Raw genomic sequence first — 71,919 nt, 5'->3', positions numbered from 1 at the left:
TTCACTGCTGCTTCTCCCCAAAGGCACCCAGCTTGTTACCACAAGAAGCAAACCAGGTCGGTTGATCACTGGCTTCCTTCAACTTTCAGTCCTAGAAGTGTTGGGTTTCTGGGATGGTTGACCTCGGGTCTTGCTTCTCAACGCTGAAAGAATTCACGCTGCAGAAGCACTGTTGTACTCCAAGGAATGTTTATGAGGGAAAGGGAAGTTTTGGGTAACACAGTCTCAGACTGTACTCACTACCTCTGGACGGCGTGCAAGGATGCATGGCGGGAGGGCCGTGAGAAAGTTTGCAACCGAAAATGGCTGCTTCAAGGGAACTCGAAAAACCACACGGAAAAATGGCTGTTACGAGAAGTCATGATGAAACATACAACTTTCCTCTAGTTCCTAAATGCTTCCCCCCTTCCCCCACCTATCATGATCCCAATTCCACCTTACAAATCCGGCTATACCAGAGGATGTACACGGGTACAGATAGGAACTGGAAACACAGGGAATTCAGGGTGGATGATCCCTTCAGGACCAGTACTGAGATTGATTATACCCGGAGGGTGGAGGGAGAGTAGGGTGGAAAGGGGAAACTGATTACAAGGATCTACATATAACCTCCTCCCTAGGGAACGGACAACAGAAAAGTGGGTGAAGGGAGACATCAGACCGTGTAAGATATGACAAAATAATTTATAAATTACCAAGGGTTCCTGAGTGAGTGGGGAGCAGGGAGGAAGGGGGAAAATGAGGAGCTTAAGTGGAGAGCAAATGTTTTGAAAATGATGAGGGCAATGAATGTACAAATGTGCTTTACACAACTGATGTATGTATGGATTGTGATAAGAGTTGTATGAGCCCCTAATAAAAAAATTTTTTTTTAAAGAGGAGTCCTGGAACCAAAAAAATGGAGAGGAAAGAGAGAGAGGGAGGGATCCAGCATGCGATCCCACCCTCCTACCTGAAAAGAGAGCAACCTGAGAGAGAGGGCCCTGCCTGTGCCCCTTATCTCCTCCTATCCCCACTTGTGGGCAGGAGTGGGGGCATGCTTCAGGAAATTGGCAGATCTGAGTGGCTGAGTTCAAGTGCATGTGTGATGTAATGTCACTGGTGCCTTGCATTGTGCCCCAGTTGATCTTCACCTGTGTCTAGGTGACCTTGGTCTGTGCATGCCCAGCTTTGGGCTGTCCCCATAGGTGTCTAATGTGCGCCTTTCTTTCACGCCCATTTGTCGTGGCTGGGCCAGCAAGTGTCATTCAGCGTGGGCATTTGGTGGCGACAACCCGCGCAATCCCTAACCCTTCTACCTTTCAGGAGGGTGTTTTCTCTGGTGAGCACAGATTTTTTTTTTTTACGTAAATGATAAGCTGCTCAAAATTTTAAAAGATAGTTACCCTCCTCCCCCTCTTGTCCCTTCAAATGCAAATCTCCTGTTCTCTAAGCAGTTATGGATGGAACTCAAGTTCCCACCTAAGCCTCTGATTCTACAGAGGCTTTAAAGCCTGCCCCTTCTGGGCAATCCCCAGCTCTGCTGTTTGCACATCTAATCAACTCTAGGCTTCAGGTGGGCTTACAAACTCTGTAATCATGATAACCACACTGAGCTCCACTAACATGTAGAGCTATTTTAAAATAGCAGTTGGGAGAAGCATTCACTGTCCACAGAACAATCAGATCAACACACAACCCTTAACGCTTTAAAAAAATATCACATGTTAATCTTCTCTTCTCCCACCTGGGCTATATCTCCATTATGTACACATGGCCTCAGGCCAGTGGCAGGGTGGCTTTAGATGTCCTATTCATCTTGCTGAACCAGCCAGACTTTTGCCCCAGGCCACTCCAGAAGCAGCTTTTCTTCCTTCAGCTGCAGCACACTTTTTACATTCCTTTCAGTTATTACAAGTAACAATAACTAACTTTAGAAGCACCCAACATTTTACCTACCCTGCCGCTCCTTTTTCTCTTACAATGTCCTATGCGTCCATGAATCTGGAGCCAATACATTGAATCCCACTTCAATGTGCAAGGATCTCAAGTACCAAATGGCACACTCCACTTCCCTCTGGATACTGAGCTCCCCTTTCCTGCTTCTGCCTCGGCACTTCAAACCTGGCACTCACAGCTGGAGCTCACCCAGATTTATCCAGAAATGGTTGTTTGGTGGGAGTAACAAATACTATGACTAGAGGAGCCATATTAAACAATTTGCTACACTGGAATATCTGTACATGATATACAGATAAAGTCAAACACAACTATACATTTACAAACAATGTAAAACTAATTGGATACCTGGGACATCCTAAAAGTTAAATACTCATGCTCATCAAAATGCTCTATCACAAGAGTTGAAAGATAACTCATAGACCAGGGAAATCATCCTTAAGAATGACCTATCCAATTGGGGTTTACGATTTTAAATATAAAGAAAACGTCAACAACTCAAAACCAAAAGTGACAAGCAATCCCATTTTTAAATGGGCAAAGCGCATTCAAGCAGCCAGGAGACACAATGAAAGATGCTTGTGATCTTTAGTCATTAGCGAGACATGAACCCAAACTACCAGGAGATCCTGTCTCTGCCCTGTAAAAAAGGAGACTAGTTAAATATACAACAGCAAGTATTGATGACGCCATAGAGAGACTGAAGCACTTATCTACTACTGATGGGATTGTAAATGGTACAACTATATGGTCCTTCCTTTAAAAGCTAGGAATAAAAATATCATAGGATCCAGCAAGCCCACTCCTATGTGTGTGCCCTATAGACTAATAAAGGAGACCCAACAGACGTATGCACGTCTGTATGCACTGAGACAAAGTAGAAATTTGAGAATATCCCACCTGGATTTAGAGATTATCTCAAGAGCAGATTTGACTGGAAACCCGACAAGTTGTGGAATGACATCAAGTACATTACACAAAGAAAAAAAACAACAACAGAAGGTCATTAAAAAAATACAAGACCACCGTTCCTGTGACACAGGGAGGGCGGGGAGTGGGCTGATGGCGGGCCTACCGGCCACCGTCACAGATGGACTGCACTGCCCTGCCTCAACCACACCATCTGCACGTCCTTGTGCCCCCTTCTGACATCCCGCCCTTTCTAGATCTTCCCACACCGTCACGCTCTCCGTGGTCCGGGGTGCTGGGCAGCTGCAGAGTGAATGGAAAACAGGAGAAGCTTAGCCCCTTATTTGTTTTGCAGGCCACTGTGGGAAGGCCAGCTGGTAAGAGGCAAGCCTGTGGGGACAGAGGCTCCACGGGAGGTGTCAGCATGTCAAGGCCATTCTGTGCTTCTTCCAGGTGGGTGTTGTTGCTTAAGCCCCCAGATGCTATCTCTTTTAATAGTCGGGCACCATCAGCTTTCTTTGCCACATTTACTTATGCACCCATTTGCTTCAGCGATCGAATCAGGGAGGTGAGCACACAATGATAAGGTTTTTTGTTCTTCGATGCCTGATAACTGATCCCTTCAGCACCTCGTGATCACACAGGCTGGTGTGCTTCTTCCATAGCTTCTCTGATTTTAAACCATGCACCATTCATTTGTTCGGATTGCACAACTGCCTCTTGATCTTAAGTACAAAAATGCAAATCACACCAATTACTTTCAAAATGCTTGTAAGCAGTCTCTCTCAACTTGGTTATAGCTTCCATCAGTGTACAGAATTAGTATTTTGGAAAAATATCCTTTAAACAACAATATAAAAGACAACTTATGGAAGTGATCCAAATGATGTTAACAATCAAGCTGGTCTTAGCGCTCCACTGGTGCAGACAGTGGGCAATACTGTCCCCTGGAGGTGCGGGAATGATCCTGAACTAAGCACCGAACTCCGTGCAATGGCGTGGATGCCAACTCATAGCAACCCGGACAGGAGAGGGTAGAACAGCCCCTGTGAGTTTCTGAGACTGTAACTCTTTACCAGAGTAGAAAGCCCTGTCTTTCTCCCTTGGAGCCAGTAGTGGTTTTGAACTTCTGACCTTGGGATTAGCAGCCCAACACATAACTACTAGTCCCCAGGGCTAGTCCCCAGGGCTCCTTGGAGTGACCTAGCGGAGGCCACAGCTACACTTTACCCTGGATTGTGGGCTAAAGTACAAATGTGTCTCCTTGCCAAGGGGGTGCTGAGGTGGATTTTGCTTTGTTTTGTATTCCTGTAAAGGGGGCAGGGGGAACCTGTGGAGACGTCACAGCCAGAGGCAACACACGATGCAACAGTCCTGCAAGGGAGCTACCATGAGCCCCTGTTGACAGGTATGGAGGTGAGGCCTGGAGCGCTGGGGACCTGCCCAAGTCACATGGTGCTGGTTATGTCTATTATTCTGCGTAATTGAGAGATTCAACTTTAATACCAAAAAGGGCCGGTGTTAAGAATCTGCTTCCATATTTCTGATAAAAACTCACTGCTGCTGAGTCAACTCCAACTCATGATGGGCGCTCTCAGCCAGAACAGAACTGCCCGTCGGGTTTCCTCAGCCACAAGTTTTTGTGGAGCAGAGCGCCTCATCATTAGCTCAGAAAGCAGCTGGTGGGTTCGAACCGCTGTCCTTGGCACTTAGCAGCCAATGCTCAGTCTCCTTCACCGTATGAGTAACCCAAACTAACCTCACAGCTATCGAGTCATTTCCGATTCAGAGTCAAGTAGAACTGCCTCTGGGAGTTTCTGAGACTACCTTAAAATACCTATTTGTTTCAGGAAAACGCAAAAGAAACTCAATTCTGACTTACAGTGACCCCTGTGAGTTTCCAAGACTGTAATTCTTGTCGGGAGTAGAAAGTTCCATCTTTCTCCTTCAGAGTGACTGGTGGTTTTGAACTGCTGTCCTGGGGTCGGCAGCCCAATGCATAACCCCTAAGCCACCAGACTTAGAAAAGGGGTGGAGAAGAGCAGGCTGGCTATCAAGATAACACTGCCATCTAGTGGACTCATGTCAAACTAAGGAAAGTTGTCCTCACTCGAGGCTTGAATTTCTTCTGGTTGAAATTCTCAGTCGGCAGTCAAGTGCAGCTTCAAACGTTTTCTGTCTGAGCTGTTTCACAGAAACATAATAACATGACCGTGTCATCCTGTGCACTCATCAACAAATTTTCTCGTTTTGTGTAAATTGTATGTGTCCGTGTGTTCGTCCATTCCGGACGTATTTACTAAGTTCCAGGGATATCTGGTGAATGAAATGAAGACCACAAATGGTAGTTGAGCACGCAGGCTTTTAGAACAGACGGTGTTATTCCTGTAGTGACTGAGAACAGGTGCGTCTCGACCTGACAGCCTGAGCTCAAATCCCGAGTCTGCCTCTAACTAGCTGGATAATTTAGGCAAATCTTCAGACCCTTCCATGTGTCCCAGTCACCATGGTTAGAGTAGCAATAACAATAGCACCTGCCGCACACCGTTACAGGACTCCTGGTGGCGTAATGGTTATGAGTTGGGCTTCTAACTGCAAGGTCCCCAGTGAGAAACCGCCAGCCACTGCTCTGGAGAAAGATGGAACTTTCAACTCCCATAGTGACTGTCTCAGAACCTCACAGGGGCCGTTCCACCCTATCCTAGAGGGTCACTCTGAGTCGGCATGGACTCGAGGTCAGGAGTTTGCTTTGGGCTTGCACCATTACGAAATGTAATCTGGGACAATAACAATTGTAGGATTCAAGGAACATGTCGAGAAGGTGGGGCCTGGGCTGGAGGGGCAGTGTCTGATATGCTCTCTCACAGCTCTGCAAGCCAGGCTTGGAAAGCAGGGTGGACAAATGTGCTCGGCTGGATGGATGGATGGATGGATGGATGGATTGTGACAAGAGTTGTACGAGCCCCCCAATAAAATGATTTTTTTAAAAAACACAGATGTTATTTCCCACAAGAATTCAAGTTTCTCAGTGTAAGATACGACAAAATAATAATTTATAAACTATCAAGGGTTCATGAGGGAGGGGGAGGGGGGAGTGGGGAGGGAGGGGGAAAAATGATGCCAGGGGCTTACATGAAGAACAAATGTGTTGAGAATGATGAGGGTAACGAATGTACAGATGTACAATTGATGTATGTATGGATTATAATAAGAGTTGGATGAGCCCCAGTAAAATTATTTAAAAAGAAAGAAAGAAGGCCTTACCAAACAAAGACTGTGGCGTGTGAAGACAAAGACCTGGTCCTTAGGATTAGAATAACCCACAAAGCTGTAGACTATTAAACCAACAGTGGTTTGTAACCGTTTCCTTGCCATTAAATCCATTCCAATGCATAGCAACCTTTTAGGACAGGGCTGAGCTGCCCTGTGGGTCCCTAAGACTTTAGATCTTTACGGGAGCAGATAGCCCTGTCTTCCTTCTGCAGTCCAGGCGGTGAGTTCTAACCACTGACCTTGCAGTTAGCAGCCCAACGTGTCATTCTTGATGCCACTGTATCCTACTCCGTCTCACTGCCGTCGGGATGATTCCAACCCACAGTGACCCTGTAGGACAAGGTAGAACTGCCCGTGAGTCTCCAAGAGAGTGACTTTCGATGAGAGTTGAAAGCCCCATCTTCCTCCCGCAGAGCAACTGGTGGCTTGGAACTGCTGACGTGGTGAATCCTAAGCGGCCACCAGGGCTCTTTATTCTGTTGCACACAGCTCAAATGCACACAAACCATAAAACCTTGCTTGCTGCAAAATTGCTTTTGTTGGTGGAGTGGAAATTGCCTAAATACCTATCAATAGGGAACTGGTTAAATTGAGTATAGGGCATCTATCAAAATCCCAAATCCACTGCCATCAAGTTGATTCTTATTCAGCAATCTTTTTTTAACCTTTTTTAACTTTCTTTTTTATTATTATTAATCATTTTATTGGGGACTCTTACAGATCTTATAATAATCCATAAATCAATTGTATCAAGCACACTTATACATATGTTGCCATCATCCTTTGCAAAACATTTGCTTTCTACTTGAGCCCTTGATGTCAGCTCTTTTTCCCCCTCCCACCCTCATGAATTCTTGATCAATTATATATTATTGTTATTTTCATATCTTATACTGTCAACTGTCTCCCTTCACGTTTCTGTTATTCATCCACCTGGGGTGTGTGTGTGTGTGTGTATCCATCACTGTGATTGGTGCCTCCTTTCTCCCCCTCCCCTCACCGCCCACACTTCCCTACCCCCGTGGTGTCCCTACTCCCTTTACTGTTCCTGAGGGGTTATTTGTCCTGGATTTCATGTGTTGAGAGCTCTTATCTGTACTGATGTGCGTACTCCAGTCTAGCAGGATGTGTAAGGTAGAACTGGGGTCAGGGTAGTGAAAGAGAGGGAACATTCAAGAACTAGAGGAATGCTGTGTGGTTCTTCAGTGTGAGGCTGCGAATTTTTACAGGAGCAGGACAGCATCATCTTTCTCCCATTGAACACCTGTCGGTTTCGAACTTGCTCTTAGCTACGTGTGGCAGAAACAAAGGGAAGAAATGAGGTGGAAGAGCTGAACAGAAGACATCACAGGGCAGCTCCAGAGGACAAGGTACAGTATTCTAAGGAACTGTTCAAAGACTTGGAGTTAGACAAGAAAAGAACAACACACTCAGCATCTCTCAAACTAAAAGAATTGAAGGGAAAAAATCTCATCTCAGATCGCAATACATCAAAGGCCTCTTCGGGCCCAAACCAACAAAGTTGTGGTGCCATCGTGGCTTACACATTGAGCTGCCATCACAAAGGCAGTGGCCCACCAGCGGCTCCCCCTTAGAAAGATGAGGCTGTCCTTCCCTGTAAGATTTAAAGTCCTGGAAACCGAAGGGGCGCTGCTATTCTGCCCTGTATTTCCCCGGTGATTCAGAACGAACTCAATGGCAGTGAAGACTGTTTGTTGACTTATAGGCAAAATATTGATGAATACACGAAGCAGCCAAAGAAACAGAGAGAGCACACTGAGTAAATACACTACCAACAAGAACGGGCTGAGATTCAACTGCCTCAGGAGGCAGTATGTGGTCAAGACCCAGGAGCGGACAGCGTTTCGGTTGTAATGTTTCAACAAAGGAATGCAACCCAGGTAGACCTCGTTCAGCTGCGCCAAGAAATTTGGAAGGCAGCTACGAAAAATGGAAATTCCAAAACACCTAATTATGGTCATGCAGAACCTGTACATAGACCAAACAGCACAGAGGGAGAGTGTGTGGTCTAAAATCAGGAGAGGTGTCTGTCAGGGTTGTTTTCTGTCACAAAGCAGGCCTTTTTTGTCACACATCTTTTCAGAACCTCTAAATAGAAAGCTTGATTAACAATCTGACCTGGTGGAATGACCTCCAAATGCACAATCCTTGTCACATAAACAAAACAAATGAGCATCTTTTTGATCTTTTATTTCACTTGACAAGCTTTTGGGGGGGTGAGGTGACAATGGTCTCCTCCACTGGCTTGATTGATGTTTGCTTTCAGGGTCCTAAGAATAGCACCATGTCTCTCCACCAGTAATGACCTTGGGATGATGTCTGGTCACTTCTTTAGAAGCACGGCATGTTTCCACTTACTGCTCTTTCCCTGGTCAGTCAGAACCTGAGGCACAAATTTTTGCCACGACCCTTCTCATTCCCAAATCTTCCATTAAAAACCAAGACAGTCCAGATAACTTCCCCATCTCTTCAATGGTCCATCGTAGGTCTTCGAACACAAGTGCACGAGTTTTGTTGACATTTTTGTCTGTTCAGGAAGTTGACGGACATCCAGAAGGTGATTTGTCATCAATCGACTTTTCACCTTTTTTGAAACAAGAAAACCACTTGAGTTTTCCCCAAAGCGCTGTCCTTGTGAGCGGTGTTCAACATCACAACCGTTTCTTTGGCGTTTTTCCTGAGCAGGAAACACAATTTCACAGCCACATGCTGTTCTCTTAAATCAGCCATCACAAAAACAAGGCGCGAGTGAAACTGCTTTCACGAAAACATTCACTGTGACCAGAGAGAAACTTCCCAGGCAACACCACTGGGTGCACTAACTCAGAGCGAGTTGCTCGATGCTCGCCTGGCAGAAAAAAATGCGTGCTACGAGAGCTCCGCCCAGTGGCGCTTTTCCCCATTTGGGGGTGGGAGGTACCACGCCGTGTTAAGTATACCATGAGCTACAGGAAGAATAAAAGTGTCTTGGGAAAAGTACAGCCAGGAAGGCTGATAAGACTTTGCCTCACATCCTTGGAGGGGGCAGTCTGTGGAGGAGGGAAGACCCGACAAGTCGGACTGCCACAGCCACGACAATTACGGGCTCGCACAGGGACAACCGTGAGGAGGGCGCAGGCCCGGGCAGGCGGTGTTCTGTTCTGCTGTTCCCGTCAGTCTGTTGGCCTAGAATGATTTAGACCAACCCCACTGTGACTGTTACCTGGGAGACAATGCTCGGTAAAGCTGTGGAGAAAGTGGGGTGAGATGTGGGAAGTTTGAAGATGTCCTTTCCGCTGGATTCCCGTTTGTCTTGTTGGAGAAACTGAAACGATCTGAAGGGCAGTGGACATCACATGTTGCAACTGTGTTAGAGAATATATGCGTATATTTCTGTCTTAATTGGTGTTCTCTAGTTTACTTTTCTTGTTTCTAATATCCGTTGCAATGGCTACATAGAACCACAGACAAAATTCCTGATTAAAGGATTTATTAAGGAAAATCACAGGTTATAATGCTAGTAAGCAATGCTGAGGATTGAGTTGTTTATCAGAACATGTTACCAAGTTCTTTCCGGGCTGCTAATCAATGCCCAAAGGGGCACACCACTCCACTGGATGCCTCAGCTCAAGCTCCATGGGTCAGCAAACCCAGCTCCCTGAATTAAGGGCCCACAGGCACCTCACCACAGTAAGCCACAGCCCAAAGGACCAACTCCACCATGGTTCAGCAAGTCTAGCTCCCCCAAATAAATGTAATGAGCTCCTTCCTCCTGCTTCTCGGGGACACACAAGCATCTCTCAGACCCAGGTAGGAAAAGGTGGTTTGGTGGGAGAGGAGGAGTTTGCTGGAAGAGCCACCTTAAAGAATAGCTGCTCCTCCAGCTATATAAAGATATAGATATCGAGATATTGAGGCAGGAGCCCTGGTGGTGTAGCGGTTACACGTTAGGTTGCTAACTGCAAGGTCAGCAGTTTGAGAGAACCAGCCAGTGGACAGGAGACAGACTGGGCTTTCTACTCCCATAACAGTCTTAGAAACTCACGGGGTGCCTATGGGTCAGCATCACCTCCGTGGCAGTGAGATTGTATAGATATAAAATGTGTAAACGCCTCCAGAGAGGTCCTGGGCAGATATTATCAAAACTAGTTTATTAAAATCCGGATCTAGTTGATTTTAGATTCCTCTAGAAAAGAAGCAACTACCTTGAAGAGAGCACCGACATCGTGTTAGGGATCACTTACCCGTGAGACGAACTCACAACTTCGGGTGAGGCTTACGCAAGGCAGTCCGCAGCTATAAAGAGCTCGGTGTGCTGGGATTTGCTGCCTCCACTTTGGGACGTTGCTGTCCACAGTCCCACCAGCTCAGTCCCTGCTCAATCTCCCCAAAGTACCATATTCTCTGAAGGAAAGCCTGAGCCTTTTTATTCCATTTCCCCTTCCTTCCTTCCTTCCTTCCTTCCTTCCTTCCTTCCTTCCTTCCTTCCTTCCTTCCTTCGCCCAGGCCAAGAAAACTGTTAGAAGCAGCTGTGTCGATGGTGCCCAGCTGCCACTAGCCCCAGCTCAGATCAGGACCGTAAGCGGACATCCTGGATAGGGTGAGGGACAGAGACCCTGAAACTGTCCATGGCCCATACTCAACCTTCAAAATTAGAACTCCCAGAGACCCCCTAACAACCAAGCAATAAGCAAGTCTATCGAGTGGTCAATGATACCCGTAAGAAATATGCTCACCAGTGTAGCAATGATGAAACATACAACTTTCTTCTAGTTCTTACATGCTTCTCCCCACCATCCCACCCCCCTACACACAATCATGATTCTAATTCTACCTTACAAATCTGGCTAGACCAGAGGATGTATACTGGTTCAGATAGGAACTGGAAACACAGGGAATCCAGGGCAGATGATCCCTCTAAGACCAGTGGTGAGAGTGGCGATACCTGGAGGGTGGAGGAAAGGTGGGCTAATAAGGGGGAACCCCCCCCCTCCCTGGGGGATGGACAACAGAAAAGTGGGTGGAGGGAGACATCGGACAGAGTAACACATGACAAAATAATAATAATTTCTAAATTATCAAGGGTTCATGAGGGAGTGGGGAACAGGAAGGAAGGGGGCAAAATGAGGAGCTGGTGCCAGGGGCTTACGTGGAGAGAAAATGTTTTGAGAATGATGAGGGTAACGAATGTACAAATGTGATTTATAAAATTTATGGATGTATGGATTATGATAAGAGTTGCATGAGCCCCCAGTAAAATGATTGGGAAAACAAATTATTAAGGGCTCATGAGAGGGGAAAGTAGGGAGGGAGGGGGAAAATGAGGAGCTGATACCAAGGGCTCAAGTAGAAAACAAATGTTTTGAGAATGATGATGGCAACAAATGCACAAATGTGCTTGGCACAATGGATGTTTATACGGATTATGATAAGAGTTGTATGAGCCCCCAATAAAATGATTTAATAAAAAGTAATAATAACTCAAAAAAGAGAGAAATGTGCTCAACTAAAGGGAATATGCTGAAAGTCAGAAGGGGCAGTAAACTAGGTGGGTAGACACAGGAAGCCAGGCAGGTGGTGGGAAGAGGGCTGACACACTGCGGGGGCTGCCAGTGTCACGAAGTGGTTTGAGTAAACTGTGGAATGGAAAACAAATTTGCTGTGGAATTTTTCACAAACCATAACAATGATTTTTTTTAACAAGCACAACAAACAGGTTTTCAGAGCTGGTCTTTTCTTCACGCATTCCCTTCCACTCAGGCAATGTTGGCCCAGAGGGACCCAAAGTGACAACGCAGAGCTGCTGCTTTGGTGTCTGAAGCTGTGAGTCTTTATGGGCGCAGAAAGCCTTATCTTTCTCCACAGATCAACCGGTGGGTTTGAACTGCTGATCTTGTGGTTAGTAGCCCAGTATGTAATCTGCTGTCTCTTCTTAGGCCCCTGTTGTTGTTCTTGTTGGGTGCCAGTGAGTCGGTTCCAACCCACAGAGACCCTCTGCACAACTGAACGAAACTTTGCCCAGTGGCCTGCACTAGCCTCACAATTGTCCCTATGCCGGAGCCAGTGTCCATCCATCTCCTTGAGGGCCTTCCTTTTATCCGCTGCCTCTCTGCCTTACCAAGCACGGTGTCCTTCTCCAGGGACTGGTGTCCCTGACAACATGTCCAAAGTATGTCAGATGAAGCCTGGCCATCCTCGCCTCTAAGGAGCACTCTGACATTACTTCTTCCAACACAAATTGGTTTGTCCTTTGAGCAGTCCATGGTCTTTTCAGTCTTCTTCCCCAGCACCACAATTCAAATGCATTGATTCTTCTTTGGTCTTCCTCATTCAGTGTCCGATGTTCACGTGCACATGAGGCCATTGAAAATACCAAGGCTTGGGTCGGGCGCACCTTAGTCTTCAAGGTACGTTCTCGCATTTCAGTTCTCTGAAAAGGATTTGTGCAGCAGCAGATTTACCTAATGCAACCCATCTGGTGGATCTCTTGACTGCTGCTTCCATGAGCACTGATTGTGGAATCAAGCAAGACAGAATCCTTGAAAGTGTCAACCTTTTCCTCACTTATCATGATGTGATCTATAGGTCCAATTGTGAGAATTTTGGTCTTCTCTACATTGAATCACCTACCTTACATTAGCCACCTACATTTCCCTAAATCAAGTTATTTGATTATAAATCCCAATCATAAATCCCTTGAATTCCTTGGAAGATGACTTGAATCAGGTGTCCCAGCTCTGGGGCAGTCAATAATGGCCTGGGGAATTGGCGTGTAGAACAACTCAAAGTGAGAAGAAGCAGATGCAAACATCAATTAATAATTGGAACATGGAATGTACCAAGTATAAATCTAGAGAAAAATGAAGCGGAATGTATAACAATCAATATTCTAGACATCAGTGAGCTGAGATGGACTGGTATTGGCCATATCGAATCATCAGATCATATGGTTATTATGCTGGCAATGACAGTCAAGAGGCATGGTGTTGCATTCACCATCAAAGGGCATTTCTAGACCTGTCTTCAAGTATAATGCTGTCTCTCTGCATATAAGGAAATCCAATCAATTAAAATATTATTTAAAGTTATGCAGCAATCACTAAAGCTAGTGATGAAGAAATTAAAAGAATTCTAGCAATATCTTCAGTCTGAAATTGATCAAGCATGAAATCAAGATGCATTCATTGTCATTTGGAATGCAAAAGCTGGAAACAAAGAGGAAAGAACCAAAATTGGAAAATAAGATCTTGGTGATAAAAATTAATCTGAAAATCAAATTACTGAATTCTGCCAGAGCAACGGCTTATTCATAGCATACACCTTTTCAACAATGTACATGATGATAATACAAATGGACTTCTCCAGATGAAATAAATGGAAATCAAATTGACTACATCTGTGGGGAAAGATGTTGGAGAAGCTCACGATCAGCAGTAAAATCAGGACATAAGCTGTGGGAAACTGAGGAACGGGAAGAGAGTATATGCAGATGAATTCTTTATCCTCATACTTTAAGAAGCCTAGCAGGCGAGGATTCTGGGGTGGAGGGAGGCCTTCACACATGTGCGTTAGATGAGTCCCAAACACGTTCTCATAATTAATATTTTTCCCACATTATCCTCCCATCATAGTGCTACCTTATGGGAGTTACCTCTTACACGCACATGATTGACTGCTCTCTAGCCTGCAGCTTTATCTGTAGGAGCAGGCATGTTGCAATTGTTCGTGCTCAGGGAACAGTCACTGCCCTTACCTGCCCCAGCAGTGGTGTTAGGTTACTCCTCCAATGAACCCAGAGAGAGCTAGGGTTAGGGTGCAGCCCACCTTTTTATGTTTAAGGATGTGGTTACCTGTAATCAGGGGGGTTGCGCACCCCGAGAGTATATTAGAGGATGATGAGAATGCAATCTCTTTCTGTGCAGACCTGGATCCTGAAGTCATGGCGGCAGAGGTGAGGCCTTGCATGTTTTGTCTTGTCTCGTGTCTCTTTAATTTACGTCTTCAATTACACAACCTCATAGACCCATTAGCACTGTGGGAAAGACAATCAATGGTTCATATGTTAGTTCAGTTTGAAGTTGAAGTAAATGAAAACAAGTCCATGAAAGCCCAAATATTACCTTGCAGATGAGATGTTCCACCCAAATTTGGAGAACATCTCAAGAGCAGATTTGCAGCACTACACTCTGATGAAAGAAGACCTGATGAGCTGGGGGAGGACATCAAGAACATCCTAAATGAAGAAAGCAAAAGTTTATTAAAAAGGCAGGAAAGAAAGATCTAAGTGGATGTCAGATGAGATTCTGAAGCTTGCTCTTAATCCTTTGCTAAGACAAATGGAAGAAATGATGAAGTCAATGAGCTGAACAGAACATTTCAAAGGGCAGTTTGAGAGGATCAAGTAAAACGTTAGAATGAAATGTGCAAAGACCTGGAGTTAGGAAACCACAAAGGAAGAACCTGCTCAGATCCCTTAAACTGAAAGAGCTCAAGAAACCATTCAAGGCTTGAGCTGCATTCTTGAAATCTCCTACAGGCAAAATACTGCAGCTGCAGGAAGCACCGAAAGAAGATGGAAAGAGCACACGGTACTGTACAGTACCAAAAAGGAAGTAGTCGACACTGCGGAAGACAGCTGCAACCACATAGCAAGAACCAATGGTGCTAACGGAGGAAGTTCTCTGGCTTCGTAAATATTGTTGGTGGACTTTGCTTTCTTATTCTTTATTTTTGTCTTTTTATTGTTATTTTCTTCATTTTGTTTCATTTTTTTTGTTGCTGTTTATTGTTTGTTGGGTTTCCCAGTTTAGGAAGCACAGAGGAGTGGGTGCAGAGAAAATAACTGATTCAATGGTTTCTCAGGAAGGTGGGCAGGGCAGGAGGCATGGGGGAGCTATCAATGAACGCAGGAGTGGGGAGGGAGCATTAGAACTGATTGTGATGACATATATACAGCTTTTCCCCCATTCACATACAATTGTTATTCTATCCCAGTGGTTCTCAACCTCCCTAATGCAGTGACCTTTCACGACCCCCCCGCCAACCATACAATTATTTTCTTTGCTACTTCATAACTGTAGCTTGCCTACTGTTGTGAATTAGGTGACCCCTGTAAAAGGGTCGCTTGACCCCCAAAGGGATCTAGACCCACAGGTTGAGAATCAACCACTGTTCTGACCCTTCAAGTGGGGTTATACAGTCATCAATGCTCTCAGCTCCCTATTCTCCTCTCCCTGGCCCTCAGGGAGCCATTACTCCTGTTACTGTTTCTGAAGGGTTATCTATCTTGTCTTTCATACTGAATGATCTTAAATATACAAATGAACATATATAAATCTAATGTGATTAATAAGGTAAAACAAATAAAACTGTAATAGTAAGGGGAAATATTAAAGAAATAGAGAATCATTATGTAGTTCCTCAACACTATATCGTATTCTGGATTTATCATCCCTTCCATGTGGCCCTTCTGAGAGAGACTATCAAATTATCTTACAGGTGAATTTTGGGTCTCATGCCCCTTCACATCGATTGCTTTTGTTTCATTTGTTGCTTGTTTGTAACTTTTGATACCTCTTCCCATCAACACCTCATGATCACACAGGCTGGTGTGATTCTTCCATGTGGACTTTGTTGCTTCCCAGCTAGATGGCCACTTGTTTAACTACAAGCCTTTAAGACCCCAGACGCTCTATCTTTTAATAGATGGGCACCATCAGCTTTCTTCACATTTGCTAATGTACCCATTTTGTCTTCAGCGATTTTGTCAGGATGGTATCATACAATTAGAAAAAGCCATTCTTATACTGCAGTATGATCTAAGTAGAGGCCTAAAGTCCATCTGCTTCCTAGTTTCATTAGCATATATATACATACATAAACAAGTGCACTTATTTATATATGCAATTTTTCCTTCCCCCCCACCTGCCCCACTATCATGTTTATCCATCATTCACCTATCAGTAATTCCTTTCACACACAAACATGACCAGAAAAGCTACACCCTCCTTGCCATCAATTTTAGAACTTATCATTCCCCTGTACATGTCATTGTTGGCTCCCTGCTCCCACCACTCCCCTCCCATGCCCTCCAGGAATCAATACATATCTACCAGTCTTTTCAAAAGCATGCATACAACCCTTTTAAAAGTGATTTGACTATATGAAAGTGTATGATGTGAATATTCTATCAAGAAAACTACTAAAGCCCCTAATTAAATGACTAAAAAGAAAAAAATACTACTAAAAAAAAAAGAAGAAAGAAACCCAACTTGATGTCTGCTTGCTGTACATGAAGGAGGAATAGTTTTTGCTTAGGGGCATTCACTGTATGTTAGTGGTGGTGACGCAGTTTGGAGAGGGCTATCGATAATGGTGCACAACAGGAGGATATAATCAATGGCACTGAATGCAGACGTTGTTGAAATAGAGAATACTTTGTTCTGTATATTTTTGCCAAAACTGAAAAAAAATTAGACGAATTACAATGAATACAAGGAAGAAAATATCTTCTAAAGTTGATGTGGTAAAGATTATGCAAGTAAAAAAATTAATTAAAAATTTAATGTTTTTAAAAAGATTATACAAGTCTTGATATGACTGAACTACTGAATTATATATGTGAATTATGTCAACACAACTGTTAAAAAACAACACACTTTCAAAGGTGTCTTTATTTGACAAAGCTTGTTGAAGTTAAACAGAATAAAAAGTTTTTAAGCAGTTCCATTTGCAATTGAAATCCCTTTCAACAATTTTACAGCATTTATACATTTGAGGGATTTGGTTGAAGCTGCACTTCAAATGCTTAACCGAACCAGATAGGCCTGCCCAAGTGCTTAACTCTCATAAATATAATAAATTAAACATAGTGACTATCTCTGTTCCTAAAAACATCCTAATATTGGTGAAGCATATCAACATTTCAAAAATACTTTTCAACTATAGACTATATTTTTTAAAATGCTAAGCACTTATATCAGAATGTTAAGACCCACGTCACATATTGCAGCATGCCAACTGTTTGAAATACTTCCAAGTACAAATACTAGTTCATCCCTGTGAGGAAAGCCGACCCCTAAACATAACAGGAAAGCATTGACGACTACCGGAACTGTTTCCTAGCCTTTTGATGTACAATGGAAACATCTATCACTCGAGAATTTGCAGCTTCCCGTGAAGGCTCTTGAGGACTGGTAGTTTAGGTCTGTGCTCACTGATGAGTACCTGAAGGAGTAACCACTTTTTTTTATATAAGAACATTTTCTTTAATAGCATTAAAATCCACCCATCTCATATGTTTGAAGTGATCTTTTTTTAAAAAACCATTTTATTAGGGGCTCATACAACTCTTATCACAATCCATACATATATATACATCAATTGTATAAAGCACATCTGTACATTCTTTGCCCTAATCATTTTCAAAGCATTTGCTCTCCACTTAAGCCCACTGCATCAGGTCCTCTTTTTGTTCTCAATGCAGTGCTTAAAGAGAACAATGAAACTAGCCTAGGATGGGTGTGGTGGGAATCAAAATAGACTTTCAGCCCAAAGGAACAGACTTTAGAGATCCAAAGCAACGTCTAGACGGCAGGCCTGGCGGTGTGGTGTCCGGCTGTCATCCCCATGGTCAGCAAATTGAAACCACCAGACTGGGTTTTCTACTCCCGTAAACAGTCTTGGAAATCCACAGGGGGATAGGCGGTGTCACCATGAGTTAACGTTGACTTGGTGGCAGTGCGTTTGGAGTTTTAGATTATTGATGGGTGTCAACTTGGGTGGATTGCAAATTAGTCACAGAGGGAAAAAAAATCAAGGATCTCGAGAAGGGTCAGCTCTTGGAGGTTCAATGAATACTTTTAAGTGCTGAAAACAAAACTGGTCATGTGAAATATAAACCCCCACCTAATTCACAACTTCAAGTTATTATGAAACATGATGTTCAGATGATACAGTTAATGATTTTTGTTTTAATTGGGAAATAAAAATATCTCCAGGGGAAAAAAATTCTATCTTGGGCAGCCATTGTCATGCAGTATAGAATGGCAGCTACAGCTTTAGATAAATGAAGAATGTGGCCTCACGATTGAGGGAAGACATTAACCTGCCAGATGCAGACGACACAACTTTCCTTGCTAAAAGAGAGCCTTGCATTTGCTGATGAAGATCAAGGGATGCAGCCTTCAACATGGATTACAAACGTAAAGAAGACAGGGATCCTCCTAAGTGGACAAATAGGTAAGAAGATGGGTAAGTGGGAGGACTGAAATGGTCAAGGATTTTATCTTGCTACGATCCGCAGTCAATGTTCATGGAAACAGCAGTCAAGAGATCAAATGGTGGGTTGCATTTGGTAAATATGCTGTCCAGGACCTCCTTAGAATGTTGAAAAGCAAGGATCTGTCTTTGAGGCCTAAGGAGCGCTTGATCCAGGCCATGGCATTTTCCATCATTTCATATGCATATGAAAGTTGGGCACTGAATAAGGGAGACCAAAGAATTTATGCATATGAGTTATGGTACTTATGAAGAATATTGAAAATACCATGGAAGACCAAAGGAACAAACAAATCTGTCTAGGAAGTACAATCAAAGTGCTCCTTTGAAGCAAAGATGGCAAGACTTTGTCTCACATACTTTGGGCATGTTGTCAACAGAGACCAGTCCCTGGTGAAGGACATCAAACTTGCTAAAGCAATAGGGCAGGGAAAAAGAAGGCTTCCGTGAACAAGACGGATTCACACAGTGGCTACAATGGGCTCAAACAACAATTGAGAGGCTGCAGCAAAACCAGGGCCAGGAAGTGTTGTTTTGCTGTACGATATTGTGGAGTTGAGTCAATTCACTGGCTCCTAAGATCATTAGTTTTAAATAGAATTTCAACTTCTGAGTTTTACTAGTAGGTAAATGATCAGGCTATCTATGAAGTTAATTTATTTTAAAAGCTTTTAACTAGAAGCCTTTTTGAAATAAACCCTTAACCTGAGGATGCGCCTGTCCTGCTCTTCGCCTACCAAACAGGGGAACAGACTCCCAGGTTTATAGACCTGCAACCATTACAATCCCTTCCTATTCTAGCTGGGGACACAGACAGGGCGCTTCAGAAAATTCGTGGAGAATTTCCATTGGTTTTTCATTCCATTTCCAGGCACTCTCTAAAACACGGACAAATAACGACTTGTGGAGTGTGTGTCTTAGGAGACACTCGCCAGTGAATATCCATCGGGAGCGCCTAACGCTGGAAGCCTGGAGAAAAATTGGAGTTTCATTATGGAAAACGTGATTTATAGTTAAAATTTTAAAAACAAACATTTTTCAAAGCTACTCTGGGTTGGGGTTTGGAAAAAATGATTAGAGGGAGAGAAAAACATCTCAAATCATATCCAAGACAATGCATTTTTGAAGAGGTGGGAAGCTTTAGTGTATGTATGAAAGGCTAATGACAGTAAAACCTGTAAACACTTGAGCCTGTACAAGGCAGATACCTGTCCAGGAAGGAAAATTCAAGTTTTTCCTACTGAGAGCATGCTACAGATAAGTGGGAAGGCCGCAAGACCCGGAGACAAAGTCTTGATAGCTGCTACAAGTTACCTGCAAGTCCTAGAGCCAAGGCACTCCCCGGGGATTTGAGCTGTCTACAGCTTAACTATATTATAAGAGAACTGGCCAATTTTATCATTCTGGGAGCCTGAAGTCAGTTGAAACGTGAGACAAATGCTGTATATCTAAGGAAAGAAATTTTGCCCACTGAATGTACAGAACAGAGTCAAAGTTCAAGAAACAAGCACCTGGGACAATTCTTAAGCATCGGCCCTGCCTCATCCCACTCTCTGAATACTGGTGGTCCAGCTAGTGTCCATTATTCAGAGATGACGCACGGAGAGGACACAAGTCTATTACCAGCTGAAATGGGGCATGCCGCCAAGTCTGGCAATGACACGAAGGAAGAGGAGTCAAGCTCAGGGGGGACTGGATGGAAATCCCAAGTGCACCGATGAGTATAAAAGGAATTTGTGTTGTTGCTTTTCCCCCTTCTTCTTTTTCCAGGGCGGAAGTATAAAATCAAAGCAAGGCACTATGTCGTTGGGCCACCACTTGTCAGGGTGTCACAAGGAGGTGGCTTGAGGGCTTCTAATGATGCTGGAAGCGATGTCCCTGGTGTTTAAGATGCCAGCAGGGCCACCCAGGTCGAACCGTTTCAGTAGGTCTAGGCCAAAAACAGACCATTTCTGAGGGATTCATTATTAAAGCCTTTTCAGTAGCAGGGAAGCACTGTCAGAAAGACTGCAGGAAGTGTGAGCCCCTCAATCAGAAGGCACTCAAAACAACCGAGACAGCGATGCGGCCTCAAAACAGTCAGCTAAAATGAGAGGACAGGCAACTCCAGGCCCGTCTTTGGCTGATGGGGAACTTTAAATCAGAAGAGCCGCTACTCATCAGGATGTGGGATGTGTAAAGTATGAACACAGAAAAACTGGAAGTTGTCAAAAATGAAACAAAACACAAAGATTGATAAGCTAACCATCACTGAGCTGAAATGGGGTGCTGTTGGCCACTTTGAGTCAGCCCATCACAGTGTTTACTGTGCCAGGAATGACAAATTCGAGCGGAATAATGTCACATTCATCATCAAAAAATTTTTTTCCAGATCTTGGAGTACAATGCTTTCTGCAATATCTATATACCACCTAAAAGGAGGATCAGTTAAAATAAATATTATTCAAATCTACTCACCAACCGTGAAAACTAGTGATGAAGAAACATGAGTTCTACCAACTTCTTCAGTCGGAAATTGGGCAAATGTGCAATCAAGATGTAGTGATAATTATTGCTCATTGAAATGAAAAATGTGGAAATAAAGAGGAAGGAATATTAGTTGAAAAACATGACTTTGGTGACAGAAATGGAACTGGAAATCACTTGAATTTTGCAAGACCCAGTGACTGTGAACAAACTATTTGTGGGAAGTGATGACGAAGTTCAGCTTCAGCAGCCAAAATGAGTCGAGTGTGGAGCATCCACTGTGTGTATGGAAGCTCAGGTTGAATGATGAGCAGACAGGTGACATCAAGAGGATCATATATAAGATGACAATGTCATTAGAAAAAACAAAACTAGTCACTGTTCAATATTCAACCATTTCAAAAAGCAGCATATTATCAACCACGGAAGAAATTCATGGTGCACTGAAGGCATCAGTGAAAGCAAGGCTCCCGGAACTGACGGAGCACCAGCTGACATGGTTCAACGCGCTGATGGAGCACTGGACGCACTCACTCCACTACGCCAAGAACTTGGAAGACAGCTACTTGGTCAACCCAATGGAAGAGTTCCAACAGAGCAGGAGACTATGGAATAGCATCATTAATATCACGTGTACGTGTTTTTGCCGAAGATAACTTTAGAAGTTGCAATGGAACATCCACAGGGAGCGGACAAAAAACCGGAATCGGATTTAGAAGAGAATGTGGCACAAGGGATATCTTTGCTGACATCAGAAAGGATCTTGGCTGAAAGCAGAGACTATCGGGACCTTTGTGTTTTATTGACTATAGAAAGGCATCCAACTGTGTAGATCACAGCAAACTGTGGATAACATTCAGATGAAAATTTGAGAACGCTTCACTGTGCTCACGTAGAACCTGTACATGGGTCAAGAGCAATTGCTTGAGTAGAACAAGAGGGAAATACTGCATTGTTTAAAATCAGTCAGGGTGTGTATTGAGATTGTACCCTTTCATATTTATTCAATCTGTATGCCGAATAAATAATCCAAGAAGTTGGACTACATATGAAGAACGTGGCATCAGGATCGGAGGAAGGCTTATTAACAACTTGTAATACGCAGATAACGAACTTGAAGCATTTTTCTGAGGAAGATCATAGACTGTAACCTTCAGTATGAAGTACAACTCAATGGAAAAAACAAAACAAATCCTTACAAGTGAACCAATAGGTAGCATCATGATAAATGGAGAAAAGGTTGAAGCTGTCAAGGCTTTTAATCTGCTTGGATCCATTATCAATGCTCATGGAAGCAGCAGTCAAGAAATCAAACAGCGCATTTCACTGGGTAAATCTGTTGCACAAGCTCTCTTTCAAGTGTTGAAGAGCAAGGACGTCACTTTGAGGACTAAGGTGGGCCTGGCTAAAGCCATGGTACTTTTCAATTGCCTCATGCGCATGTGAAAGTTGGACAGTGAATAGGAAGGCTAGAGAACTGAATCATGATGCTGCTGAAGAATAATCAGAGTAACGTGGGCTGTCCAAAACCAATCTGTCTTGGAAGACGCAGAGCTAGAACACTCCACAGAAGTCAAGATGGCGACTCTCTCATTTACTTTGGACGTGTTACCAGGAGAGCCTAGTCCCTGAAGGACACTGTACTTGGTAAAGCAGAAGATCAGTCCCTGAAGGACACTGTACTTGGTAAAGCAGAAGATTGACAAAACAGATGAAGCCCCTTCACGAGATGGATGGAACCATGGGCTCAATCCTAACGATCATGTGAGGATGGGGAAGGGCCGGGCGGTGGTGTGTTCTGTTGTACACGGTTTACCATGAGTCGGTGGTGTGTTCTGTTGTACATGGTTTACCATGAGTCGGTGGTGTGTTCTGTTGTACATGGTTTACCATGAGTCGAAACTGACTCCACAGCACCCTCTGCCACGGTTCCTAGTGGGCGCCCTCTCCAGAAAGGGTTCACATTTGAATTTTCCATCGGAATGCTTAACCAAATTTTGATATAAATTTTACTATATTAACATCAGTATCAACTCATCCAGGATGAACATAACAGTAACAAAACAATGAAGCTCTCCTAGCTGAAGCTGTTATTAAAAAATTCAAATTGATACAGGAAACATCAAGTCTGAAAACAGGTGCTAGTTTTCCAATTACAATCATTTCAGTCTCTTCCATTAAATTGCTTCTTGAAATATTAATTATTTTGTTGTTGTTGGTTTAATGTATCAGAGAGATTTTCTGTCCAACAGTTCGTGGAATTAAATCTATTCCAAGTCCATTCTTGGGTATCTAGTGGGCATTACGATTCTGTCTTCCCGTTTGCTGGAAATCCATCAGACCTGTGTTCCAGTGTGAAAGTGCTTTCTGTCGTCGTCGTCGTTGTGGCAAACAGCATTTCCATCATCCCCAAGGTTTCTAGCAGTTCTCTTTGGTAATCAATCTCTTTTTCTACCAGTCCCTGAAGTAGCAAAAATTTCTTATCCACTATAGGTGACTGGCCAATCACAGGCAGATATATATCTGAAAAGAGAAAAAAATGTATCAACTAGAAACATCTACACAGTAAGTGAAAAGTACTTGGAAAAAGTACAAACATTATAAATAAACATGGAAAAATCTACTTTACAATCAATTTTCAATTTGTATGAAATAGCAATCATTTGAAAATTTCAAAAATTACTGAAAGTACAGAGTAGAAGTTGACTTAGTTTTACTTTCTTAATGAAAAATTCTTGGAATCATATTTATAAAACTTTAAAATATTTAAAATATCCCTGGTCCCACCAATTCAAAATGCCACCACTACAACCAAATCGCTGCATTGCAAGCTGTACGCTGTCTGATTACACTGTTTACCGTCGCGACTTCTACAAGGATAGCCATATTGACGAGTTTCAACTACTTACCAATAATTAGCTCAGCAACGTTTATCAAGACAGGAGCAAATCTTGGCTGAGATAGATTCCTACAAAGAAAAAAATCTGCGTATTGAAACTTGAAATATCTGTGTATTGAAATATTTTTGAAATCCGTAGAATAGATTTTCTGACGCTAGTCCACCTGCTCACTACAGAGATCGAACTGAAGAATGTTCCTCCTTTGACAATAACAGTTTTCAGAAGCAAAACCAGCGTGTTTCACAAACCTTATCAAAAAATTCAGCACGCGGCTGAGTTCCTTCTCATCCCGACCTGCAAGGGCATTTGCCAGGACTCCTCTTCGGCTTAGCTCCTTTATGATGGAAACTGTAATCTCTGGTGTCTTTATTGTAATTTCTGGCTTTAAAATTAAAAAATAAGTAAATAAATGACATGGACAAACAAGACAGAAGAAAATTAGCTTCAGAATTCTCAAACAAGCGCCAAATTTGAACATGGGTTTGTCTGTCCCGAATCACAGTAATGCAGACGACAAACGAGTCTTTTAAAAACCCACTCCTCACCTACCTCTAGGACTCGGTCGAGCGCCTTCGAGATGCGGAAATTTTTCAGATCCCTGTCATACAATTCCAGGTGTTTTTTGGATGGTCTATTCACTGAAATGTCATCCTGTAGTCAAGCAAATTTACAGAGAAGAGTCACTATTTGCATGCAGTTCCTTCCGATAGGAACGTTGGCACAGTGGGCTTTTACAGAGCAGGGTGGCCCTGAAGCTGTCCTAAATCACCTTCTTCTGCCCACCATAAGGCCTTGGTGACAGCAGTGTTTCCACTCGCTCTGCGTTTCCACTCAGCACACACAGAGTAACTCAAGTCTGGGCCAGACCCCTTATCGGCCTTCTCGGACCTGGCGGGAGGCCTCAGTACCTTCCACTTGCTCACAATGCCCCCAGCTAGCAATCGTGAGGCAGATCTGGGGCAAAGGAAAGCGGATCAAGTGAAATGCCACCCAAACGGTCCCTTTCAGCCATGTTCACACATGGAGTGGCTACGCTAACAACGTCACCTTTAAAAAAGTAAGAGAAATACGTAACTACCCGTTGCTTCATGTAGTTTTTTCCTTTAATAAAGGTTCGATATGCTGGCCTTCGTCTCCTGGAAGAAGCGTCCTTCTTTGCTTCGGCTTTCCGGTGCTTAACGCTCAGTATTCCATTGGTCATGCCTACAACTATCATCTCGTCTTCATGCTGGCAGCGATCAGAAGAAGAAGTTAGCCTGCTTACCCCGAGCCGATAGGGCCTTTCCTCCACATAACATGTCCAACCTAGGCAACTTATTCCCACTTTCACCAACAGTTCCACTCAGGAACAGATTCTAAAAGGACAGCATTATGTTGACAGAATTTACTCCACGTGCTACAAAGTATCACTGGCCAAGCTCGTGTAACAACACTGCACAGTCAATGTGTCTGGGGAGTTTCTCCGCACCTTCTTAGTTAGAAGAAGGATGACAGGGTGGCATGGCCTTCCACAATGCGGATAAGAAAAGACTTTGGAATAACATTACTCTCAGTACAGATTGCCATATAATACATTCATCTGAATTCCTCCCCAAATATGGCTCCTCATGAATTCTGAATGAGCAGTCAACCCAAAACAGGTATTTCAGTTTGTTGGCTCCTGTCCCCTACCTTAATTTTTTTCTTTTTGCTTAGAGGGCTAATTTGCCTTTTAAAACATGACACCCTTCATAAAACATGCTAAAGAGCAATGTGTCAATTCCAAGTTAACACCTGGAAGGTGTACAGTGAGTCGGACATGAATCTGAATTCATGCTAAATTAGGAAAATTCACATATTCTAGCAACTGTGCTATTATAAAGAACCGATGTAGCAAGAAAAAACAAGGCTTATTAAAATCTACTTCAGTCTTATTTCACAGGCAAGCTCAGGGAAAACTTTAAGAGTTAAAAGTACTTACTGCAAGTGCCAGACTCAAAATGGAAGCAGCATAGTCAAAACTGTGGACTACTTTATAGGAAGCGGTGCTATACACTTTCACCTTCCTATAAAAAAAGAAAGCTTCATCGTCACAAATCATTTGGGAAATGAGCATGGGACGCAGTCTCGAATTGATTGTCGTGATGGTTACACAACTCTTACGAATGTGGCTGGGCTACTATAATGGATGACATGTGAACTGTATATTGTTGAAATTGTTAAAAATAAAACTAATTATTAAAACATGCTGTTCCCATGTTTTTAAATATCAGCATATAAATATTAAAACTTACACAATTGAGAATAAGTAATGTTAGTTATAAACGGAATCCCTGAATAAAAAGTGTGTATCAGCAGTGGCCAGGATATTTATATTAACACTTTTAAACTGCCACTTCTGAAATAACATAAGCACAAGGACAGATCATGAATCATTGTGATCTGAAGATTAAACTTGCAAGTAAAACAAAGGAGATCTAGGAGAGTCTATGAGGAGCCCACAGGGCAGGGTCTCTGCAGCTGCCCAGCCTCTCGGCCAGCAGGCCTTTGTGCTGTGGGTTCTTCAGCACAGGCCGGTTGGTAGCACCTTTGGCCTCGACCCACAATATGTCAAAGGCACCCACCCCTAAGTGGTGACAACGCAAAATAAGAGGCAAAAATCACCCCAAGTTGAGAACCACCTCAAACAGAGACAACTTACACTTAGCATCTCAGGGACACCTCTAGAAATCGAACCCTAAACTGCCTAGAGTGAGACTATTCCAGAGAATTTGCCACATGCTTACGTAATTTCCTCTGTAGCATGGAAAACATTTTCTCACTTTCAAAATCTGCAAATATTTTAATAAGCACGATGAAAACCAAGGCTTTTCATAATAGTGAAAATAGGAGATAGGAAATTAGATGATCAATAGATGAATATCCGTAAATTCTAGAACTACGTTGTGCAATGTGGTATCCACTGGCCACGGGGGATTTAATGAAAATGAGGAACTAAAGTTTTTATTTTAATTAATGTATAAGGTTCGATACTGAGGCAGTGTAACACAGTTCTATTTTAACACAACCTTTTTGTTTTGGTTGGATTGTATTTCCTTTAGCTGTTTTATTAATGCACAATACTATACCTATTAGATGCTGAATTGCTTCTATTATCTTTTAAAATAATCTTTATATCAATAACATGTTGCAATGATAGCATCAAGATGTACTTAGCTACATAAGGATATGATTTTAAAATTAATTTGATCTAGTTCCCTCCCTGCCACTCTTTATTTATATTAAAAGATCCTTAAAAAAATTCCACCCTCCCTCTAAAAGATCCTTTTATTGGGGGATCTTATAACAATCCATACATTAATTGTATCGAGCATATTTGTACATATGTTGCTATCATTATTGTCTAAACATTTACTTTTTACTGGACTTCTCAGTATCAGCTTGTCTCCCCACTCACCCTTGTGACCCCCGGATAAATTATAAATTATTTTCATATTTTACACCAACTGCTGTCTCCCTTCCCCCATGGTTTCTGTTGTTTGTCCCCCTGGGAGGCTGTGGTGTGGATGTGTGTCAATCATTCCAATCAGTTTCCCCTTCCTCCTTTCCTCTCCCTACCTTCCCCTACTCTCCTGGTTTTGCTACTCCCACTCCTTGTTCCTGGATCCTGACCCTATCCCCCCTTTTAAGGTGGCTAGAAAAATAGTTAAAATGACACAGAAGACATGTATTTGGACAATCTTGGTCCAGAACATGAACTAATGAAATATTAAATATCTATTTTAAAAAGAACCACATAGACTACATTAATGTGCAGAAATTTTCATAAGACATTTAAATTTTTAAAAATATAAACTATGGTGCAAACATACTCCTTACTAGTACTACAAAATATACCAATGTACAGTATGATTTTAAAAGAAACTGGAGCAATAAATTGTTCTAAGGGATTAATGCTTGAATGGGTCAATAAAATTAATGAACCATATAAATTTAAGCAATAAGTTGTCAAAGGATAAAATAAGGTGGCTATAAGCAAACAGTTCAAGTTTTTTTCAACCCAATAGTTTTTTTCCACGAGAGGCATCTAGCAGAACATTTACGTTAGCACCAGTGCTGCTGAGGTAACCCGTCTGCCCAGCAGTACACGCACGAGCAGACTACAACGGTGAACAGTAAAAATGAAAGTACTGACCTATCCAGTGAGCCAGAAAGCAACCTCTGTCCGGAGCTGCTCAAGCACAAGCACGTCACCGTTTTGTGGTGATTTTTCAGAGACACCAACAACTGTCCTCCTTTTAGCATGTCCCAGACTTTAACATAGCGGCCCCCTAGAACAGGCAGCAGCCATTAGTTAGACAATCTACCTTCCACGTTAAATATCCCATGATCTGAAAAGCACGCTCTGGGAAGCACTCCAAGGCGTGGAAGGTGGTGAGGATTAAAATAAAACCAGTCTTTGAAAATAATTTTGTGTAAGCATGGAAATGAACAGATTTCACTACCTAAAAGTTTTGTGAATCTCAACAAACGTGGAAAAGTTTTCCCCTTAACTTTGCAGTTAATTGGAGGATGTGTTAGGAGGTAGCAGGCTTAATATATTTTTTGAAGTTTTTAACACAGCATCTTCTCTTTTGACAATATCTTAAGCAAAAAGCCTGTAGGTCAAACAGGAAATAAAAGGATGGAGGGAGGAATGGTATTCAGGTTAAAGACTTATTCTAATTCAGGAACGCGCTCTAGGGCCCCATGTAGAGTCCCCATTGGATGTGGAAGCACATAAGATAGGAGATCAAGTTTGAAATCACATATCTTGTCCAACTCTCATTTCCAAGCTGTAGGGAAGTTAAGAGTCTGCTCAGTGTAGCAAGTAGCATTCTCTCTATTCGACTCAACTGCACTCCCTTTTTCAAGATGGGGATGATGTCTGACAAGGTCACCAACTGATTTTTATATCAAACAGGTACTAGGAAATGAGTAAGAAACGATCATTTATACTTGGATCTTAGAATAAGGTTTGAAAAGAAGGGGTGTGCTTAATCCCAACATTTAATATGCGTTATCAAGTGTACATAAGAACGGGAAAAAACAACTGCCATCAAGTTGAGTTTGACTCCTCGCAGCTCTCCACAGGGCTTCTGAGGCCCTAAGTCTGCATGCGATGGGAGCAGCTGGTGAGTTTGAAGTACCACTTATCAAAACTCATACGTTACCTACAAATTCTGCAAATCTCAACATTAATTTTGGCTTTATTAATAACAAGCACAAGGAACACTGGTGGCCTAGCAGTTCGTTAAGCGGTTCACCACAAGGTTAGCAGTTTGAAACTACCACATACTCCGAGGGTGATGAGGCTTTCTACTCCTGCAAAAAGTTCCAACCTCAGAAACCCACAGGCAGCTCTACCCTGTGCTACAGGGTTCGTATGAGTCAGAATTAACTGCAGGGCAGTAGGTTAGTTTTTGAGGCCAACATAACAAAAAACACCTTGTTTTAATGTTATTACAAAATGCTATCAAGGCTCCTTTTGACTGTACATGATCTTTCTCTAGCAGTATCAGCTATCTGCTTGCTGGTCAAGGTCCTTTCAATCAAGAGTCCATCAGGGCCAGGCCTGATAGACGCCCCCCCACCCCGCCCAATCTCTCAAGAGAGAACCAACAGGGGAGTAAGACCGAGAGAGCCAGGGTCCACAAGGCACCACAAGGTATATCCTTCAAGGTCCGGGGCTTCAGACTGGACATATGCCAACTTTGCCTGGGATATATGAGTTATAGCTTTTGTTGTTTTCCCTAGCTATAAGAGCTTGGAACGTAGAATCTTGTGGGGCATTAGAGAGAGCGTGTATGTAACAGCACAATGTCTGGCCCACATTAAGTGCTCAACAAACGCTAACCACTTGCCTATCTCCTCTATCAACTGTCGGAGCAGTGAGGTGTGCAAGCGCATGCTGACCACGGCCACAGGAAGACGGCAGGAAGCACATACCTGCAGACACCAGCAGCCCTCCGGAGGGGAAAAGCAGGACGCTCTCCACAGGCTGCCCGTGCTCCACGGAGAGGACACTCTTATTGGTCCGAGTGTCGAACATCTTCACCGTGTGATCATACGACCCTGAAGTGTCAACGTTTAGATCATGTGAATTTCACCTCTTAACACGACATACACGTCTATAGAAATTTCAAACATGAATTTTAAAAGGAGAAAAACTTAGATGAAATTTTCAGAAGACACATACAAAAACTGTCTTTCCAAACCCCCTGCTGGACTAAATTTTCTGTAGCAGCCCTATGCTAGACATCACAGGCTCTAACTCAGTGGTTCTCAACCTGTGGTTCACAGCCCCTTTGGCGGGGGGGGGGGGGTTGTCGAACGACCCTTTCACAGGGGTCGCCTGATTCGTAACAGTAGCAGAATAACAGTGATGAAGTAGCAACGAAAATAATGTTATGGTTGGGGGGTCACCACAACATGAGAAACTGTATTGAAGGGTCGTGGCATTAGGAAAGCTGAGAACCACTGCTCTGAGCTTAGACTATCTTAATGTTCATACTACTGCCTACTGCCAGTGGGCTGGGAGTCTGCACGGGAACCAAAGGCTGAACCTCCCATTTCGTGGCTGCTGGAGCCTTTGGGAAGCCTGGGTCCTAAACCTGTACCACTCTGTAATCGAGGCAGTCTGACCCAAACACACTCAGGAGCAGTAGGAACCACCACCAAAAAAGGGGCACAAAAACCACTGGATAAACAAACAATAACATTGTCTTTTATTTATAAAATGTGCAAACTCAGTCTCCAGAGCCCCAAAGTAATACCAAAGCACACCACAGAAAAGCTAGCTATGTCAGGAGGGAAAAAAGAAGGCCACGAACCTGTTACGAAGAGATCCGGGTTCAGCTTGCTAGCACATCCACACCTCACATAATCAGAATGCTCTTTAAAGGTCAGAACTTCTTCGGAGTTCGGAATGTCCCACAGCTTCACAGTGTAATCATCAGCCCCAGAGACCACGTGGTACTTGTCAGCTGTGAAATCTACCATGTGGACGGCTCTGAATGATCAAGGGTCAGTATAAGAGTCAGTGGAAATCAGGAAGAAAAAAAAGAAAATCTTTCCCCAAACCAATGTCACCAGCCCTGTGCTCTGACAGGAATAAGAATGTCCCATAGCAGCCTAACAAGGACGGCTTTCAACTACTGAATGATATGGCAAAAAAGTTTTAATTTTTTAAATTTCATAAAAAGGGCATTTAAAAACCTTAAATTATATATGTGCATATGTATGTGTATCTATACACTCATATTACATGCGACGAAGTAGGAGCACATTAAGTGCATTTCAACAAACATCTCAATCAAGAGAGTTACACATAACGGGTTTCAAAATGTCCAGAGAACAATTCCATGATATGTAAGTCCGCTTTCCCCACAAACTTTTTGAAGTCTCCTCCTAAGAGATAGCCTGGCTGTTAAATTTTAAATATTTCCCTGATGGAGTAAGGCCGCCCAGATAATACAATGTAAAAAAACCCAAAACACTTTGAGGGTGTTTGAACTAATAGCTCATTTCAACAAAGACATGTAATATTCCTGAAAACAAAGTTATAAGACACATTGCACTGGTCATGTAATTCACTAAGGGGCAAAGTATTACAAATCCAAGTCAAAAAGGGGGCATCTTGCACCAAGCTTTCAAAAGGGGAGCTTGTCAGAGAGTGCAGGTCCCCGGGGCCCTCCTTAGGCTGTAAGGTGGCCTTCACAGCCTCAACTGGATCAGAGTGGAGAGCTACAGGAAGTCTCCCTAGAGAAACCGACACTTCCTGAGATGTTACAAGAATTCTAAGGAATTCATAAGTCCATGAAGCCCAGGTGAAGCAACCAGGCTTAGAGGAACTGGGAAATAAGAATGCACACAGGTCCTTAACTTCTAAGGATCTTCCCTCTGCTTTTATTCAAAGCAGGGGAAAAGAGGAGACACCTCAGGGGTAAAAACCCGCGTCTCTTACTTTGTGTGTCCTTCAAACTGTCTGAGCGGAGCCCTCCCGCTCATATCAAAGAGCTGCACGGCGCCGTCTTCACAGCCAGCCACAAGCAGCTGGCCGTCCTGTCGGAAGGTGGCACAGTATGCTGTGTCCTTAAATCGGGAAAAGGTTTTGATCGGTTCCTGGGAGTATCGGCCGTAGATATGAATCTATCACAAGATAAAAATAGATACTTCAACATATATTTTACTGGCTGGCTCAAGCTTGGGCGTATCTCTAATGATACATAAGGAAAAACAAAGGCATTTCCGGCTACACTTACCCTGGAGGAAGCGGTGACAGCATAATTATAGGGAGGCAGGGGGGAAAAGTCTACTTTTGACACGGCACCAAACTCCTTAATCTGAACCGGGGTCTTAATGAAAAAGGAAACATCGTACAAAATTACAATGGCAAACAAGTCCCAGTGTTACAGCCTCTTTCAGGGTCTTTCTTTTTGCTCCCTAAGACTCTGTTGTGTCAAGACAAGCAAAAGGCCCAAAAACCCATCACGCCCATGCAGTCCTCCTTGCCTTCACTGAGAAACAACTACAAAGCTCCAGACACTCTTTCCCTTCAGCTGCTGAGTTTCTCTGATTCCTGCCAGGGGCGGCACCCACTGCCTTTGCCAGAGTATTTACCTGTATCATTTTCACCCAACCCAAAGATCCTACCAGGCAAGCCATCCTGCATCTTGCTTTTTTCCACTGCAGAACACCTATTAGTTAACTTTCATGAGGATTTCTGGTGGTACAAGTAAGAAGACTTCAGTGAACATGTTCACGTGTACCCTTTGCAAATCTGCAGAGTACGCTAAGTGTAAGGCGCCCTGGTGGCGTCTGGGTTACTCGCTGGGCTGCTATCACAAGGCCAGCAGTTTGAAACCACCAGTCTCTCTCCAGGACAAAGATGCAGCTTTCTGCTCCCGTAGTTAGTCCCAGACACCCGCAAGGGCAGTTCTACGCTGTCCTACAGGGTCCCTATGTGTCAGAATCAACTCAATGCCAGCGACTTTTTGTTTTTTAAACGTATGGTGCAAGTTCCGAGCTGAGCCCGCTAGGTCAGAAAGTAAGCTTTTTATTGTTGTTTTTAAATCATGAAATACATTACCAAATTGTTCTCCAAAAAAATTTATACCAATGCCCCTCCTTAAAAGTGGACACAACAGTGTATTTCAACCATTTCTTCCTTGGACTAAGAAAGGTTAAAAAAAACAAAACCATCTTGCACAATATTCCAATTCCGAAATTGAGTTCATTTGGCACTATTTACTTTGTGGTAGGTACTTGTGTAATTAAATTGACCAATCTGTATGGATTTGTTACATAAACTGTAAGAAAAATAGCAGGTACCAAATGATCCACCTAAATGGTATACTGCTTATAGATTAAAAAGTTATTAGTTAAAAAAAGAAAGTTATCTGATTATTCAAAATATGATCCATGCTGGAGAAGGTGGCCTAACCACAACCCTCCCTCTGTGCTCCCAGCACCACCCACTCACCTTATAGTTGTTCCAGTACACAGTATCCTGGGTGATTTTCTCTCCAAGGACAGGATATGTCTGAATAACTACAGGCTTATAACCCGCCATGGTTTCCTCTAACTGCACTGTTGTCTATGGGCACTCTTATGGAATCAACGTTGGAAATAATAGACACTCCACCTCAAGTCTGAAAAGTAAAACATTGCATATACATGAATGATTGGCCAGCACAAACACAGTGTTCAGATTTCTACTCTATCCTTTTCAAAAGGATGTGTGTGTGTGTGTGTGTATGTGTGTGTGTGTGTGTGTGTGTGTGGTAGCTTTCTCGAGTCATGACCAACAGGAAGAGCCTCAAGGAGATAGGCTGACTCCGTGGCTGAAACAACGGGCTCAGCATCAAAATTCTGAGGAAGGTGCAGGAGCGAGCAGCATCTCCTTGTTGTGCATGGGGTCGCTGAGTCGGAAAGCACTCGATGGCACCTACCCGCCCAAGAGCATAGTTCCTCACTGGAATCTAGAACAGACCGACTAAAGCATGGGTTCCCAGAGTTAGCTGACCTACTGCTTCTTTTTCAGGGGAAAATAAATTACCCAGTGCCCCGCTAGCAATGAAAAACTTTGGTTTTTAATTATCCAGGTTTACGTGTAGGTATCTGCTTCTCTGACCACCCCCCCCCCACCCCCACCCTGGACCGTTCCTGTGCCGCCCAGAAACAAGGTCTAAAGGAAGCAGGATGGATAGGACGCAGGCAGGGCTGCCACACTTGTAGGCTGAGCAGCACACAGAGGGGAACACAAATGTTCTCACAACTGACCGGTTTCCAAAACAGCCTCTGCCTGGTCCAACCTTCAGGGAGTCAAACCCGAGCAGCCCACTAGCAGAGGGACAGCCTCTACCACACCCCACCTCACCATACCCCACACACACCCTCCCCGCCACAAAGACCCTCTAGGAACCCTGAAGCGTAGTGGGTATGCAGGGTATGCACTGGGCTGCTAACTCCCAAAGTCAGCGGTTGGAAAGCACCAGCCACTCAGAGGGAGAAAGACATAGGTTTCTACTCTGTAACCAGTTACCATCTCAGAAACCCCTGAGGGCAATTCTAGTCTACCCCACGGGGTCACTATGAGTCAGAATGGACTTCACAGCAGTGAGTCTGGTGAGAGGTGAAACTTCGAGTACAAACGTTTCTGAAACTAAGCTTCAGGTGAAATTTAACACACACTGTGGTCTAAGGACTTGACTTTCTGCGAGCCTAAAAACCAAGCCAAGAAAGAAAAACAGACATTTAAAATGAAAATCAGTTAAACGCTAATGTTCAGACACAGAAGGGGCCCTGGCAGTGCAGTGGTACATGGCTGCCAGCCAGCAGATCCGCAGTTCAAAACTATTAGATGCCCATGTGAGAGTGGGAGGCTTTCTATTCCGGTAAACATTCACAGCCTCCGAAACCCACAGGGGCAGTTCTTCTCTGTCCTCTAAGGTCGCTAGAAGCCACACTTGACTCAATGGCAGTGAATTTGGTTTCTGATTGGTTCAGATATAGAAACTTCAATTAATTTTAAAGGTTTAAAAGGTAGGGAAGAAAAGAGGAGGAAAGCAACTCTGAAATTAAATTCTGGATTAAAGTAACAGAATAATATAAAAATCAACTCTAATGGAAGTGATGTCTAACTAAGCCAAAGTATTCCAGAACTATTCAATTGCAAAAGAGACTCAATTTAAGGTCAAGGATTCCAGGGGTGCTACTCATTATCTATTCCAAACGGCCTGAGGGCAGAGTGGGGTGCGAGTCAGGCTACACTACCCACAAGGTCAGCAGTTAACACGCACCCGCTGCTCCTATCAAAGCAACAGCTTTGGTAACCCAAAGGGCAGCTTTACTCTGGCCTACAGGATCACTAGGAGGCAGAACTGACTGGATGGCAGGTTTACTTTTTTGTTTATAAAGACCTGGAACAGTGCATCAATATCACCAAAAGAAGTTGGGGTGACATGAGAGAGGCTTAGTTTATGGGAAAATTCTACTCTCTTTCCATTCCATTTTTCCACGAACTTTTTTAAAGCACCTCTGAAGGCTGTTTTAATGACACTTCCCACAAAAGTAGATGAAGGAAGTGAGCAGGGCAATGTGAGCTGGTAAAGGGCGCTTTAGATGGAGTGGAGAGGGAAGGCTCTCTGGGCTGAAAGCACAGCTGACCAGGAGACCCGGAAGAAGAGCATTCTGGGTCTAGGAGCAACACGAGCAAAGTCCTGGCACCGAGGAAGGGGTTTGGCTGGTCAATGCGGCTGAAACCAGGAGATGGGGTCTGTTGGATTATTCATTCAGCTGTAGAAAGAGCATTAAGATCACAGAGAATCTTATATAAGGGCAAGACGTTTAGCTTTACATCTAACTTTGGAAGCCACCGAGTCCTTTGAAGCAGAGTAGATGACATGATCCACCACTCTGTCAGTCTGCCATACTGTGTGGATTGTATGTTGCTGTGATGACGGAAGCTAAGTTTCAGCAGAACTTCCAGACGAAGAAGAGACTATTATGGAAAAGCAGGCTGTCCACTTCAGAGCAATTAGCCACGGCAAGCCTTATGAATAGTACTGAAACATTGTCAGATACAGAATACTTCAGAATAGCCGCAGAACACTATTGGCTACAGAGCCAGAACTAGTCGATAGGCAACCATTCCAAGAGGTAGCCTATGAGCAAGAACCAATGGCACCAAAGGAAGAGGTCCAAGATGCACTGAAGGCTTTAGCCAAAAACAAGGATCCCGGAATTGATAGACTATAAATCGAAATGTTTCAAAAGGCTGAGGAAGCCCTGGTCAAGTGAGTGGAAGAGATCCATATCCAGGCCCGTTCCAAAGGTGTCCCACCAGAATGCTCAAACTATACAACATCAACATCACATGCAAATAGAATTTTGCTGAAGATCATCCAACAACGGATGTAGCAGTACATTGACAAGGAGCTGCCAGAACTTCAGGCCAGATTCAGAAGAGGACATGGAACAAGGGATATCATGGCTAATGTCAGATGACGTTGGTTCAGAGCAGAGAATACCAGGTATTTGTGTTTCAGTGACTACGGAAGGGCACTCAATTGTATAGATCATAATAAACTATGGATAGTCTCAGAAGAGTGGGGATTCCTGAACGCTTCATTGTGCGCCTGTGGAGCCTGTCCATGGATCAAGAGGCAGCTGTACAAACAGAGTAAGGGAATTCTGCATGGTTTCAAATCAGGAAAGGTGCGAGGTAGGGTTGAATTCTTTCACGATACTTTTTCATTCTGTATGTGGAGCAAATGATATGGAAACAGATGAGGATCGGGAATGGAGGAAAGCTTATTAAAAGCTGCAAAACACAGATGACACAACCCTGCTTTCAGAAAGTGAGGATGAGTTGAAGCATTTGCTAACGAAGGTTCAGGATCGCAGCCTTCAGGATGGACTGCAACTCAGTATAAAGAGAACCGATGAGAATGACCTTGCATATTAAAAAAAAAAATCCCAAAGTAAGAGAAGGAAAGAAAGTAAACCCAAATCCTCACAACAATACCAATAGGGTAACATCATGATAAACAGAGAACTGGTGTCGGCAAGGATTTCGTCTTGTTTGGGCCCATCATCAATGTTCATGGAAGCAGCAGTCAAGAGATCAAATGGTGCAATGCACTGGGTAAATCTGCAGCATGAAGCTTCTCTAATGTGTTGAAAAGCAAGGATGCTACTTCGAGGACTAAGGTGCACCTGGCCCAAGCCACGGTATTTTTGGTTGCCTCCTATGCTTTTGGAAGTTGGACACTGAACAAGGAGACTGAAGACTTGATGCACTGGAATTGCTATAGTGCTGGTGACGAATCTTGAAAGCACCAGGGATTGCCATAAAAACAAATAAATCTGTTGGGGAAGAAGTACCACTGGAATGCCCCTGAGAGGAAAGCCTGGAGAGACTTCCTCTAACAGATTTTGAACATGTTCTCACGAGACCAGTTCCTAGACAAGGCTGTCATGCTTTGCAAACGAGAGAAAGGGGTGGTGAAAGTGAGGGAGACCCTGGACGAGATGTTCTGACCCAGCAACAATGGGTTCAAACACAAGAACCATGGTGAGGATGGCGCAGGACTGGGCGGTGGTTTGTTCTGTTGTACACAGGGTCGCTGTGAGTCTGAACCCACTTGACGGCGCTGAATGGCAGGTGGGACGATGGGTTTTTATGGTTCCAAAAGGCCTGAGAGGCTGTTCTATCATGAATTATAAAAACACATGAAGTAAACTAATTTTGCTCTGGCAGATAAGTTTAAATTTTGCTCTGGCAGATAAGTTCTAACAGAAATGTGGGTGAAGGGAGGCAGAGGACAGTGTAAGATACATACAAAGGTGCTTGATGTAACTGATGTATGGATTGTTTAAGAGCTGTAAGAGCTCCCAATAAAATGATTTATTAAAAAGAAAATCTTGGTTTTCTTTGTGAGGGCTGTGATTAATAGTCCCCAGAGACCCAGTTTCAGTTCCCAGGCAGTGCGCCTCAAGCACAGGCACCGTCCATCAAGTTTCAGCAAAAGGGCCGGACTAGGAAAGACGAGTCAGAAAGGCCTAGTCATATACATGCAAAAAATAAACCAGTAAATCAGCCCAAGAAAACCCAATGAAACAATCCCTCCCTTGCACACAGGCATTGAAATTCTAAGATGTCTTCATCTTTAATGTGATAAAGTGATAAGCATAAAACAGCCTTAGGATATGGGAGGGCTGGAGGGCCCCAAAAGTAGAATTCTAGTCTGGATGGGCAACTTAAACACAATACAGTCCATTATCTAATGCGTTTCAGAAATTCCTTCACCTCTACTTACTCCTGTACCACGTGTGAAAGAAGTGGCCGCCCTGGAAGGAACCAGTGCCCAAGGGCTCACATTCTCAAAGGAAGTGAGGGGTCTTTTTGTATATAGGTTAAAAGTATGAATTATAAAAATTTAATGCAACAAAAATTCGTAGCCATACTTTGTCATAGCTTACTTTTTCCTCTCCCTTGTTAATGGTTAAAGAGGCTTTCAAGGGAGAACAAAAAGAAAATAGCCCGCTCACAACTTAGAGCAGTTCTGACAGACACTGGGCCACTGCAGAAAACCAGCCTCAGAATCCCAGCCTTCGTGTTCCTCTTGTTCTTGGGGTGGATGGGGGTGTGAGAGAAAAATGAATGACTATGCACTTTGTAACTCTAAATTAGAAAGAAAAGAGGAGCAGAAAATGACAGGTGGGATGCCTTTAATCCAGTGCTCAGGGCAGTTCTCTCTGGCAAGGTACCACGAGAGCAGAGACAAAGATGAAGTGAGCCTGCAAGTCCTAAGCTTCACTAAGAGAAAAGTAGAGAGGAGGGAAATGCAAGGGCTCACAAAAGCCTAGACAATTACAGGACTTCACTGTAAATAGTTTCCTCAATGCCATGGCCAAGGTCCTATAACACCCCTCCCCCCAATATTCCTGGGCATCACTCAGAAGCAGAAAAGTTGGTACAGCTCCCACAGAAAGCATTCCACTGAACACATGAGAACACAACAATACAATTTCAGCATTTATAGATGCAGACATCAATACTGGCCATTTCTGCTGGTGATAAGAACCAGATGCTAGAAATCAGGAATCTGCTTTGGCATGTGCTTCCCCCTTACTTTGAACATCCTGCTGATTTTACCTCCCAATCTTCCTAAATTCCATGTCCTTTCTACATCGACTTCAACTGCCCCAATTCAAGCCCTCTCATCTTTTGCAGTAGCACATCATTCCAAAGCCCCTAACTCCCTGTCTCTCCTAAATAGCCACCAGTTATCTAGCTAGAGTGCCTTTGCTACAAAGCCCAGCACTGTCCAAAAAAAAAAAAAGGTCCAAGCACTGTAAGATATAAGGTCCTCTGAGATCTAGCCCTGGCCTACCTGTCCAGCCTTACCCTTAGTCGTTCCCACTGCTCACCATTTCCTGAACACATCAAGCTCTTGCTTGCCTCAATGTCCTTCTTCATTTGTCCCCTCGGCCACACATGACTTCTACTTGTTTCTGTTAGATACCAGAGAACTCTTTACACCTCACAGTAAGCCCATGTACAAGAGAATGAAACACTGCCATCCTCATAGTCACTGCTTCCTAAGAGCCACTGAAGTGGCCCAGCTCTATATTCTCCTAGTTTATGTAAAGCTCTCTTCAGGGATCCTGGCTTCAGGAAACTTTCTCTGACCCCCCAAGCCATGCTTAGGGGTTAACTAGTCTTCTGTGGTCCTATTTGACTGCATAACTGTCAATGTACACACTCACACCGTATTGTAATGATCTCTTTAAAGTACACATTAGGGACCAATGGTTCCAACTCATAACAGTACAATATACAACAAAAACACTGGCTGGTCCCATGCCACCTTTACAATTGCTGTTAGGTTTAAGCTCATTGTTGCAGCCAGTGTCAACCCATCTCCACTTTTGTGCTGATCCTCTACTTTATCAAGAACCATGTCCTTCACAATGTAGAAAGGAGGGACACAAGCATTGTGCTAGGTTCTATAGGAAAATAACAAATTAAGTGGTGCTTAATGAACGTGAACAAAGGAGCTCTGGTAGTGTAGGGGGTTATACATTGATCTGCTAACCACAAGGTCAGCAACTCCAACCCACCCGCAGATCCGAGGGAGAAAAAGGAGGCTGCTTGAAAAATCATAAGGGGCAGTTCTACTTGACGCTGTGGATCAGAATGGACTCAAAGCTGTGGTACTTTTATAATGGGAACAACACTGTATAGCAGACATTCACAAACTCTTCTGTACAGGGCCAGAATACATATTTATGCTTTGTGGGCCAAAAGACAAAATGGAGAATGCTATACAGGTACTCAAATAACAGCCAAGAAATGTTTCTAAGTTTTTAATTGATCGAATAATATTTTTTAAAACAAGTATAATAAAAAAACAAGTATCTTTTATATACAAAGGAGAAGTAAAGAATTTTTGGTGTGGGGATGAAAACATTAAATTTAATGGGATTCAAGGTGTGTGTTTTCTAACAGCAAACAGATTGCAACTGTTCACTGGTGAAAAACAAACAACGATTAGGTCCCTAGCTCCACAACAACAAGTAGCCAGGAAGCTTTGGTGTCCAACATTCGTTTGTTCCTCACTGTAATCGAGTGGATGCCGGCTCACAGCTACTTTTTAGTTCAGGGTAAAACTTCCCAGATGAGTTCCCAGAGGTTGTAACTCTTGACAGGAGGGCAAAGTCCTGTTTTCTACCACAGAGTGGCTGCTGGTGGGTTCAAACAGCTGACTGCAATGTGAAGTCATCACACCAGGGTCCTTAAAATTAAGAGTTAAAACCACCAGCTGTTCCCCAGGAGAAAGATGGTGCTGTCTGCTCCTGTTTCGGCGGTTCTCCTCTAGCTGATGGGATGGCTCGTCATGATTCGGAATCGACACCACGGCAGGGTTTCTTTTTTTATATCTAGCATACAATATTAAGGTGAAGAAGTACCTCCTGACAAAATAATTCAAAGTCTGTACAGTGAAGAAATGAGGCACAGTAGCTTGCCGGAATGAAATACAGATCTGCCCAGGGGCGGGCCATTGTGCAAAGGCATGAAGAAATCACATGAAAATAATTAAGAGGAAAATGATGGAACGGGAGGACAGCAGAGCCTGAAAACTGAGGGTAAAACCAAAAATATACCACTACGATACAATGCAGAATGCCAAATAAATGCAATGAGGAAAATGGATGAATGCTAACAACTCAGAAGAAGATTTTAAACTTTAACAGGGGCGCCTCCCAGAAAGACTCAAAGTCCCGGACTATTTCAACGGGGTCTTGAAGGCGATTACAAGTCACCACGTAAGATGGGCGCAGAACCGGAAGGGGAGGGCAAGGGAAGTGCGGCTACAAGGGGGCAGCCATTTGAAACTGAAGGCGCCCCATTAGCCAAGTTAGAGGTGAAATTTTTGTCAAGTGTCTTAGAAAACGGCGGATTACGGTGGTGGACAGTCAAAGAAAATGTGACCGCAGAGAAGGAAATATTAAATCAAACTAAACTGCGGGGATTCTGAGCGGTTGGTTAATGAATTTAAGCCATTATCTTTCGGAAACTAGAAAATTCCAAAGGGGTATGACAGATGTCACAGGAAGGACCGACGGACGCTTCCTTCACCTACCTGTGCTGGACTGTCCGCAGGACCGATCTAGCTCACTCACGCGGACCCTCTAAGGAGCCGCCATGACACACCGCGTACGGAAAAGGGTGAGCCGCCGCGCGAAGATGACGTAAGGCCCGTGCTCACTAGTCGCGCAACCAGATGACGCGATGGTTAGGGGCGGGGCGAGGGAAAAAAGAGGCGTGGCCGGGCCGCCGGCCTAGGCTCATCCTCGTTAGCCCGGATCCTCCCCTCCCGTTGGCCGTCCTCGGGCTGCGGGTACCGCGCCGCGGAGCGGCGAGGCGGGGAAACCCTGCCGGACCGCCCGGCTGCCGAGATGCCGAACGCCTTTTTGCCAGAACGGGAACCAACTCGGAAGTGACGTCGTGGCCCAAACAAGCCCTGACTTGACGGAGACCTGGGGTGAAATCTGTGACCGCAGGAGGGAAGGCCCGACTCGCTCCGTGCCGTCCGAGGTGGTCGGCCGACGCGGCCGGCCTCCCGCTCCCGCCCCGGGGGGACCCGGGCGTCCCGGCGTTTCCGCTTCCCCGTCTCGGACCCGCGGAGGCACCACTCGGGCAGAGCTGGCCCGAGGCGACCGCACGGACTTTCCGACGAGCGCCGGGACACCTGTCGCCTGTGAGGCCGCCTTCCTTTTCATAGCACCTCGCTCGCCTAGTGGCTCTCGGTTAGGCTGGGGCCGTTCCCGGCGAAGGCGGCGGGTCAGACCCACCAGCCACTCGGCGCAGAAAGATGGGACAGTCTGCTCCTGTCAAGATGTAGGCTCGGAAACCGACCGTCGGGGCCGCTTTGGGGGTTTTCGGTTTTGCTCTCCTAGTAAGTAGGGTGATTCCAGGTTTAGGGGGCGGCGCGGGGCGCTGCTGTTCGCTGGGCTGGGGACGAGCACAGCCACCGCTTTCTCTCCTGAGCTGCTTACTCCGTTCTGACAGGTCGCCCTCTTTTTAGTCAACACCGCCCCCCGCCTGCACTCCTGTCTTCAAGTTGGGGTTTATTGGGTAACTGTGACTCAAATCTCTAGGGCACTATCTAGCTGAGCGTTCCGTTTGCCCCGGAAAGACAGCTTTCCTCTCCGGTGGAGTTCCACAGCCTTGGAGACTCGCAAGGGCGGCTCGACCCTGCCCTGTGAGGTCTGTAAGTCGGCATGGGCTCCATCCTAGAGGAATTTTCCGTTTACAGTGGAAATTTCCAATAGAGACATGTGGAAATAGACATGTGCAAGTTGCTGGAGAGCGCTGTGTTGCAATTCTTGGCCCCTGGAGCTTTGAGGCGTGGTTCTCTTGGGAAGTACAGTTCCCATTGGATACCTTTTTGGCAGACCCATGGCTCTCGGCTTGGTACCTTCATTGCCACAGGAATCACCAAACATTTTCTGTTCTTGTTCTGCTGGTTTAGTTCCTTCCTGTTGTTCATTAGAGTCTGTTAACAACGTTGCTACCTGCTGCGCCTTATTCTCTTAGTATTTGGTGTTTTTCTTCAACTTCTCCCGTGAATAAAGGTGTTGGGGAGGAGCGGCACAGGCCCCCTCATGATCTGTGGGCGTCCTTCTTCTCTCTCGTGTTGACCACCCTGCCCAGCATCCTCCAAAGGGTTGCTGTGGGATCAACCTCTGAACATGGTTTTTAAACTGTAAATGGTGCTCCATTGTGACCCTAAGGCATTGCTAGCCCTCAATCCCCCTTTATTTCCACTTAGAAAGCACTCTGGCCTCTGAGAATTTCTAACAGAAGCAGTCGTCCTAACACAAATAGATGACTTGGGATGTTATTAATTTTCTACCTGTCTTAAGTGATTTAATAGTTTAGATTTCTTTAAAATCCATTTTAGGTAATGATATTTCAATATAGTCATTTTGAGTCATCATAGACTCGATGGCAACAAGTTTAAGGATTTGGGGTTTAGTTTTAATGATCTCTCTTGAAATTATGATAAGGTCCATAAGGAAGTGCCAGAGCAATTACTGAAAATTCACATTAAAACAATGATAAAGATTCAATAAAAGATATGCCTATGATTTATGCCTGAAGAGCTAGCTTCTGTTGAGTTCATGTCTTGATCATATGTATTTTGGGAGAAAAAGAATACTTCAGTAATTTGTATTTCTCTTTTTGGGGGGTAGGTTAGAAGCTATATACTTTTTAAATCATTTTATTGGGGGCTCTTACAGCTTTTAACAATCCATACATAAATCCATAATTTGTATTTCTTAGTACCATAAAGATTGATATCCAAAATTATACTTTGACCCTCACATGAACTAAGCCTCCCTTGAGTTCTCTCGGTCCATTGAATAAGGATGTGAATAGTCTTGTCCCCAGACAGAGTACATTGGAAGGTGGGTGTCTGCAGATACAGTAAATATGTACATCTCACCAGTTCTCCCTTTTGACTCACATTTAACTTGTTTGTATTACGTTTTGCTGTCTTTTGGATTGAGATTTTTCTGTATTTTATTCTATTGTAGCTGGGGTTTTGTTGTTTTTTAATGATTTTCTTATATGTAATTCAAGATGGGGAAGTCTATAGAGAGCAACAAGATTAATAAGTTTATTAGCGTAATGACAGGAGAGATTAAGGGAAAATGGGGAGCTAATGAGTACAAAATTGAAGAAAAATTTTTAATTGATTGTGAAAAATGTACAATTTTTAATATATGTAAACCATTAAAATGTATGAATTGTGAATTATAAGTCAATAAATCTGTTTTAAAAAATTATACTTTGACTTTAATGACCTAGAGATGCTAAGGCAAAGGAAGCAGCCCACAATTTACATACTTTGTTTTCCACAAAAACCTATATTAAGTTGCTGATACTTAATCTGAATAAAAACTAATTTATCTCCAGTTCACCAGAAAAAAAAAGCTTTGTACAGCTGTTCACTGTCTAGGAATCATAAATATTCTAGTTAAACTTGCTATACTGTGAGACAGTGCTTAAATCTGAGCAGAGTAACTTAAATACGACATGTTAATAGATGAACCTACCCCCCCCAAAAAAATTGAACTCCAGGTAAATGGTTAAAGCTTTCACATAAAAATATATTTGTATTGTTACCCTGATCTTTTGTCCACTTGGCAATATTCAGGTATATGAAAGAAGAGGAAAGAATACTAAAATGTGGTGGAACCGAAGGAGCACTTGTGCCATAGTGAGTAATGCTTGAGTCTGCTAACCACAAGGTCAGCAGTTCAGAACCACCAGATACCCATTGGGAGAAAGATGAGGCTGTCAGTTTTCCTAAATATTTATAGCCAGGGAAACCTACAGGGGCAGTTCTCTCTGCCCTATAGGGTCAGTGTGAGTCAGAATTGACGTGATGGCAATAAGTTCAGGAGTTCTTGGAGTGATGGAGGTGTGACTGGATCCTCTGAGGTTAGCTAGTGGTGGTTTGCCATGCAACAGGGCCTGAGCTTTAGAGAGGTTGAGTGATTTGTACAGGTTCACACAGCTAGGGAATGGTGACGCTTGGACCCAGACCCAGATTTATCTTTGAACATTTTAGGCCAGGGGTCCTCAAACTTTTTAAACGGGGGGCCAGTTCACTGTCCCTCAGACCATTGGAGGGCTGGACTATAGTTTAAAAAAACACTATGAATACCTATGCACACTGGATGAGTTGGCTGCTAAGTAGGACAGGCAGCGGCGGCAAAAACACCTAGCAGGCCGGATAGATGTCCTCAGCGGGCCGCATGTGGCCCACGGGCCGTAGTTTGAGGACCCCTGTTGTAGGCTTTCTATTATATATGCATGTCATGCATGTCTCTGAGATCTGTTATATCAGAGACACCTGTGAGGATTCTTGACTGAAAATTATTACCCAAGTTCGTATAGTATTTATAAGTTTTTTAATTGTATTTCAGATTTTTTTCAAATACCCGAATTCCAAGAAGACACTGGCTGGAATACCAAGAGGAAGTCATGAAGTTCTGTGTTCATTATTGAAACTACAGTCAAAACAATGGCGACATCAACCAATCTGGATATCGGAGCCCAGCTGATAGTGGAAGAATGCCCCAGCAGTTACAGTCTCCCTGGCATGCCGGACATTAAGATAGAACACCCCCTGGACTCCAGTTCTGAAGATGGATCTGCCCAGGGTGTTGCCATGGGAATGAAATTCATCTTACCTAACCGATTTGATATGAATGTGTGTTCTCGATTTGTGAAGTCTTTAAATGAAGAGGATAGTAAAAATATTCAAGACCAGGTTAACTCGGACCTGGAGGTGGCATCTGTCCTATTTAAAGGTTGAAAGTTATGGTATAAATACTTGCATTTGTTTTTGGTTTTTTGTTTTTGTTTTTCCGCTACCCACCCCCAATCATTAGATTTTGAGTTTTGAAAGAGAGTTTAGAAGTCACCTTTTAATATGATTTTCTGGAATCCCACAGAAACTGATATGAAATATTTTCAGGTTATTTAACAGGGACCTCCAAAAAGTTTTGGAAAAATTCTATTATCGTTTCTTTTCCCACAAAACTTTCTGATGCCCTCTTATAAAAGTCTGCTTTAAACAAGAAGAGCCCTGGTTGATTAGCATTGATCAGAATGTTTGTGCTCTAATCAAAGAGGAGGGTGATTAGGACCCACCAGCTGCTCCAAGAGAGAAGGGTGTGGCAATCTGCTTGCGTACAGATGGACAGCCTTGGCAGCACTGGGGGGCAGTTCCACTCAGCTCTGTAGGGCTACTGACAACAGCAGTGAAGTTTCACTTTGTAGCATTGGGTTGTTTTTTTAAATTTCTTGTCTGTTTTTTTTCCTTAGAACCTCTCCAATTTAGATTCCTTTTTATATCATTGGAGAAAAATAAAGTCTTTACATAATATTTCCTATTTCATGAATACTTAGTTTATATTAGCATTATCCTGAAGTGAAGACTCCTGGATTTAGTTTTATACTGATCCAATCGCTGAATAAAGTTGTTCAAGATTTCTACCATTCTTTTTTTTTCCCCCTCTAACTTTCTCTATGGGAGTATAGACTTACAGAAAAAAATAATTTAACATCATTTGAAGGTGTTAATAGCTCATACATTTCTTTTCATGTACATACTACCATAGAACTTTTATTGAAATGCTTTGTCATTAAAATGTCGCTTAAGCATGTTAAATCAATTATCTTATTAGCTGAATGCAACATCCATGCATCTGCTTCTCCTGGGATTCAAGTGAGACATGTCTACACACCCTCTACAACCAAGCACTTCTCCCCCATCAAACAGTCAACAACCTTAACCAACAAACACAGAGGAAATGAGGTCTCTACAACACCTCTATTAGCGAATTGTAAGTATTCATGTTGCTCTTAGGTGCTAAATATTAGTAATATAATTATTCCAAGAGCTTGGCAGTGAAACACCATTTTATTAGCTCCATTTGAAAACTTAGTAATATTCCAATAGTAACTTAAAACTTTTTTTAATCATTTTATTAGGGGCTAATACAACTCTTATCACCATACATACATCAATTGTGTAAAGCACATTTGTACATGCATTGCCCTCATCATTCTCAAAACATTTGCTCTCCACCTAAGCCCCTCGCATCAGCTCCTCATTTTTCCCCTTCCTCTCTCCCCTCCCCAGACTTTTTTTAATATTGTCATATGTGTTCATGGTATTTCTTATTTAATGTTTCTCCATTTAGTACACATACAGATTGAAATTTTTAACCCAAGTTTTACTATAAAAAGAGTTATTCTGAACCTGTGAAGATAAGGACATTTCAGGTGTGAGTGTGTATGTTTTCTGGGAGTACGGTAGGTCAGGTTTGTCACATTCTACTTGTAAATTAAATCACTAAGCAATAAATTATTTCATAGGGAAAGTTGAGCAATTTTGCTGTAATTTTAATCTGAAAAAATATGAATATTCAGGTATATTTTTTAAAACTTTGTATCCACAATTTAAAAAGTAGACTCTAAAAGAAAATGAAATTGTTTTTATATATAAACTAGAAATGTTCTGTAAATTTGAAGTGAAAAAGCAAGAACACAATCAATTACTAGCAATTTGATGTTAGTCGTGGAATTGAGACTATAAGGTAACTATTTCAGTACTCTACAGCACGGTGGGATGTATGTTTTTACTGTGGGCACGCTAACGCACGACTGTTAGTTGAACAGCATGCTGCAGCAGTTGAGCCAGGTAGAGTCTACGCCTATAACTCAACTCCCACCACAGCCTGGCCTTTTCTTACATGAATGTTTATCTGCCTCCCAGTTGCTTTCCTTACTCTCTTAGGGTCACCTAGCCTGTTGGGTGTTATTTTAAGTTGAAGAGGTTTTCTTTAAAAAAAAATCCAACTAGAATTTTTTAGGTGCAAAGAATCCCCTGGAGATTATCTGGTTCACATCCTTTCTTTTACAAATAAGTGTTAAAACATGTGTCCAAGCTCACACAGCTAATTAGGCACAACTAGGCCTTCACTTCACCAGTGAGGCCACTATTCCATGTGTGACTTTATTCCCAAAGTGATGAAAATGAATCTTGAAATAGAGGTATTTAGAGCTTCAGTACATTCAATAAAAAAGACCAAGGAGTATTTTTGTATCTTCTAGATCTGTCATCTTCATGGACTCGTATTCAGTAATATATAACATTGGAAAAATTAAGTTACCTAAGTCATTTCTTTGGAATAGTTTGAAAATAGTAATTTGCAGATGTCAGATCCTCTTAAATGGACATAGACGAGCAATTAGCTACAGAACATTAGGTTGGCCTTTAGTTTGTATTTTAAAAAGTAAAATGATCGTTTTCACTTTGAAAAATAAAATTGTTCATTACTATGAGCCACTGATGAGGGCGTGCCCTCCAGATGTTGACACTTGTTACGATGTTGTTTCAGCCTTGTCTGTTCACCAGTTGGCTGCGCAGGGTGAGATGCTCTATCTGGCTACTCGGATCGAACAAGGTAATCGTCTACTTTAAAAATGTAAGACAAAATTAATAGGAATTAGCAGTTTAATGCAGAAAGGTATAAAGACAAAAGCAAATAGTTGCATAATTCCACCAGGCAGATACATTTGTAAGTTTCTTTTCAGAACATTTTTCCAGAAAATATTTCTGTTTGTATTTTGGGTTATGTGTGAGAGCATGCATGTGCTTTATGTAGGCACACAGGAGGAAAAATAACCCATGTGTACCTGCTTGATATCTCGAGATCTAGTTCTTTCCATATCAGCATCTAAACATGTACTTCATTCTCGAACAGTTCCACGACACTGCATTGCCTTGGGTAGACGGATCTTAGGCTGTTGAATTAGACTCTTGGTGGTGCTATAAGACACAGTGACCCGGGCATTCTTTTTAAGTATATCCATTGTGGGTAATTCCTACAAGGTGATTGGCTGAGTCAAGCACTTCGAGTTTTTAATTTTGTATACATCTTACCAACTATTACCCAAGAAGAGTTTCTTCTTCCCTAGACCTTCACTAATACAAGATATTATCAGACCTCAGTATTGGATAATTCGATAGGTGAAAAGTATCTTGTAGTTGTTTCACTTATATTGTAAATTAAGGTCTGTGTGAATTTGTTTTTGGTGAACTGCTCGTTAAATACTGATGTCCGTGAAGTCTAAATGAAAGTCAACTAGCTCTTTTGTTGTGTAAGCTGCATATCTTTTTCCCAGTTGGTTATTTCTCCTTTGCCAGCATTTATTGCATTTTTAAATAGAAGCTTACATTTTTGTAAGAACACGTTTTGTTTTGTTTTTATACTCTCTTTTCAATCCTGGGTAGAAACTGTTTTCCCCTCTAGGGGATAACTGTTTTATTTTAGGACTTCAACGGTCCCTTCAGTGGTCCTGGGTAAATTACCATGGTTTTTACTGTTCAAAAGTCAGCCAGTTGTCTCTCCATTGAATGTTGAGCATCATATTAAAAGTTACTACTTTCAAATCGTGGTATTCTTTTATAAGAAAGACTTCAGTGAATTTCGGGAATTAAATGTGGTTCAAGGAATAGCATGGTCCCGTGCTTCAGGTGGTTTGGCCTTCATTCACATCATGCTGTGTTTGCCGTAAGAAGGAGAGATCAGAGGCTGCACTGCTAGCTACAAAAGGGAGAGATTTAATACATTGTGAAGTTTTACATAGTATGCATGTATATCATTCTAAAGGTTATCAAACAATCCTAGTTGCCATCTTCCCAACTACACATTGAGGTAGGTAAGGTATTTATCTGCTTATTATAAAAATAAGTCACTTGCTCAGGTCACATTACAAATAAGTCACAGCCAGGATTCAAGAGTCAAGCCCTCTCCTGATTCTTAAGTCCAGTGTTCTGCCCAGCATTTTATCTAGTCGAATGGTTTATGCTTGTAAATAACATGGTGTATGTTGTTGTTGTTGGATGCCGTCAAGTCATTTCTGACTCATAGCAACCTAACGTACAATACAACCTAACAGAACCCTGCCCCGCCCCGTCCTCGCACCTGTTGCCTATTTCTGCACCTCTGTGTCTTATCTCCGGAAGAGTCTTCCTCTCTCTCAGTCTCTCACAGTCCCTCTACTCCACTCCCTACCTTACTCATTATCCAGCCTTCCCAGCATGGGAGGTGATTGAACATGCCATAGGTGAGATCAAGGGCACCTTAGTCCTCCAGGGACAGAAATGTTTGCTTTTTTATGCTTTATAAAAAGGGTTATTTGCAGCACATTTGCGATGTGGTACATTTTGATGCTTGATTGCTGCTTCAGTGGTGGTTGCTTATGGATCCAAGGAAAATCAGGCCCTTGACAGCATCAATATTCTCTCCATTTATCGTGATGCTGCCATTGGCCCAGTTGTGAGTTCCGTTTTCTGTCTGTGCATGTGAGATCCATACTGAAGGCTGTAATATTTAATCCTCAGTAAGTACTTCATGTCCTTTTCGCTTTGAGCCAGCAGGGTTGTCATCTGCACACTCACAGGGTGTTATTGAACCTTCCTCCCAACTGCAGGCCATGCTCTCCTTCGTTACAGTTCAGCTTCTCAGATGATCTGTTCTGCATACAGATTGAATGAGCGTGGTCAAAGGATAGGACACCGTTACATACCTTTTCCTGGTTTTTAACTCAGATATTTAAACTGAGGCACATTTGAATACATTCCAACAAAACTTCAGTGAACAAAATTCAGCATTAAATGATAGTATCAACGTTCTAGAATGCCAGTATTTTCACAGTATATGTGGTTGTTAAATTAGATCACAAAAATTGCTTTTCTTTTAACTAGAAAATGTGATCAATCACACGGATGAAGAAGGATTTACCCCTCTGATGTGGGCTGCAGCACACGGGCAGATAGCTGTGGTAGAGTTTCTACTTCAGAATGTAAGGAAACGCCTCAGCAAATGTCGATGGGTAGTCACTTACGTCCAGCCAAGCCTAGACCTCAGGGTAGAGGAGACAAACCTAGATCATGTGGTAGAGATCACGATAGAGGATACCAAACAAATTAGCAAATGTTTTTTTTATTCTCCTGGAACCACAATCTAGTTGGGGAAGCAAGTCTAATCAGATATGAAATAGTTAGAGAGGACTTTATGCCCAGCCCCTCCCAACATAGTAGGAAGGAAAGTCCAGCCAGCCCTGTGGAAGGCTTCCTGGAGGCGGTGTGACTTGACTCCAGGGTAGCAGGATGACAGAATGCAGGTAGACAGAGGGAAGAAGGAAGACATCCAGTGAGTGTTGATAGCAGGGCCGTCCATGGATAAGAGTTGGCATTGCTTTTTTTATGAACCCAGAGCATTATCGGACTGAAGCACATGTTTAAATGAATTGATAAGTCTTTTCTCTCCACTCTTCACCCAGGGTGCTGATCCTCAACTTCTAGGCAAAGGTCGAGAAAGTGCACTGTCACTGGCCTGTAGCAAAGGCTATACCGATATTGTGAAAATGCTGCTCGACTGTGGAGTTGATGTCAACGAGTATGACTGGGTGAGTCTACAGATTTTTTAATTTCCAAGATAAAAATTAAAAATAACACTCAAGTTAAATTGCTTTTGGAGGAATATAATTGTGTTGAACACTCTTTAGTTCTGATTTAAGTATCCTTTACTACTTCTTGAAGCCCAGTTTATGGTAAAACTTGACTCTGAGGCATGAAATGGATTAAATGGTTTGCATTTTGCTCGCCCTGGAATCACTCTGTATTGCTTTTTTTCCCCCCAGAATGGAGGGACACCTTTGCTTTATGCTGTGCATGGGAATCATGTGAAATGTGTAAAAATGCTGTTAGGTAAGCACATACAAGTGAGATTTACTTAGGAAATGCTATGTGAGGACTCTAATTTTTTAGAACGTGGCCTTCCCTGCTATTCCTCAGAAGTAACGTTACCATTGGGTGGTGTTGAATGGAGCCCAAAGCATGGTGACCAGAGTGGAACTGCCCCCTGGGGTTTTCTTGACTGTAAGCTGCAGGGAGCTGGTAGCCATGTCTTCCTTCTGCAGGGTCACCATTGAATCGGAATCACTCACCTCCAAGTAGGCAGGCATTTAACCGATGTGCTTCCGAACCAAACCCACTGCCATCGGCAGAGTCTGGCTCACAGCAATCCCACAGGACAGAGTAGGCCTGCCCTGTAAGGTTTCTATGTGAGCAGACTGCCCTGTTTTTCTCCCTCAGACTAGCTGGTAGCTCAGACCACGCACTTTGCTCTTTAACCACTAAGTACTTAACCACTCTGCCACCAGGCCTTCATTTTTAAACGAGATAAATCTCTGCTGTTTACCCCTGGAGGTAGAGTGGGCTGTGTGTTGGGCTGCTAATCACAAGGTCGGCAGTTGAAAACCACCAAACAAGAAGTCCTGCTAACGCAAGGTTCTACCCACTGTGCTGCTAACTGCCCAAAGCACCACCACAGGAGAATGACGAGGCTTTCTACTCCTGTGAACGTTCACAGTGTTGGAGACCCACAGGAGCAGCTCTACTTGGTCCTATAAGGTTGCTATGAGCCAGAGTCGACTTGATGGCAGTGAGCTTTTGAGCACCTCCCACCACGGCATTGGCACGGGAGATGGGATACCACAGTGCCGTCACACAGCACGTCCACAATGGGAGTATCTGCCCCTGTGTCCTTCACTCGAGGAGCTGAATCAGAAGCCACTGTTTGTTTTCCTGCCCTCAGTGTCATATGCATGGTTGTGTCTTTAACTGATGATTCATTTTGGCTGCTCTAGAGAATGCCTTTGGGTTTCAAGTGTCTTCCCTCCAACCCACCAAGGTGAATTCTGTGCATCCCACGCACAATGTACCTTGTTGGAGCATCCTGAACACATCAAATTTGCTAAGTACCTGGTCATCCATTTTCATATGAGCCAGTAATAGGCACAGTCCACACTTCTGCTTTATTTATGTAGACCTTTCTATTTTGGTATAGAAAATGGAGCTGACCCAACGGTGGAAACTGACTCTGGATACAATTCAATGGACTTAGCTGTAGCCCTAGGCTATAGAAGTGGTAAGTCATTTACAAGTCATGAGATTTTTATTTTAGGTCTACAAATAGTATAGTGGGCCAAACAGTTTTCATAATTGGTAGTCATAAAGCATTGTCTGCTAACCTGTTTCCTGACATAAGCAGTTAACTCTGAGTCAATTCAACAAAGTCCTGTAATATGTACAGATGAGCCGGTTAGCCGGTTACTCTTCTTACTAAGCCAAATGAGCAGTCACTAGGGCAACTGCATGCCTGTTTACAAGATGTGCTTCCTACTCCATGGCTAAGTATATTTGTAAATTGCTTTATAATCAGCCTTTCTCTGGCCCTTCGAACAGCCTTGTCCCCCGGGCTCTCCTTCAGATCACATATGTAGAAACCAACGCATAGCAAGTCCAAGGCGTTGGACAAAGTTGCAAAGTCAGGAGCAGACTAAGGGACAGCTTCTGCAAATTTCTTTAAGGATTACCTTGCCCTCCAACTATGGCTATATGCACCTCAAAGAAATTGGCTTTGGGCAAAGATGGGAAGGTGAAGTTGCTCCGCTGCGTATGTGTGGAAGAGTGTGGCCATCGGAACGCAGTGACCTTTATTTGCTTCTGCTCTAGTTCAACAGGCTATTGAGGCACATTTACTGAAGCTGCTCCAGAACGTCAAGGAGTAGACGCAGTTGTCAGAGGATGGTGTCTACCCTCGTGTTTATGTTTGGGCCCGAATAATGATAGTTTTGTTTACATCTAAATGTTTACCTCGGTTGCAATATTTACTGATTTTTAGTAAGTTTTAATAAATGTCCCTCTGATAATTCACTGGTTTTTAATAAAATTACTGTTGATTTTTAAAAAAATAAATGTGTACTTCCTGTTTTAAATTATAATGTTTTATGGCATGTAAATTTTTATGGCACAGATAGTTATGAGTCTTTATATCAAGTGCTATAATTTGATATTTTCAGAAGTTGTCCCACTGGGTTCATCTTTACTCCTACATTAACTCATTGACTTTATATAGAGTTTGCTATAAATCCATAGAAACCAAATTTGGTTATTGTTAAAGTTAAAAAATGCACAGTGTGATTGTTTACAAAATGCCATTAAAATAAAGTACTTTTTTTCTGTCAGTTTGCTTGCTGATGTTTTTTATAGTAAAGGATTAATAGGACTTTCTGTGAGATTTTATTTCAGCCCTTCTGCCATGCTAGCATTAGCTCTCACATAGAATTAATATAATTAAGATGTACAAAAGTCAATCAACAGAAACTTGTTTATTCTCATTTTATAACTACACTTAGAATATGATTCTATTGTAGCTAAGTTTTTTTAGCGAGAAATCTCTTCCGTGAAAGAGAAGTTAAATCTTCAATAAATGTTACCTGTTCTTTAATTTCACTAATGGATCACTATAAACTCATGTTGCACCTAAACTGAAGTTGATTTGACCACTCTGAATGGGAGACTTGAGTGGAATCTCTTCATTTGGGAAATAGAGCCAATTGGGTCCTGGTAACTTCACCCATTACCAGTAAAGCATACACTTCTAATTGAAATCCTCAGACTATTGATGGATTTCCTTAAAGCCATTCATCCTTCCGCTCGGTTCCTTTCTCACTGGCACATACCCATGAGGTGATTGTTCATGTTATACAGTGACAAAAGCCAGTGACCCACTTAGGCACATCCCTCTGGGTGCTGCTTATAAGTATTTCCACACTGAAGAGCAACCTAACAAGCTGTGCTGGTGTTCAGTCTAGATTAATCACTCCACTCTCAGTCTGCCTCTTGTGATTGATAAACAACAGATCCCAGAATATAGCCCTCTTTTCATAGTTTAGCACTCCTACACTGGGAAGAAAAAAGAATCCCTTAGTAAGTAGATACGACGGTCTTTCTCTGCTAACCCATCCTCCCAGCATGATGCCCTGTCCACGGACTGCTCGCTCCCGGTAACCTGTCAACTATACGCCAGATGAAGTCTTGCGATCCTTGCTTCTAAGGAGCTCTCTGGCCGTACTTTCTTCCAAGACGGATTTATTTGTCCTGGCAGTCCATGGTATTTTTGGTATTCTTTGGTACAACACAAATTCAAGTGCTCCGATGATGCAAGATGATGAAAATAATCATCTATGACTTATCAAGGGTTCGTGGGAGGGGGCGGGCAAGAGAGGCAGGGGGAAGAAATGGGGAGCTGCTATCGGGGTCAAGTGGGAAGAGAATGCTTTGAAAATGATGATGGCAGCATATGTACAAATGTGCTGGACACACTGGATGAATGTATGGATTCTGATAAGAGATCTAAGGGTCCCCAATAAAAGTATTTTTTGAGAGGGGTGTGAGTAAAAGAGTGGAGAAGAGAGACTGCAGCCTCTACCCATGTAAAATGTCCTTTAAGATGTCAATACTGACACAATGTATATTTGTATATATTGCGATTAGAGCTGTATGTACCCCCAATAAAGTGATTTTAAAAACAAACACTTTTTGTTTGAGGCTTAGCAAAAACATTGTTTCTACTGAAACTGACAAACAGAAAATGTAATCAAATATGCTTTATTTATTCTAAAAACAAATGCTTCAACTCTTCAGCCTTCCCTATACTTTTTCCAACTTTCATGTGCATACGAGGCAAATGAAAATACCATGGCTAGAGTCATAACTCCTATGAAAAGCAGTCTGGCACTTCTTCAAAACACTAGAACTAGAGTTAGGTTATGATCCACCAATTCCTCTCCTAGGTATATACCCTGGAGATTGCAGTGACTTGAACAGACATGCAAATGTTCGCAGGAGAACGAAAAATAGTGAAAAGATTGAAACAACCAAAGCACCATCAGCAATTGATGGTCTGCCCCACGTCACCTGCTGGCCTCTACGGATGATGCTGAGCTTCTCCATCATCTCTTCCCACAGATGTAATCAATTTGATTCCCATGGATCCATCTGACAAGACCCATGTGTATAGTATGTTGCTGGATAAAAAGTTATTTGTAATAAAGAAGTTGAAAATTTCTATCAGGTGATCTCTGGCTTGATTTTTATTACCAAAACCATTTTTTCCAACTACTGATCCTTCCTCTTTTTCCAACTTTTGCATGGCAACCACCAATAATTATCAATGCATCTGATGTCATGTTTGCTTAATTTCAGACTGAAAAAGTTGGTGGAAGTATAAATCTGAATAAGAGTTTATATTAGCTGGACTTCCTTAGAAGTGCATAGGTCTCCTCCTATCATAGATAGCAAGATCTCTAGGTCGATCTTAAAATGCTTTTTGTTGTTTTATAAATGCAACGGAGATGGACACACCTGACCTCCTCAGGAGTCAGACAAGTTTCCAAGCTCCACCATTCATTACCCATTCTGACACCAACCATTCCTCCCACACCACTCTACATTTGTACCGGGTTTGACCATTCATTGCAGGGGCCGCACAGAACTGGCAGGCAATACTCACAATGAAGAGGGATTGTTGGGGAAGTTAATAGGGGACCTCAAGTCCAGATCAGCAATCAGTAATGGTGTGATCGTTGATCTCAGCCAGGAGCCAAATCTCTCTCCGGTTCTCAGCCTCTCAATCACATGGTCTCTTGCCCTGTGCCTCAATGGGCCAGGGAGCCAGGCTGCCTGTCACTGTGGCACTGTGCCAGCTCCATTGTCTCTGGGCAGATAGGGAGAACGTAGACCCTAGCAGGCGCTGCGACACATCTTTGTGCCATCCCTGTGACGGATCTGGTCTCGGCAGCTTCCGCCACCTCACATTTTGAACATGTTCTTCCAAAGTCCTCCAAATTTCCCTCTCCTCTACGGCTGCTTCAAAGACGGCTGGACCAGAGCATATACACTGGTACAGATAAGAGTTGGAAATACAGGGAATCCAGGACAGATCAACTCCTCAGGTCTAATAATGAGAGTAGTGATAGCAGGAGGGGAAGGGGAAGGTGGGCGGAGAAAGGGGGAACCAATCACAATGAGCTATCTATAATCCACTCCCAGGGGGATGGACAACAGAAAAATTGGGTGAAGAGCGACATGAAATTGGGTGTAAGACATGAAAAAATAATAATTTATAAATTATCAAGGATTCATGAGGGAGGGAGGATGGGGTGGGAAGGAAAAAGTGAGGAGCTGATATCAAGGGCTCAAGTAGAAAGAAAATGTTTTGAAAAGGATGAGGGCAACAATGTACAAATGTGCTTGACACAATGGATGCATGTATGTATTGTGATGAGAACTGTATGAGTCCCCCATAAAATGTTTTTAAAAACAAGAAAAGAAATTTCACTGCACCACATGACCCTGCTGGTATTTGAAATACCAGTGGCGTGGCTTTAGCTACACACAAGCCACCGCAGTACATCACAGCGGCAGACCATGAAATCCCTGCAGCCACTAAGAATAAGGATGAGTTCTTGAAACAATGTGGATGAATCTAGAGGGCATTATACTGGGGGAAATAAGACAATCAGAAAAGGACAAATATTTTATGATCTCATTTTTATTTTAAAAAGTAATAAATGAGGGAGCCTCAAAAAGTTTCCAGAAAAATTCCATTACCTTCTGTGTACTCTTTGAAGCTCCCTGGTATATACAGAGACTAATAGTCATTGGTGGCTACCAGGGATGGGAGGGGGAAGAGCAGAGAAATCCCTCTCTAGATAATAGACACTTGTTATTGTGGGTATTGAGAATTACACCATTGAAAATGGGTGAAATGTACACAGTCTGACCAAGGCAAAAGACATCGTCATTAAGAGGACATAAGAAAAACCCACTCTTTGGTAATTGCTATGCATAAATAATTTTGCAACAGCAGCAACCAAATTATATGTATATGTAAATGTATGTGTACATAAAGGCACATAGGTATGTATGTATTGAGAACATATATGTGGGTTCATACAGGTATATATATATGTATGTATGCATGTACCGTGCATACTCGAGTATAAGCTGACGCAATATCAGCTGAGATATCTAATTTTACCACAAAAACTGCATAAAAATGTGCTGAAGAACTCAGTTTATACACGAGTATCTATGGGTGTGTGTATGTATGTATATATATTCGTATATGTAATAAGGAACTTAGGAAGAATAAAACAGTAGAACCATAGTTAGACATAGCCAAACACCTCACAAGATTGGTTTTCTGCATTTGAGACTCAGCACCATAGTCTCCTTGGACAACTTGGTTAATTGGCATAATATAGGTCTTGAAGTTTACGTTCTACACCTTAATCTGGTGAGTAGAGTCTAGGGGTATTGAAAACTTGCAGGCACCATCTATTGGTCTGTGTTTATACAGAAGAGAGAGAAGGAAACACAAAACACAAAGAAAAATTAGTCTACAAGACTGTCTACACCAACAATGGCTTCATCTATTCTGAAACCCAAAGATGGTGCCAGCTGCTACAACCAATCATTCTGGTCAGCGCCAAAATAAAATATTTGATAGAATGGAGGGAAAATGTGGAATTTAACCTGAGAATCTTAAAACCAAATAATAATAATAATAATCCAGAATGACTGAAACTAGAGGACTCCTGAGATGATTTCCTGTTGCTGCTGTTAAGTGCCAGCAAGTCAGTCTGAACTCGCAGTGTGACCTCTGCCCAGCGAAATGACGCACTGTCCAGTCCCGTGCCATCTTCAGAGTAATTGTCCTCCTTGAGGTAACCAGGACCGTGCAATAAGGAAATCAGTTGGAATCATGGCTGAATTTAGTAAGCGCTCCCTGGGTTACACATTAGGCTGCTAACCTCAAGGTCAGCAGTTCAAACACAAAGCTATTGCTTCTTGGGAGGGCGATGAGTCTGTCTGCTCCCATACACACTTACACAAGGAGCAGTTCTGCTCTCTCCTGAGGAGTTTCTAGGAGTTGGAATTGGCTCCGTGGCAGTGGGTTTGGGTTTAGATTGGGTAATAATATTGTCTTAATGTCCTGTTTGTGATGGCTACTATTCTGTGTCAACCCCACTAGGCTATGATTCTCAGTGAGTTGGTAGAGAGTATGTAGTCACTTTCCATGAACAGCCAGTCAGTTGAAGAAGCACATTCCTTAAGGATGTGATCTGTCTCCCAGACAGAAGCCTATGGAAGTCTCTGGTCTGCTCCTAACATGCACATGTTGGGTTCATCAGCCCCTGTGATCACATGAGACAGCAGAGGCTCTCAGCGGCTTACCTGATCTGCAAATGTGGGAATTGTCAGTCCCCACAGTACGTGAGCCATTTCTTTACAATTGTGAAGAACCATCGTCTTAAAGTCAAGTTCTCTCCCTCTCCCTGCCGCCCCACCCCCAGCACACAAACATACACACACACATGTGTTACTCATTTTACTCCTCTAGAGAATCCACACTAAGATACCATGGTAATAATTTATTTTGTAAGAATTAATACCAGGGGCAAACCTCCGGGAAAATAAAAAGAATTAATACCAAACTAGCTCCAAGAGTCGGAGATTAGAGAAATCTCAGATGTCCAACTCGTATACGATGCCAGTCTGCTCCGTTTTCCTCCCACTGTTTCCTTAAATATCAGTGATTCTCAACCTTCCTAATGCCACGACCCTTAACACAGCTCCTCATGTTGTGGGGACCCCCCGAACTATAAAATTATTTGCATTGCTACTTCATAACTATAATGTTGCTACTGTTATTAATTAGGAGACCCTTGTGAAAGGTCATTCAACCCCCACAGGTTGAGAACCACTGCTTAAATATATTCCCTTCCCTTTCTGGATTCTGTGAAATCACTACAGTGTCCCCCAGAAACTCTCAAACTTGGAGGAAATGTCTCACATGTTGGTAGGTGCTGCTCAGTCCAAAATCCAAAGATCAGGTAGGGGTAAGCAAGATGCTGGGTCCAAAAGACAAGCTTCACTCCTGGCTCTTACTGATGGTGATGGTGATGACAACCCCAGCAGGATGGCATTGCAGGGAATCCTCTTCACAATGACTCACAGGGGAATCCTATCAGTATCTTCCTCCCACCTTCTTACCAGAGCCAAGCTGGGAAAGGTCTTATGGCGGGAGTTACAAAGGTTATCAAATTAGCATATAACCTTTCACCCAAATATAATAATCTTTTCTCCACCCCTGGACTGTATCTTACTTTTGCACACATCACCTAGGGTGCCTCCAGTAGGGTGTTTCCAGTAGGCACTGGCTTCCTTTTCATCAGCCAAGCTTTCTCCCAGGCCACTGGAGAAGCAGCTTTTCTCCTTTCGGCTGTAGCATATCACCCCTTCCATACACTACGATGAACAGTAACCAAGATAAACAGTAGACAAAGGGTGTGGTCCTATTCACACCCTCTACTAATCTCATGCTAGCTCTGTTCCTTAGTAAACAATAGCCTCCAAAATGGGCCTCTAGCCACAGTGTATGCAATCCAGAATTTTAACATCACGAAGAGGATCATGGCCAGGAAGACCATATAAATTAAGCATAACTCAGAGACTATTCTTGATAATTCTGCTTCAGTGATAAAAAATGCTAAGGAGCTTTGGTGGCACTGTGGGTTAAGTATTGGATGCTAACTGAAAGTCAGTGGTTCAGATCCATATAAAATGTTAATATTTAGGGAATTGAAACATTTGGGGTACAGAGATTTTTTAACGATTTTTGCAACATTTTTGAAAATAGATATTACTTCAAATTTTTTAAAAGGTACTTTTTATTAATAAATCTTTTTATTGGGGCTCATACAACTCGTATCACAATCCATACATACATCAATTGAGCAAAGCACCCTTATACATTCGTTGCACTCGTCATTCTCAAAATTCACCTTCCACTTAGGTTCCTGGAATCAGCTCAGTTTCCCTTTTGTTCCCCTCCCCCCTTCCCCGCTCCCCCCTTCCCCCTGGTCCCTTAATAGTTTATAAATAATTATTTTATCTTATCTTACACTGCCTGGCATCTCCCCTCACCCACCTTCCCATTGCCCATCTCCCAGAGAGGAGGTTACACATAGATCTCCAAGATTGGTTCTCCCTTTCTATACCCCCTTCCCTCCTGGTGTCGCCACTCCTACCGCTGGTGTTGAAAGGTTCGTCCATCCTAGATTCCCTGTGTATCCTGATCCCTACTGCACCGCTGTACATCCTCTGGTATAACCAGGTCCGCAAGGTAGAATTGGGGTCATGATAATTGGGAGGAGAGGAAGCGTTCAGGAACTAGAGGAAGATTTTAAGTTTCATTGTTGCTACACTGAACCCTGAGTGACTCAACTCCTCCCCACTACCCCTCTGGAAGGGATGTCCAGCTGTCTACAGATGGGCATTGGGTCCCCATCACGCACTCCCCCTCATTCACGGTGATGTGATTCCCACCCCCCACCCCCCGCCTTTGTTGTTTGAGACCTGGTCTCCTCTGCCCTTCACGATCACCCATGTTGGTGTGCTGCTTCTGTGGGGGCTTTGTTGCTTCTGGGCTAGATGGCCGCTTGTTTGCTTTCAAGCCTTTAAGTCCCCAGACGCTATATCTCTCAGTAGCCGGGCACCATCAGCCTTCTTCAGCACACTTGCTTATGCACATCTTCGTCTTCAGTGTTTATGTGAGGAAGGTGATCACACAATGTTTGTTTTTGTTCCTTGCTGTCTGCTACATGGTCCATTCAACACCTTGTATTCGCTTAGACCGTGTGCTTCTTCTCTGTGGGCTTTGTTGCTTCTGAGCTAGATGGCCGCTTGTTTTCCTTCAAGCCTTTAAGACCCCAGCCGCTATATCTTTTTTATAGCCGGATACCATCAGCTTTCTTCACCACGTTTGCTTACACACACGTCTGTCTTCAGTAATCATGTCGGGAAGGTGGGTATCATGCAATGACGGTTTAGCAGGACGAGGTGCTATTGTATTGGGGGAGTATGCATGAGGAGGCCCAATCTCCATCTGCTACCCTACTACTGAACCTATAAATATATGCACATAGGTCTATTGCCCCCATAATCATAAATATATTTACATATGTACATGTCTGTATTTAGGCTTCTCTGTATGCGCTTTGCCTCCTACTCCTTTCCTCTATTTCCTAAAAGGTAATTTTAAAAAATCATTTTATTGGGGGCTCATACAACTCATATCACAATCTGTACATACATCCATAGTGTCAAGCACATTTATACATTTGTTGCCATCATTTTCAAAATATTTTCTTAGTACTTGAACCTTTGTTATCAGCTCCTCATTTCCCCCTCCCTCCCCTTCATAATTTATAAATTGTCCATTTTTTCATGTCTTGCACTGTCCAATGTCTCCCTTCACCCACTTTTCTGTTGTCCATTCCCTAAGGAGGGGGTTATATGTAGATCGTTGTGATTGGCTCCCCTTTTCTCCCCCCACCTGCCCCTTACTTACCCTCCTGGTATGGCTACTCTCAATATTGGTCCTGAGGAGGTTATCTGTCCTGTATTCCTGTATTTCCAGCTCTTATTTGTACCCCTGTACATGCTCTAGTCTAGCCATATTTGTAAGGTAAAATTAGGGTCATGATAGTGGGGGTGAGGAACATTGGTGCTAAACTAGACCTGAACTGGCCTGTCTTCTCCCTGCTACCTTTCTGTAAAGGGATGTCTAATCACTTACAGTTTGGCTTTGGTCTCCACTCCACACACCCCTCCCATCCCACCATTCACATTGACATGATATTTTGTTCTGGGTCTTTAATGCCTGATACCTGATCCCATTGATACCTCATGATCACACGGACTGATGTGCTTCTTCCACGTGGGCTTTGTTGCTTCTCAGCGAGATGGCTGCTTCTTTATCTGCAAGCCTTTAAAACCCCAGACCCTGTATCTTTTGTTAGCTGGGCACCATCAGCTTTCTTAGGCACATTTGCTTATGCACCTGCTTTGTCTTCAACGATCGTGTGGGGAAGGTGAGCATCTCAGAATGCTGGATTATTAGAACAAAGTGTTCTTGTGTTAATGGAGCACTTGAGTAGAGGCCCAATGTCTAGCTGCTACCTTAACAGTAAACCTATAAATATATACATATATATTTCCCCATCACCATATATAAATATATTTACATATGTACATGCCTGTATTTAGATCTCTATAAATGCCCTTTGCCTCCTAGTTCTTTTCTCTATTTCTAAAAAAGTAATTTTTTTAAAAAATTGACAAATTTTAGGAACTTTATCTTGGACTTAAAAGCCTAAATAATAATAGATCCAATCTCTTAGACAGTTTAGTGAATCCCATTAATTATAATATTTACTAATTTGCTGTCTTGGGTTTCTTAGGCTGGCTTATATAGAGCAGCAGAAACAAAGACATTTATATACATATATATTTACAGAAAAGAACCCTGGGGGGAAAAAAAGAAAAAGAAAAGAACCCTGGTGGTTAGTGGTTACCTGGTGTGCTGACCTCAAGGTCAACAGTTAAACATCACCAGCCACTCCATGGGATAAAGATAATGATTTATACTCCTGTAAAGAGTTACAGGTTCAGAAACCTGCAGGGGCAGTTCTATCCTGACCCATGGAATCAATTCAGTGGCAGTTAGTGGGTGTTTAAAATATGCAGAGAGAAATTTATTTCAAGGATATGGAGCACACGGTTGTTTGTACATACAGGCAAGTCCAAGTCCAGGCAGGTTCTTTTCCAAATATGTGAGTTAGACCTTAGGCTACAGATTTCACCTAATTAGAGTACTTTCAGTGGCTGACAAACCCAAGGTCAATCAATAGGATGAATATGGGCTGGTGGCTTCAGAGGTAAATGAATGCAAAGTCAGCAGGTCAGATGGGTGGTGCCTCCCATGGCAGGTCATTGACTCAAGTTCAAAGAATCAAATGAAGTCCAATAAGACAGGTGGTGGATTCAGACAAAACAAAACGCAAGCAAGCTTTTCTACAGTATCCACTTAAATTGGAAGCAGGCCACACCGCCCGGGAAATTTCCTTTCCATTGATTGCATCAGGGTTGTGATTAAGTTAGAGTGTTGAATCCTACCGTAATCTTAAAGCTAATTTGTCCATAACAGATCCTATGATAGAGGTGATTACATTGTGTAGGTCCTGGGAAATTACTAGGTTTTAATTGCCAAACCACTGAGAAGGCTGGTCCAGCTAAGTTGGTGCAAAGCCAAATTATCACCAAGAGGGAGAGTAATAAGAGGGCTAGAGAAGCAAAAATTTAGTAATTTCTTAGTAAATTCTCCATCTCTCACTTGCTGTTCTCAGTACAGCACAATGTAACGTTTCTAGGAAATTTCAAGATCTGCGGTTTTGATAAGGTCTCGATTATGGGGCTTGTTCTTTTTGCAGGATCAACCCTTTCTAGAGCCATCTTACCGGTTTTTAGCTTCAACAATCAATTGAAGGCTTTTAAGGATTTTTAAAACTTGCCTCACATTTTCCAAGGTCCTCAGGCCACTTGCAAGGGCATCTATCTATCTCTCTATCTATCTATAAGTTTAGCTTACTGCCTGAAATGTCATTTGCAGAAGGCATGCAGACTAAAACATTTAAAATAGGTTTTGCCAACATCTTCCAAAAACCAAACTCATTGCCCTCAAGTCAATCCTGACTCATGCTGGGTAATTGTGTTTGTTGTTAACTGCCAGGGAGTTGATTCCAAAGAGGAATGAGCCGATATGACAGAGGAGAAAGCCCTCCAGGGTTTCCAAGATTGTAATCTATTCCAGGCAGCCCCGGTGAGTTGGGCTGCGGTACAGGAGGTCAGCAGTTTGAAACCACCAGCCGCTCCTTGGGGACTTTCTTCTCCCGTAAAGAATTGCCGTTTTCTCGGAAACTCACAGGGGCAGTTCTACTCTGTCCTACAGGATGGCTGAGAGTCAACATTGGTTCCATAGCAGTGAGTTGAGTTGCCGAATCTTTTCCAGAGCAGATCATCAGGGATCTTGGTAACTAGAATTACACAAACAACATATGCACCCAGCACCCACATGGACACTGTTTTCACTCTCTGATCCAATGTTTCCCCCTACTAGGTGAGCCACACCAAAAACATTTGAACTAATTCTCATTGTGAGGAGCCCCGGTAGCGCTCCAGGGAAGTGCTCAGCTACAACGGAAAGACTGCTGGTTTGATAGAGCGATCTGGCGATCTGCATCCAGAAGAATTACAGCCTGGAAAGCAGCGAGGGGCTATGCCGCCCTGTCACATGGGCTGCTGTGAGCGGAAAATCCGTTCAACGGCACCCAGCGACCACAACCACAACAAACGGCACTGCGCTGGTGCCATTTGAAATAAAACAAAAATCTAAATAGCATCGGTTTATCAGTACCCAAATACCTTGTTAAACCTCAGAATAAAAGATTAGAGGTCAATTGTGGCTGTCCAGGGCTTGGCAAACTTGGCCAAGCACAGAAATAGAAACCACGGACGGCAGACTATTACACAAGTGTAGTACTGTTTAAACTGCTGCTGGAGGGATCAGTCCTTTTGAGGAGAGGGAGGGAGAATGACCGCTTCCGTACATCAGGGTAAACCAGGCAGGGATGAAGAAGAATCGCCACTCATAATCCTGCTCCTTTACCAGCTGACATGTCAACTAAGACAGCCCGGAAGTGTGGGTCACAAGACTTCTCTCACATCGCCTACTGACGGAACATCACCATCCACCGCAGAGCGACCCTCACTGACAGGAGCTGCCAACAGACCTGAATGAAAAGGTTCGTGATTTTTAGTATTCTTGAGCTTAAAAGCAAAAACAAAACCAAAAAAACCTGCTAATGGTTTGAATAAATGTTTGTGTGTGTGTGTGTGTGTGTGTGTGTGTGTGTGTATATATATATATATATATATATATATATCTTTAAGGGAAATGTAAGAGATGATTTTAACCATTAAATGTTAGATATTTTTAAATTATATTTTTTAACAATAGACATTTAAAAATCAAAGTTTGTAGCTTTGAAATGTTCTTTAAAATTAGTCCATTTTAAAAAACACCATATGATTTTACCATGGCACCTTTTATTTTTAAATATGTGAAAACTTTAAACTAAGTTATTTTGTTAGGACAAATGGGGATAGATGATAGAGAGATATAAACAGATCCACAAGATATAATTCAGATAATATTTGTAAGCTCTATATTGAATATTTATATTTCTAGTAAATCACTTTGAATATATTTACTGTGTGATAAATGTTTTACACATTTTACATTAATGAGTTGAATTAAAAAATGAAAGGTAGAACAATCTCTGGCTAGAATTATATGATTTATCTGATAAGAATGATATGATTATTTTTTAAAATCATTTTATTGGGGGCTCGTACAACTCTTATCAACATCCATCCATCCATCAATTGTGTCAAGCACATTTGTACATTTGTTGTCATCATCATTCTCAAAACATTTGCTTTCTACTTGAGCCTGTTAATATCAGCTTCTCGTTTTCCCCCTCCCTCCCCAATCTCCCCTCCTTCATGAATCCTTCATAATTCATAAATTATTATTATTTTATCATATCTTACAGTGTCCGGTATCTCCCTTCACCTACTTTTCTGTTGTCCATCCCCCAGGGAGGAGGTTATATGTAGATCCTTATAGTCATGATTCTTAAATACTGTTTGAGTTTACTATTTAAATGCTTTAGTTTGGAATCGTTTATAAATGCTAATGATAAAGACAAAAGAGGATTGAACGCTAGCTTAGAGGACGTACACTAATGAAAGCACCATGTGCTCTAAGTACGGTTAATGTAAAAAGAAGCGTTTCTCCTGATGCAGCCTCAGCAGTCTGAGCATGTATCCTGTGACAAACCTCTTCATAAGTACATGAGAAATTTCACCATCTTTCTCCTTTGGAATGAACATTCTTCAGAGCATTCAAAATGGCAGCAGTTAACTTACACATTTATTCGTTGTTTAGAACTTATTTTAGTATCAGTGAGGCTTTTATAATAACAAATCACAGCAAAGATATTTAAAAAGGTCCGTAATTGGATTTTTTTTGTTTGTATTTAGTTAGCCATGAAATGCTACCACTTAAGAAAGCAAGTAGGACCTAAGGAGAACTGTGTAAACATTCTTTGATGAATGTAAACATTCTTTGATTAAAGTAAACTTCAAAGGCCCATTCTGTCTTTCATTTGGGTTTTCCACTTCAGCCAATTAACCCAAAGCCAACCCAAACAGAATCAAACCCACTACCACTGAGTACAGAGTAGAACCCACTACAAGACAGAGTAGAACTCCTCCCTGGGGTTTCTGAAGCGGTGGATCTTACAGGAGGAGAAAGCTCGTCTTTCTCTCTCAGAACTGCCAACTTTGTGTTAGCCCCCCCATCCCCCAATTCTCAGCCCCCTGGGCCACCACCAGCTTCTGGGGGCAGGTAAGGGAAGTCCTTTCTGTTCGCCTGAGAACTAAGTGATGGTCGCCGTGTGCCCAGGAGCACAGCCCACCTGCGTTATTCCAAGCCAGGGAAGCGACGCAAGAAACTGTATTCTTGGCCATTCTTTGCTCTAGGGAATTGGAAGTCCAGTCAGAGACAGAAACGTGAAGGAGGCCTGGTGGCCCCATGGTGACTCTCTCAGCCGTGGGCTCTGCCGCCATGAAGCCCCCAGCCCAGGACACTCACGGTGACTCTCTGTCACTTTGGGGAGAATCAGCGCCACGACACCCAGCCAGCCGGCCAGCAGCACGATCCCGGGGAATGCCCCGGGGACAGACTCACAGTTGTACCGTCCTGACTTCGGCCCGTGAAGCAGGGGGCACGCCCGGGCACGACGCCTGTGCCCCACGTTCGCGATGGTCATGAAACGCCCGGTGGAGCGGGTCTCCGTTCAGACCGATTCACACGTGTTGCCTCTGTGAGCCTCGGGCACAGCTGTCACGAGTTTCTGTCATTCTCCCCGAGAACCCACGGAGGATGAGTCCTGTACCAGCATCGTATGCCCTAGCCCAGGAACAGCCGTGGTGGTGTAGTCGTAACGAGTTGGGCTGCGATCCACATGGCTGGCAGTTCAAAGCTCCCAGCAACAACTGGGGAGAAAGACAGGGCTGTCTACTCCCGTGAGCAGCTACTGTCTGGGACTCCCACCGGGGGTCGCTATGAGTCAGCACGGACTCCCCAGCAGTGAGAGGAAGTGTCATCAATCTTGATTCTGTTCCCCATCTCTTCTCAAACACATAAGTGTCTGGACCAAGACATCTCCTCAGAAAGTCACACAGTCAACACACGTGTCCTGAGCGCAGAGCCAGAGCTGGGTCCTGGGGACCCAACGGAAGGCAGCATAGCGTGGCTTCCCGCCTGTAGAGCAGGCCCGGGTGACTTTGCTCTCCGTCACCTCCCTTGGGCCCCCACAAATTCAAAATCCGTGCGCGTGTTACCTGAGGTACGTGAGCGGCTCTGTCACCAATGTGCACGCCACCTGCTACTTCCACCCCTGCGAGCCTCGGGCCAGTGGAGGCCTGCCTGGGAGGAGTAGACGGCCTTTAACTTGGCTGCGCAGCAGGATCGTGTGCAGAGGAAACCAGAGCACCGGTGGGCCTCTGGTTCGCGCCTACTCTTGGAGGCCCTGTGCCTGTCAGAGTAGAACCGTGCTCTGCGGGGTGGACTTTTTTTGTTGTTGTTGTTCAATCATTTCTTTCTTTAAAAAAAAATCATTTTATTGGGGGCTCATACAACTCTTATCATAATCCATACATACATCAATTGTGTAAAGCACATTTGTACATTCGTTGCCCTCATCATTCTCAAAACATTTGTTCTCCACTTAAGCCCTTGGCATCAGCTCCTCATTTTTCACCTCCCTCCCTTCCTACCCGTCCCTCATGAACCTTTGATAAATTAGAAATTATTATTTTGTCTTATCTTACACTGTCCAACGTCTCCCTTCACCTACTTTTCTGTTGTCCATCCCCCAGGGAGGAGGTTAAATGTAGATCCTTATAATCGGGTTCCCCTTTTCACCCACCCTCCCTCCACGGCAGGATGGTAAGAGGTAGATCAGTGGGCCTTTCTTCTGAGTGGACTTGAACTGACAACCTTTTGGTTAGATGCTGAGTACATCACTCAGTGACTCCTTTGAAATAATAAATATTCAACAACAGCAAAAATAAACAACTTTAAAAATAATATTGAGTTTAGAAAAATACTGAAAGTTGGCCCTCACCCCAAGAGAACATGATTTACTCAGCTGACAGTGGGGACTTGGACGTCATAGCTCCCCGGGGGGACTGTGATGTGCAGCCCAGACTCAGCACCACCGCTCTAGCAGTTGAACCCAGGGTGGTCCAAACCACATTCTACCATCCGCCTCTCTAGGAACCACCTTGTCTACAAAGGATCTTTGTGGAAAGCCTAGTGGCTTATCCTCTGTCGCTGGCCTGTTGGCGCCTGCTATGAATCTTCTGGAGAGAGAAACATATTCCCCTCTAGGCCTCCTTCACCAAATAAAGAATTTCAAACCTGTAGCCCCAGCTTTTGTTGTGTTGTCGTTCAGTGAGTTGTGAGTTGCCATTGAACAGCCTTTCTTAATCTGAAGGCCGGAGCCCCTCCTGATGTTACCTGTGCTTATTTCCCTTGCTTGCCTTTGGGATCAAAAAAATGCCTCCTGAGGACCTGGTCAGTCATTTTTGTACCAACAAAGGCTGAAGAGAATCTACTGGCCTTGTTTATCTTTTGGATCAAAATGACTCCGAGGACCTGGTCAGTCAAGTGTATCAACAAAGGCTGGAGAGGTTCTCTTGTTTCTCCTTTGTTCTGGAATTTCCTGTGGGACTCCGGGTTGACTCAAGCACTGGCCCCCAGAAGACATGCCTGCTCACAGGGTCCATCCGCAAAGCCAGGTACCCTCCCCGCCTCCATGTCCCTGTTGGGGATAGCATCTTCTCTCCTTTTAGCAGGAGCCCTCGCGTTGGCCCCTCAGCCAAGGGGATGGTCAACAAGCACGGGGTCAACTGCTTGGTGCCACTGTCCCAAGGAGGCCTTGCCTCAGAGGTCCCTCCGCGGTCTCGGAAACAGATTGTCCGGGTTTAAGGAAGAATCTACCCAACCAACTGAACTGAGTTTGGTCACACTGACTCTCCGGAAAATACCCACCCATTTTGGACCACTCGGCTTTTCACGAAGTCCCTGGTCGTGCTATGAAGGAGGCCCTGGGCTGCTTGCCTCCAGCATGGCAGTTGAAGCCCACTAGAGACAAAGCTGTCTGCTCCCGTCATGCAGTGCAGTCTTGGGAACCCCAATCTTGGGTCATTGTGAGTCAGAGTTGACTCTATGGCCATGGGTGTTTGTTGTTGTTTTCCTGTGCCATTCTAGAGGGTTCTCTAAAATGTAACATTACGATCTCTATTGTTTAGATAGGGCCCTCTCAAAGAGAGCATTGGTCAGCTTTCACCCAGTGCTCGCTCATCCTTCTTTCTGCCTGCCGGCCTGCCTGCCACAAATCTTCAGTGAGCACCTCTCAAGCACTCGGGAAACTGATAGAGCCTCTGCTTAACAATCCTAGCATTCCAGTGGGTTCTGCTGCTGCGTGTCAGTGCACCCAGGGCCCTCCTCCTCTTGCAGGGGATGGGCGTCTCTTCTCTTCCCACGGCAAGGAAAAGACTTTTGGAACTGCACCGTAAACAAGGTGACGTTTCTGCTTTGATTGAAAATCAACAGCAGGGTCAAGCCACCCTGGAACTGCTCAGTCGTGTCCTAGGCACCTAATCATCTGTTCCGTTTGGCTGGGTGGCGGTGGTCCCTTTGAGTCCGTTGTGCTGCACAGTGACTCTGGGTGGCAGCTAGAACTGCCCCGTAGAGGGTTTTCCAGGATTCCGTCTGTTCTGTCACCAAGTCTGTCTTCTGTGAAGTCGAGGGTGGGTTCAAACGCTCGCCTTTCTGGTTAACAGCCCAGCTTTTAACCTTTGCTCCCCCCAGGCTCCTTAAAGGCAGTGGAAGTACCAGTGGGGTTTCCCAGGCTGTGACTCTGGGCAGCCTTCTCTGGAGGACAGGTGCAGATAAACCTCTCATGTGATCAAGCTGGTAAGGGGAAAACCCTGCTGCTGGCCTCACACAGAGTGCTAAAGGGCCCTGAGGTCAATGAAAAGGTCACAGCCACTGCCAAGTCCTTCCAGTAATCAACTTCCCGCCAAGGCCAATATGCACATCTCTACAGTGGTGGTGTAGTGCTTTACTGACTCTGACTGTGCTGGCCACAGGCTTTGTAACTCCCTCCCACCAGTTTGACTGGGACTGTGCCAGTTGGGTGTGTTAGGTTTCTCGGGTTAGAGATACCTTGGTCCTTTGTGGGATTATAAAGAGATTTCTCCCAGATTTGTCTTCCCAAAGATATGCCAAACATTAGGGGCTTTTTGCTAGCATATGGGGGGAGGTCAGATGCTTACAGACATCCTCCTTAAAGACAAGTCAGTTGCCAGACTATGGTAGGCCCTGCTACTTTGCTGTTACAGACAATGGGTTACTCCTCCCTGAAGGCTTGCAGTCATTTGGTTCCTGTAGGTGGAGTTCGCACCCTACTGATAATGGTACCAGGGAACAGGTCAAACCTGCTCAGGGACACCCAAAGTTAGGCTGCCATCCTGAATCTAGGATCCGCCCATCTTGTCACATGTATACCCCCAATCCTTCCTCTTCCTATTGTGTGTATACCCCCAGGTCACCCCCCTCCCATTACTGTATTACCTATAGCACAACCCTTTCCTGTGACATGTCTCCACCTGTAATTAGGGGGCTTGCATGTCCCCAGAAAATATAAAAACCTTAGTTAGCCTTGAATATCTCTCTCTCCACATGGACCACCAAGTGAGCTGAGGTGAACATTGCTACCATGAATTGTGTGTGACTCCATTATTTCAATCTCTCTTCTATCTCTCATACTCTCTATGACTTTACTATAATCTTTATTTATTATTGCTGTACAATTGCACCTACTGGACTCGTGATGATGTGCCACCCCGTGGCTTGGGGCCTGAATTGGCCCTTTTGCTTTTTTGGCTGACTGGGCTCACCCGATTCTCTGCAGCAACCTCCTGTAGGAGCACCTTGGCATAAAAAGGGACAACTCCCTATCCAGCTACCTGACAGGTGCATTTCTTTAATTAAAAAAAATTTTAATAAACCATTT

General features: G+C 43.4%; 2 protein-coding genes across 4 annotated transcripts; one reads left to right on the top strand and one right to left on the bottom strand.

Moving 5' to 3' along the window:
- Window positions 1-16,762: 16,762 nt before the first annotated feature.
- UTP15 (UTP15 small subunit processome component) lies at window positions 16,763-41,548 on the bottom strand. The gene is made up of 13 exons (XM_075541163.1): window positions 41,438-41,548; window positions 33,268-33,436; window positions 32,048-32,140; window positions 31,750-31,934; window positions 30,617-30,795; window positions 29,733-29,858; window positions 27,940-28,075; window positions 25,726-25,810; window positions 24,844-24,993; window positions 24,315-24,416; window positions 24,014-24,147; window positions 23,775-23,833; window positions 16,763-23,388 (listed from the first exon to the last, which is right to left on the bottom strand). Exons 2-13 carry the CDS (start codon window positions 33,355-33,357, stop codon window positions 23,168-23,170), a joined length of 1,560 nt encoding a protein of 519 aa, XP_075397278.1. The 5' UTR covers window positions 33,358-33,436; window positions 41,438-41,548; the 3' UTR covers window positions 16,763-23,167.
- Window positions 41,549-41,615: 67 nt separating this feature from the next.
- Window positions 41,616-53,710, top strand: ANKRA2 (ankyrin repeat family A member 2). 3 transcript variants are annotated; one of them, XM_075541164.1, is made up of 9 exons: window positions 41,616-42,055; window positions 45,297-45,683; window positions 46,563-46,721; window positions 48,282-48,347; window positions 50,654-50,751; window positions 51,232-51,357; window positions 51,592-51,658; window positions 52,800-52,880; window positions 53,468-53,710. In XM_075541164.1, exons 2-9 carry the CDS (start codon window positions 45,395-45,397, stop codon window positions 53,521-53,523), a joined length of 942 nt encoding a protein of 313 aa, XP_075397279.1. In that variant the 5' UTR covers window positions 41,616-42,055; window positions 45,297-45,394; the 3' UTR covers window positions 53,524-53,710. The 3 variants fall into 3 exon arrangements, with proteins under 3 accessions (XP_075397279.1, XP_075397280.1, XP_075397281.1); XM_075541165.1 differs by having other exon boundaries at window positions 41,616-42,253; XM_075541166.1 differs by lacking the exon at window positions 41,616-42,055 and adding an exon at window positions 44,507-44,584.
- The last annotated feature ends 18,209 nt before the right edge of the window (window positions 53,711-71,919 follow it).

The sequence above is a fragment of the Tenrec ecaudatus genome, chromosome 2, assembly GCF_050624435.1.
Source record: "Tenrec ecaudatus isolate mTenEca1 chromosome 2, mTenEca1.hap1, whole genome shotgun sequence".
Lineage (NCBI taxonomy): Eukaryota > Metazoa > Chordata > Mammalia > Afrosoricida > Tenrecidae > Tenrec > Tenrec ecaudatus.
This window is presented reverse-complemented; position numbering and strand designations above follow the sequence as displayed.

Coding starts and splice junctions, on each gene's coding strand:
- UTP15 (XM_075541163.1), bottom strand. CDS start 33,357: ATGGCGGGTTATAAGCCTGTAGTTATTCAGACATATCCTGTCCTTGGA. Junction 25,811..27,939: donor CTTTCTGGCTCACTGGATAG/GTCAGTACTTTC, acceptor CTTTTTTTATAG/GAAGGTGAAAGTGTATAGCA. Junction 24,994..25,725: donor TTTTGAGTCTGGCACTTGCA/GTAAGTACTTTT, acceptor GATCGCTGCCAG/CATGAAGACGAGATGATAGT.
- ANKRA2 (XM_075541164.1), top strand. CDS start 45,395: ATGGCGACATCAACCAATCTGGATATCGGAGCCCAGCTGATAGTGGAA. Junction 50,752..51,231: donor TAGAGTTTCTACTTCAGAAT/GTAAGGAAACGC, acceptor CTCTTCACCCAG/GGTGCTGATCCTCAACTTCT. Junction 51,358..51,591: donor ATGTCAACGAGTATGACTGG/GTGAGTCTACAG, acceptor TTTTCCCCCCAG/AATGGAGGGACACCTTTGCT.